Genomic DNA, 72,089 nt, shown 5'->3' with positions numbered 1-72,089 from the left:
CAAAGCAAAAGTCTGGGCACCCTGCATGGTTAGTACTGTACCTAGTAACACCCCCTTTGGCAAGTATCACAGCTTGTAAACACTTTTTGTAGCCAATTAATAATCTTTCAGTTCTTAGCTGGGGGATTTTCAGGCATTCATCCCCAGTTCTACAAGTTTCTTGGGCTGTCTTGCATGCACTGCTCTTTTAAGATCAATCCACAGATTTTCAATGATGTTTAGGTCAGGGGACTGTGAGGACCAGGGCAAAACCTTCAGCTTGTGCCTCTTGAGGTATTCCATTGTAGATTTTGAGGTGTGTTTTGGATCATCGTCTTATTGTAGGACCTATCCTCTTTTTAACTTCAACTTTTTTACAGATGTTTCGATTACGTTCATTATGTCTTATATTAAATATAGTTAGGTTTTTTTTTTCTTTTTTATCAGACATCTAGTTTTTAGGTTTGTTTACCTGACATGTTTCGACGTACGACTGTCGTCTTCCTCAGAGTGTCACCGGATGTTAATTGGTGACGCATCTTTTATCAGCTGATGTTTCTGAAGGCGTGGCCTTCCTGTCTGGATTGACAGGTCGGTCACGCCTTCTACTGTCTGTTTGTCCCCTGCAAGATGGCACTCCAGGTGTGGGAGAGCATGTATGCTCCCTCATCCCGGTTGATGGTCCTCGGACAAACCCGAACAATAAAAGAAAAGGCACAACAGGAAAATTATAAGTCAGCTATAACAGATCATTGTAAAAGGGAAAATCATATTATGGACTGGGGGAATGCCAGAGTCATCCGCACAGAAGATAACAAACATCAGCGCTGGATCAGGGAGGCCATGGAGATCCGTAAGCGAAGCCCGAGGACCATCAACCGGAATGAGGGAGCATACATGCTCTCCCACACCTGGAGTGCCATCTTGCAGGGGACAAACAGACAGTAGAAGGCGTGACCGACCTGTCAATCCAGACAGGAAGGCCACGCCTTCAGAAACATCAGCTGATAAAAGATGCGTCACCAATTAACATCCGGTGACACTCTGAGGAAGACGACAGTTGTACGTCGAAACATGTCAGGTAAACAAACCTAAAAACTAGATGTCTGATAAAAAAGAAAAAAAAACTAACTATTTTTTACAGATGGTGTGATGTTTGCTTCCAGAATTTGCTGGTATTTATTCAGATCCATGCTTCCCTCGACCAATGAAATGTGCCCTGTGCCACTGGCTGCAACACAACCCCAAAGCATGATCGATCCACACCCATGCTTCAGAGTTGGAGAGGTGTTCTTTTCATGGAATTTGACACCTTTTTTTCTCCAAACATACCTTTGCACATTGTGGCCAAAAAGTTCTATTTTGATTTCATCAGTCCACAGGACTTGTTTCCAAAATACATCAGGCTTATTTAGATGTTCATTTGCAAACTTCAGACGCTGAATTTTGTGGCTAGGACACAGGAACGGTTTTCTTCTGATGACACTTCCATGAAAGTCATATTTGTTCAGGTGTCGCTGCATAGTAGAACAGTGCACCACCACTCCAGGGTCTGCTAAATCTTTCTGAAGGTCTTTTGCAGTCAAACAGGGGTTTTTATTTGCCTTTCTAGCAATCCAACGAGCAGTTCTTTCAGAAAGTTTTCTTCATCTTCCAGACCTCACCTTGATCTCCACTGTTTCTGTTAACTGCCATTTCTTAATAACATTACGTTCTGAGGAAACAGCTACCTGAAAACACTTTGCTACATTCTTGTAGCCTTCTCCTGCTTTGTGAGCATCAGTTATTTTATTATTCAGAATGCGAGGGAGTTGTTTAGAGGAGCCCACGGCTGTTGATTTGAGGGACAAGTTTGAGGAGTCAGAGAATTTATACAGCTTTGAAATCTGCATCATCTGACCTTTCCTAATAAAGAATTTGAACAAGCCACAGCTCAATAAGCTAATTAAGGTCTGGAACCTTGGTAAAAGTTATCTGAGAACTCAAATGTATTGGGGTGCCCGAACGTTCGCATGGTGTTCCTTTTCTTTTTTCACTCTCCAACTGTACAAAACAAAAATAATACACAAATCTTGCAGAAAGCGCTGAAAAGAAATGTGTCGTCTTTACCTTTATGCCTTTTGGTGATCAGTTCATCTTCTGCTTACTTAACTATTCACAGTAACAGACATTTTCAGTAAGGGTGCCCAAACTTTTGCATGCACATACATACATATGGGGAGGCATGGTGGTGTGGTGGTTAACACTGTCACCTCACAGCAAGAAGGTCCGGGTTCGAGCCCTATGGCCGGTGAGGGCCTTTCTGTGTCGAGTTTGCATGTTCTCCCCGTGTCCGCGTGGGTTTCCTCCAGGTGCTCCGGTTTCCCCCAAAGACATGCAGGTTAGGTTAACTGGCGACTCTAAATTGACCATAGGTGTGAATGTGAGTGTGAATGGTTGTCTGTGTCTGTGTGTCAGCCCTGTGATGACCTGGCGACTTGTCCAGGGTGTACCCCGCCTTTCGCCCGTAGTCAGCTGGGATAGGCTCCAGCTTGCCTGCAACCCTGTAGAACAGGATAAAGTGGCTAGAGATAATGAGATGAGATGAGATATAAAACCTAAAGTGGAGGAGTTTAAGTATCTCAGGGTCTTGCTCACGGGTGAGGGTAAGGGTTCACGAGTGAGGGTTAGACAGACAGATCGGGGCAGCATCAGCAGTGATGTGGACACTAAACCGGTCTGTTGTGGTAAAGAGAGAACTGAGCCAAAAAGCAAAGCTCTCAATTTATTGGTCCATCTATGTGCCCACTCTCACCTATGGTCACGAGCTGTGGGTAGTGACCAAAAGAATGAGATTGCGGATGCAAGCGGTAGAAATGAGTTTTCTCTGCAGGGTGGCTGGGCTCTCCCTTAGAGACAGGGTGAGAAGCTTGGTCATTCGGGAGAGACTCAGAGTAGAACCGCTGCTCCTCCACATCGAAAGGAATCAGTTGAGGTGGTTCGGGCACCTTGTTAGGATGCCCCCTGGACGCCTCCCAAGGGAGGTTCTCTGGGCATGCCCCACCAGGAGGAGACCCCAGGGCAGACCCAGGACACACTGGAGAGATTACATCTCTCGGCTGGCCTGGGAATGCCTCTGTATTCCTCCGGAAGAGCTGGTGGAGGTGGCCAGGGAGAGGGAAGTCTGGGCTGCTCTGCTTAGGCTGCTACCCCCACGACCCAGATCCGGATAAGCAATAGAAAATGGATGGATGTAACTACTAAAGTGATGAAAATAGACAGGACTATTTTTTGTCAGGAAAGCCACCAAACACCATTGTGCGTGATGTCATTTTCCACGAACACAGCGAAGGTGTACAAGTGCACATTATAGACCCCTTGCACTGACGTCACATTTACATTAGCAAACTTTGCTACCCTAGCCCTGGGGGACAAGCGAACTTTGTTTACATACTGTTCACATACTGAAACCAACCAAAAATGTCCAACATCTGTTGCTGTTGTCCAAAGAAAACCACAGCTAAAAAAGCTCTACTACCGGATTACTTGGATAATCTTAGTCAGAAGGAACCGAAGGATAGATATACACGGAAATTAGAGTTTATTAGCGGTTATGAGCCGTACAAAATTCCTCGAAACAATGGAAATGATGGTGCAGATTTGTGGCCGAGTGTTAGCGTTAGCTACATGTTGGAATTGTGGGTGGTAAAAAAGAGCAACTGGACTTGCTTGAAGATTCTTGAAGACGTTTCACCTCTCATCCGAAAGGCTTCTTCAGTTTTGTCTGACTAACAGGGTGTATTAGGTATTTATCCTCTCATGGATGAAAAGCAATCCTAAGGTGTCGTTGAGTCATCCTGTTGGAGTGGGTCACTGGGGGCTGGGTGTGAATGGCCTAGAGAGTTGTTGGGGTGATCAATGGGTTGTTGGTTCTCTCTGTCCTCCTGTGAGTCACTGAAAACAGCTGGGTTTTGGTGTGCATTCAGTTGTCTGGGAAGTGTGCCAAGGATTGCATTGTAGGTGTTTAATATGTGTGTCAGGTTCTCGACGACCTGATCCCCGGACACAGCGGCTGGCTGTTGGGACATGGAATGTCACGTTCATTATGTCTTCTTATTAAATCAAGTCATTGGTTTTCTTTTGTTACAGACATGTAAAAGTTTTTCCTTTACCAGCGGGAGGTGTGACCGACCTGTCAATGTTGACAGGGAGGGCACATCTCCGTAACATCAGCTGATTGCAAAAGCACGTCACACACCAACATCCGGGTGACCCTCTGATGAAGACAGAAGTTACACCGTCGAAACATGTCAGGTAAAGGAAAAAACCTTTTACATGTCTGTAACAAAAGAAAACTAATGACTTGATTTAATAAGAAGACATAATGAACGTGACACATATATTAAATGAAAGTTATGAAAAAGAATGCATCAAAGAGTTTCGCCGCCTAGAACTGACGAAGAAACGGGCACGCCAAAGAAACCATCTAAAGTTCAACCTGCGATGCCGAGATGAAGGAATCACACCGGCAAGTTTAAACATCAAGACTTCTATTCCAACCAAAAACGCAAAGGCGGCCGTGGACAGAGCGCAAAAGACACTAATCAAAGAAAGGATACGATATACAGCGAACAAAATAAAAAACATCAGCGCGGAGCTAGAGCGACAATTGGAACAGTGGAAACAACTTTTCCCCCTTACCAAAGAAATGGACACGCTGGTGCAAGAACACCTCCACGAAATACATGAAAAGGAATTTACAAAAACGAAGACTCGTCACATCGAAAAACTGGAAAGATTAGTCGCCAAGAGAAGACAACAGGAGCAGAACAACACCACGACAAGTGAGAAATGGATACACAACATATCGACACATGAACTGATTGAAACAGAGCGCAGCATCCTGACGCGAGGACTTAATTATGCCATTAGACCGCACAAGATCCCACACGAGGATTTCATCCTAGCAACGGAGCTGGCATGCGAAAAAATACAGGACCAAGGACAAAAAGCAGAATTACGCAATGAAATAGCAGGAATACCGAAGTCCGCAAAACTACCACCAAGCAACATATCAAAACAAGAAGAAAAAGCTATAAGAAGTTTAGCCAAGAACAAAAACATCATGATATTACCCGCAGACAAAGGCAGAACAACAGTCATAATGGATACGGCACAATACGAAAACCAAATGAACAATATGTTGGCAGACACCACCACATATGAGGTCCTCAAGAAAGACCCTACAGAGGACAAGAAGAAAAAACAAAGCTTTACTGAAGCCTTTATTGGACGCCAACAAAATTGAAAAACAGGCATACAACAACTTAGTACCCACAGCCAGCATAACCCCCCGGATCTATGGCACACCAAAAATACATAAACCAGGAGCACCGTTACATCCGATTGTGGACAGCATCGGATCAGTTACCTATAACCTGTCTAAAGCGCTTGCGGAGATGATCAAACCACTGCTGGGCCAAACAGAACAACATTGCAAAAACTCAAAACAACTAGCAGAACAACTCAGGAAGATAAAAGTGGAGAAGGATGAAATTTTAATATCACACGACGTTGTCTCCTTATTCACAAAAACTAAAGCTACATTGCAAATCGTACAACAGTGCCTCAAAACAGATAAGACTCTCAAAAAACGCACACAGTTATCAGTAGAAGACATCAGTCAACTGCTCAATTTCATTGCCACATCCACATACTTCCAGTTCCGTGGAACAATATACAGGCAGAAGGAGGGGTTTGCGATGGGGGACCCACTCTCCGCCATGATGTGCGGCTTCTTCATGGAACACCTTGAAAGAGAGGCTATTACATCTGCCCCAGAAGAATGCAGGCCCACATTATGGAGGAGGTATGTAGATGACATCCTGGAGAAAGTAAAAGTAGGACGCACTCAACAATTGACTGATCACCTCAACTCCATAGACCACACCGGCAACATAAAATTTACGCATGAAGAGGAAACAGAAAAATCAATAGCGTTTTTGGACATAAAAATTCACCATACAGACGACGGAGACATCAAAATAACAATCTACAGAAAACCGACACACACTGATCAATATCTGCTCTGGACGTCTGAACACCCCATCGCACACAAACTGTCAGTTGTCAGAACACTCTACGAACGTGCAGCAATCATAACCGATCCCACAGAACGCGCAACAGAACAACAAGCTTTGATCACATGTCAATATCCACCATGGGCCATACACAAAGGCGCACAACAAGTGAAAAAAAAAGAAAAGACACCAAAAAAGGAAGAAAACAGACAACCCAAAAACAGGAAAGCAAAGCAGTAGTGAATCTACCGTATGTCAGAGGAGTTACAGAACAAATCCAAAGAGCCATGAAAAAACACAACATACAAACACCCGTGAAACCACACACCAAACTATGACAGCTACTAGTTCACCCTAAGGACAAAATCGACCAACACAATAAATGCAACGTCATATATGAAATACCATGCCGGTCATGCAATAAAACCTACATTGGGGAGACAGGAAGGAGCTTTAGTACACGAAAAAAGGAACATAAAAAGGAATGTGAAAAAGAAACAGAACAGAGACAAACAAGAGCAAAAAAAGATAAAGCCACGCAAGAGAACCTCAAATCAGCAATAACAGACCACTGCAGAAGGGAAAATCATATAATGGACTGGGACAATGCTCAAATCATACAACAAGAGAACAACAGATATCATCGTTGGATTAAGGAGTCAATAGAAATCAGAAAGTGTAGCCCAAGAACAATAAACAGGGATGAGGGAGGCATACATGCTCTCCCACACCTGGAGCGCCGTCCTGAAGGGGCAACACTGACAGCGGGAGGTGTGACCGACCTGTCAATGTTGACAGGGAGGGCACACCTCCGTAACATCAGCTGATTGCAAAAGCACGTCACACACCAACATCCGGGTGACCTTCTGATGAAGACGGAAGTTACACCGTCGAAACATGTCAGGTAAAGGAAAAAACTTTTACATGCCTGTAACAAAAGAAAACTAATGACTTGCATTGTAGGTGGCTGATAAATGGTGTCTTAGACCACCACCTCTGTTCAGTGATGGTCGTTCCAGGTTGAAAAAATGGCTTCTTTAACTCCTCGCTCATACCAATGATCCTCTCTGGCTAAAATGCATACGTTGCAATCCTGAAATGAGTGTCCTGTGTAGTTAAGATGAAGATAGACAGCAGATTATACGGACTCATATATTGGGGAAACAAAACAACCGCTTCACAGGTACATGGCTCAACACAGGAGAGCCAGTTCCTCAGGCCAGGACTCTGCTGTCTATCTTCATCTTAAAGAAAAGCTTCTTTGTGTAAGGACTTTTTCCCGACATCAGCTTTTGGGAACAGAATGTTGCAAAAACCAAAGCATTTACTCTCAAAGGACTCCAACCTGAACTGTGGGCTCGATGGTATTCCCAGCCCTCCGTATCTCAACGACCCCAAGGACATCTAGTTACACAGCTATTTGCACTCAAGCATTTATACATTGATACTTATTATTGTTAAAACAATATCTGAAGTGTTATTATTTGTAAAATAAAATATCTTGCTCTAGAATTTCAAAGAATGTTGTAAGATTTTATTTAAATTCTATCTAATGGTACAATAATTACAAACGTTAACAGAATCAGCACATTCCAGTTGTAACTACAGTCATATAGTAACTATAATCACCCTTGCAATAATAATTTAAATAAATGGTGAGTGTTCAGTTCCCTCTTCATTTATTCTTGATTCAAAAGGCACAACTGAGTCACAGAGGTTGAGAAGTGTGTAATGGACAGTAACAATTTTATCCAAAATAGTTTGTCCTGTCTTCGTCGATTTATTTCCATTTCACATGCATGCAGCTGTTGTAAAGTTCAGTGTGTGTGTTTTCAAGCTTAGTTCTTCTCATCGTATTCTTTTCAACCACTCATTTCCCCATTGTTCTTGAAGCATTTGCTTCCCTTTGTTAACATTTTTCTTGATAGCGGGGAGACGGTAATACCTTTTATCTATTTCTCAATTTGAACGCCCAAAAACAGGGCAAAAATGAACCATATTGAAGAAAGATTAAGCCTTGCTTACACGTGCTGTCGGTGTTTTGTGGCGAAACAAAGTCAGGACTGTGTCTGGCTTCAGTTGTCGTTTCTGCCTCATGTCTCGCTTCTTCCCAGTGATTTTTTCATACGAGTCCTCTACAAAACAAGCTTCTGTAAAATGCTCACTGCATAATTTGCTGCTTTTTCCAGGAGTAAAGTTTCCTCACTTTACTTGATGAAGCCACTCAGCCAAACGTCTTGGATCCAGGACGGAACGAGGAAGACGTGCGGAATCCTACGTCATGTAGCGCTACCTTCATTTCCATCTCCTAATACATCTATGTATCTAGCTAATCCAGTATGGCCACACCCGGGGAAATGGCCCAACGGACTGATGTTACAACTTTAACAATTTTTTTTAAGTTGAAGTCCACGTAATTTCTTGTATCTAGAACATCTTGTATTAATGTATAATGATGACCAGGGCAGGAATTTCACGAGGGCCATGAGGGCCTCTCAATTTGGCCTTGTGCCCTTGGAAAAAAATATCTGCCGTAAGGCCACAGTGGCCTTGATGCCCTGCGGTTTTGTAGTCTGCCTCGTGACCGCCAATAGGCTTTAACATCACCTGCGTCTATTGAGAAAAAAAATACGTCTTTTGATGACATTCTGGATTCTTATTGGGCAACTCGTCAGTGGTGGATTGGACTCGAGCCTGGCATGAACCGCTCCAACGTGCTATAATGACACCAATCTATCACCAGCCAAACAGGAGACTTAATCAATCGCATCCCCCGCCCACTTGCGTCCGCGTCTGAGATGTTGAATTTTCACAGAAGGAGGGAAGAAGTTGACTGAGGTAAGACTGTGTGATAAATTAATGAACGAATAAGAGAGGAATTTCAACATATAGGGCTTAAGTTTGTTACCGTTAAATAAGCATTGCTTGTACAGTAACGTTATGTCGTTACAACGTTGACCCACTTTTAATGTGCCGAGTACCGACTGTAGCCACTAACAAATGCTAATTAGCTTGCTGTCAAGTTTTTCCTTTGTTGAGCTTTAAGCGTAAGGTCATGGATGTTACTCCTGCTTGTTCCTGCCGTAATATGATACGTGATATGTGCTGTTGTCTGTTCATAGCCACTTTTTTAATCTATGCAGTTAGCATTGTTTTGTTACTAGTATTGTATGTTTCTTTTTGCTGTTTAATCGAAGTGTAACTGCTGCCATCTTGACGAGATCACCATCGCAAGAGATTTTCATCTCATTGTTTTTGGCGTCATTACAACATTTACATTTACTTTTATTCATTTACCCCCCAGTAATAATTATGCCAAGCAAGCACAGACTTGTCTTGAGTTTTGAGCCGATCACAACAGGGCAGCACTGTGGCCTGAGGTAAAACATGATAGTTTAAGTTTGTTTAAATTACAAAAATGAGTACACCCAATGACTGTCTCATATACTCTTCATATGCTCATACTGTTTAAGTAATGCAATAAAACTAATCTTTAAAAGTGGTATTTACTCAAACTGTTTGCATAGAATGAACTTTCGGGTTAACAGTGTAATAGTGTTGCAGTGTTCTGCAAATTTGCAATTTAATATTTCAGATCTTGAGACAGGGGCGGCACGGTGGTGTAGTGGTTAGCGCTGTCGCCTCACAGCAAGAAGGTCCTGGGTTCGAGCCCCGGGGCCGGCGAGGGCCTTTCTGTGTGGAGTTTGCATGTTCTCCCCATGTCCACGTGGGTTTCCTCTGGGTGCTCTGGTTTCCCCCACAGTCCAAAGACATGCAGGTTAGGTTAACTGGTGACTCTAAATTGACCGTAGGTGTGAATGGTTGTCTATGTGTCAGCCCTGTGATGACCTGGTGACTTGTCCAGGGTGTACCCCGCCTTTCGGCCGTAGTCAGCTGGGATAGGCTCCAGCTTGCCTGCGACCCTGTAGAAGGATAAAGCGGCTAGAGATAATGAGATGAGATGAGATCTTGAGACATGAAAGTGCTATTTTAAAAAAATAAAAGGTCAGAAATGTTTTCTTTGTCATCTATTTAGTTCATTTTATTTCCTCAATAATTTTCCTTGATTGAGAAATCAGTCTGGGCTCTTATGGGTTAACCAGTCGCCTGCATGCTAGTATATGTTCCATTTACAGTCAAACATTTTGATGAACTCCAGGCTCAATTTTGATTAATCAAAAATCTGCGTAGTAGTACAGTCTGAAGATGCTCTTGCACATTCGGTGTCAATTGAACAAAAATTATGGGAGGATATAGGTTTAATAAGTTTTACAATTTTTGAAGTGAGTGATGGATTAAGTTTAGATGTGTTCAATATTTTCTTATCTTCAGACATAATAGTGTAGGAGATGTTTCTTTACCTGCTTGATAGTTTCGACAGAGACTCCAATCTTCCACAGAAGAGTCATTAGTCCTTAAATTAAATTCATTATAGACGTGAACTTAAAATCATTGTTTTATTTTATGGCCTTCGTGCCCTCAAAAAACTGACAGCACAAAAGGCCAAGTGGCCTTGCCCCTAAAATGACGAAATTCCAGGCCTGATGATGACATTTCATAACCCTGTAATTTTAAAATTTCCTGGTTAATCGCTTTAAAATGTAGCAGGAGTGAGGTAGTTGGGTGGTTATACATGGTTTTAAGAAAAATGAATGCCTGCCTCAAATATATCCAAATATCATGGATAAAACTGATGTGTATACTTTTGAGCTTTCGGTAAACAGCTCATAAACGGACGCTGTGAAGTGAGAATTCATCACACACAGGCCAGGTGGAGCTGAATAATCAACAACTTCAAGTGTCACATACAATCTGGCACAATACAAGGCGAGGGAACTCCAGGTGTGGTTTCCGCTCAAAATTCTAAAACAAAAACTGAGAACAATCACATTAAAGACTGTAAACGTAACTTTATCATCATTACAATGTGGCGTGAATGCTCCATCAAATCCAGCATGGAAGACGTGATTGGATTAACTTTGTTTCTTTATCTGATTGGTGATTTGGGTCACCAAGTTGTATTGGCTGAGATGAAATCAATGCCCTGCTCAATGCCTCTATGTATTTTCCAACAAGAAAAAAAATCATTAGGGTTTTAATTTAATTTTTTTTTAAATGCTGGCTCTGTTTTGCTCTGTGTTTATGGTATCACACACCGACTGAGTTTATCTACTAAATCAGCAACAAGTAGTACTGGGCATTTGGTAGGGACTAAAACCATTGGTTGGTACTGGAATGGCGGCAGCAGGCACGTGCACACATAGGGCTTTAGGGGTGCTTGAGCCCCTGCCCTTTTTGCCTCGAATTAAATGTTGCCCTTTTAAAATAATAATAATCCTAATAATAAATAATACAGTCCTGTTAGAAGTTTAAAACAACGGCGGTACAAAAACTCCATGGCAATCTACCAATTTTCTTGTAATACGGGGTCGTCGTGTGTGTTGAGTTGCCGCTTCTCTGCCCATTGCTGCTCCGCCAGAGAGAGGGGGCGCGCGGACGGGAGTGAGAGGGAAGAAGCCGCTGCGCTGCCACAATGATAACAGAGGAGACGCGACAGTGAGGCAGCTTGAACATGTGAGTTATGGTCTAACAGTTAGCCCTTTCAAACTGTATGTACATGACATTCGTGCGAGTAATTTAAGTCTCTGTAGTTTAATAATCTGCTTGTTAACTGACGTGACCTGACCTGTTACTGTTCACAATCGATTGCCTCGGCCGTGCTTCGGTGTACATGCAAGTATCATATATTGTCGGGAAGCTTACATTCTCCTCTTGTATATATAACTAGTCGTCGACCTCTTCCACAACGTGCTCAAATCAAATGTGGGTTATGTTTCAGAAAAAAAACAATGTCATGTGTCAGTTTCTATTTTTGCTGGACGTTGGAGTACGGCGCATCGAGCAGCACAGAGAAGTTTGCAACAGTGGAGAGGTCTTTCTCCAAGCTAAAGCTTGTGAAAAATGTACTCAGAAGCCTATGCCAAGAAGAGAGGCTCTCTGATCTCCTTCTCCTCTCAATTGAAAAAGTCATACCCATAAATCACAACGAGGTCATTAATATCTACAGGGACATGGCCCCCAGAAGGTTACTGCTTTAAGGCCCCTGGAATGTTAGGCTTCTACCTTATGAGAGGAAGGACTGATTTTTATCATTTTGTCCATTAGGCTATTTACTTATTTGTTCAAAGTCCAGGTTTCACTGTTCAATGTTAAATCTTTAACAATAAAATGCCTAATAATGCACCAGTGTTTTATTGCTTTGCATGTCTTCCAAGCCTATGATAATGTGAGTGACAATTTTGCTGACACAAAAGAAATGGCAATTGCATATCACTTTCACCAACACAGGACACATAGCTAAGTACTTACCTTCCTATTAGTACGTTAATTTTAATTCTACATTTCCATATTTTGGAAAGGACCGGAAAAAAAAATCATGCACTTGCTGCCCTTTTTCTGACTTTGAGCCCCTGCCCCTCTGTAATCCTGTGCACGTCCCTGGGCGGCAGATTAAAAAAAGTATATCCTTGATATACAAAAGGCAAGGTATTTTTAATGCAATGAAAGAATGAACTGATAAAAATGTGTGAAACCAAGATATTAAAAAGACAAACAACAGAATTAATATTTTATTCTTAGAACCAGAGGGGAACCAGGGCCTTCTAGTTCTTTAGAGAAGGCCCAAACATAGCATTTCAAACGTTATATTTAATTTCTTTCATAATTTCATTAGAATTATTCTCTTCTAATTCTCATTTGGCCTCATTTTCTATCAAATTTGCTTCAGAAATGAAAGGGTTACTGTCCTGAAAACATTAAAATTGAGTTATCCAATGAGATTTGTTTGTTGTCTCTTGGCTGAGAAGAGTTTAGAGCTGGCTCACTTATTGGTTAGGACTTCATTGCCAGGACAGAAGGCCATGGCAGTGTATGTTTATGTAGGAAGTGATAGATTAATTAACTAATCAGATTTTTATTTATAGTGGGAGGGACCAAAAATTTAATCGCCCTAGGCCTTCTCGAAGCCCAATGCAAGCTTAACCATGAGTCAACACCGTCAGTGCAGCAGTGACGTCACCTTCCAGCCGGTGTAGCATTCATCAGTAGTGTTAGCGAATGCTAATAAAGCAGTCAAGCCAGTGCTATTGAGAGCAAGTAGCACAGGCTAACGACCAAGAAACTAGGATTTATGTTTCCAGACTCTTCTTCCACATGTTGTTCAATACAGCATTTTTCACTCAGACTTAAGTATTCATTTCCCTGTGTAATTTTCTTAGTTACTTTTAAAATAAACATCAACAGTGAAACACAACGGAGTGACCCGGCAGCCTGCCACTAATCCCTTACAAAATCCTTCACCCTGTTGCTTTTTTGTTGTCTGGCTAAGTTTTGGCTGAGCTCAAGTCCCAGCTCTAATAGTAACGGTTTGCCACTGCTTAGAACTAACCATGAACTAATTTTATCTAATTTGAGCTTATGTTCAACAAAATTTTATAACTCAAATAAATATAATTAAGTCAATGCCTATCAGCATGGTGATGTAGTGGTTAGCAGTGTCGCCTCACAGCAAGAAGGTTCTGCGTTCAAACCTCATGGCTGACGGGGGCCTTTTTGTGTGGAGTTTGCATGTTCTCCCCGTGTGTGTGGGTTTCCTCCACAGTCCAAAGACATGCAAATTAGGTAAAATACCCAGCCACTGGAATAGCACAAGCTAGTGCATACTTAGTGCCAATTCCAAGCTTGGACAGATTGGGGAGGGTTGCGTCAGGAAGGGCATCCAGTGTAAAAACTTAATGTCAGACCAAAATATGAGGAACAGATCCATTGTGGTGACCCCTAAAGGGAGCAGCCAAAAGAAGATAAGTTGATGCCTATGCATGATTACAGTAAATATAATTACATATGTACAATAAACCAAAACATGCCTTATTGTACATATAGTAACACCAATCCCAAAAGCCTAAAAGCAAGAAAATCTCATCTCATCTCATTATCTCTAGCTGCTTTATCCTTCTACAGGGTCGCAGGCAAGCTGGAGCCTATCCCAGCTGACTACGGGTGAAAGGCGGGGTACACCCTGGACAAGTCGCCAGGTCATCACAGGGCTGACACATAGACACAGACAACCATTCACACTCACATTCACACCTACGGTCAATTTAGAGTCACCAGTCAACCTAACCTGCATGTCTTTGGACTGTGGGGGAAACCGGAGCACCCGGAGGAAACCCACGCGGACACGGGGAGAACATGCAAACTCCACACAGAAAGGCCCTCGCCGGCCCCGGGGCTCGAACCCAGGACCTTCTAAGCAAGAAAATAAATAAATAAATAAATAAATAAATAAAAATAGAAACTACTAAAATATATAGATGGATTGTTCAACATGACAGGCTTTTGAACCTGTAGGTAAGCTCTGTGTTCTCATGTGAAGCTGACTGTGAGGAAAAGCGTGCATGGATTAGTATAAGAGTCCAAATACCAAAAGAGTCCAAAAGAGTGGATACCAATAAGGATTGTCACGTGAGTGGCGGAATGGCGCTGGTAACGCGGCAGCCTGTTATGTGCAGCTTTGTAGTATGAATGAAGGGAGCGTGTTTTTATTTGTTATGTGCATTGATTGTAGAGTTTGTTTTTATTTGTTATGTTCTTGCATGCATTGATTGTAGAGTTTTAAGAGTGTTTTTACAATTTGGGCACTGTTTAAAACAAACTCACCTCAAGAATGAAATGGATTATCATAGCTCTCCTTGAGCTCCTGTTTCTGGGGAGTTTTCTCCAGGTCGAGCAGCGGATTCTGGGACCCCCAGAAATTGCCTACTCCAGACAAAAGTTACTGGACCTTGAACAGTTTTCAAGGATCATCGGAATAAGACATAATATTCCTGACAAATTGCTAAAAGGGAGACGCCGGGGAAAGCGTGCCGGAGTAAAGAGGAGGATGAGAGAGGGGTCAAGGAGAAGATCTTGCAAACCTGCCCTTCCTTCTGTCATGGGAAATGTCCGCTCATTAAACAACAAAATGGAAGAATTGGAGACCCTTGTTAAGACCCAGAGGCTATACCAGGAGATCAGCCTTATGTGCTTCACAGAGACCTGGCTTAAGGACTGTATCCCGGACCCAAACACCAATATTGCTGGTTTCCTCACCATACGAGCGGACAGGGACGCTAAGCTGTGCAGTAAGAAGAAAGGTGGGGGTCTTGCACTGCTCGTTAACAACAGATGGTGTAAACCTGAACGTGTTACTGTAAAGGAGAGACTGTGTAACAAGAATGTTGAACTTTTAGTAGTTAGTTTGAGGCCCTATTACCTGCCGAGAGAATTCACTGTGGTGGTCACCATGGTTGTTTACATTCCTCTGACTGCACACGTGGAAACAGCCTATGATGTCATTCACACAGTCACCGCAAGACAACAGGCAAAATACCCAGATTCGTTTATTTTTCTCTCTGGTGATTTTAATCATGTTTCTCTCTGTAGTATGTTGCCCACTTTCAAGCAATTTGTTAATTGTGCAACAAGAGGAAATAAGACTCTTGACCTCTTGTATGCCAATGTCCAGGATGCTTACAAGTCTACTGCACTGCACCCCTTGGTGGATCCGACCACAACCTTATCCACCTTTCTCCCATCTATGGTATATACCAGTTGTTAAGAGACTGCCAGTTACCACTAAAACTATTAAATGTTGGTCAAATGAGGTAAAAGAATCTCTGCAGTGCTGCCTGGAACTTACTGACTGGGATGTTTTCCGTGAGTCATATGGGGATGACATTGAAGGACTGGCAAGCTGCATCACTGATTACATAAAGTTCTGTGCGGACAGTAAGGAAATTCAGTGTTTCCCTAACAATAAGCCATGGGTAAGCCGTGACTCAAAAACATTGCTTAACAATAAAAAAAGGGCTTTTAGAGAAGGTGATAAGGACAAAATAAAGGCAATACAGAAAGAACTGAAGGTGAAGATTCAGGAGGCATACAAGAACAGACTGGAGCAGCAACTTCAGCATGATGGAGTGAGGCAGGTTTGGTCAGGTATGCGAAAAATCACGAGCCTCGAGAGGAAGGGTGGTGTGCTGCCTGGCGGCAACCAGGACCTGGTGGATGACCTGAACAGGTTTTTCAACAGGTTTGATAATGCCACTCCTCCAAGCTTGTTGCCTGTGATACATTCTCCTACCGATACCATTACCCTTCCCTCCTCATCACCATTGTCATGCATTACCCTCCAGTCATTGCAGGTCAAGAGGGAACTTGACCATCTGAAGCAGGGGAAAGCAGCGGGACTGGATGGAATATGCCCCAGACTGTTGAAGACCTGCTCCAGTCAGTTGTGTGAAATCTTCACATATCTATTCAACCTCAGTCTCCAACAACAAAAAGTCCCGACATTGTGGAAAACATCTTGCTTAGTCCCTGTCCCTAAAAAGAAACATCCCGCCAGCCTAAATGCCTACAGGCCTATAGCCCTCACCTCACACATCATGAAGACATTTGAGAGACTGGTCCTTGCTCATATCAGGCCCAGGGTCAGTGAATTCATGGATCCCCTTCAGTTTGCATACCGCCCGAACATCGGCGTGGATGATGCACTCATCTACATGCTACATAGAATCCATGCTCACCTTGACTCTGTGGATGCCTCAGTCAGGATCATGTTCTTCGACTTCTCAAGTGCCTTCAACACAATTCAACCTAGGTTGCTTGGTGAGAAGATGAAGACGATGAAGGTTGAGCAAGGGCTAGTCTCCTGGGTCACTGACTATCTAACCTGCAGACCACAGTATGTGCGGCTCCCAAACTGTGTCTCTGAAAAGCCTGTGAGCAGCACAGGTGCCTCACAAGGAACAGTCCTGTCCCCTTTCCTGTTCACATTATATACATCAGACTTCCAGTATAACTCCAGCAGCTGTTTTCTCTAGAAGTTCTCTGATGATACAGCAGTGGTTGGGTGTTGTCAGGGAAGTAGTGAGAAGGAGTACAGGGGCCTCATCAAGGACTTTGTGGACTGGTGCAGCTTCAACTGTCTACAGCTCAATGTCCAGAAAACAAAGGAAATGACTGTAGATTTCAGGAGAAAGAGACCTTCTCGAGACCCAGTCACCATTCAAGAAGCAGCGGTGGAACAGGTCTCCAGCTACAGATATCTGGGAGTTGTGTTAGACAACAAGCTGGACTGGTCCACCCACATGGATGCCTTATACAGTATAAGAAAGGACAAAGCAGGCTGTACTTTCTAAGAAGACTACGATCTTTTAATATTTGTAAGCCTCTCCTGTGCACTTTTTATCAAACAGTTGTAGCTAGTGTCTTTTTTTTTTTGGAGTTGTATGTTGGGGTGGCACGGTGGTGTAGTGATTAGCGCTGTCGCCTCACAGCAAGAAGGTCCGGGTTCAAGCCCCGGGGCCGGCGAGGGCCTTTCCGTGCGGAGTTTGCATGTTCTCCCTGTGTCCATGTGGGTTTCCTCCGGGTGCTCCGGTTTCCCCCACAGTCCAAAGACATGCAGGTTAGGTTAACTGGTGACTCTAAATTGACCGTAGGTGTGAATGTGAGTGTGAATGGGTGTCTGTGTCTATGTGTCAGCCCTGTGATGACCTGGTGACTTGTCCAGGGTGTACCCTGCCTTTCGCCCGTAGTCAGCTGGGATAGGCTCCAGCTTGCCTGCGACCCTGTAGAACAGGATAAAGCGGGTAGAGATAATGAGATGAGATGAATCAAGAAGGCTGGCTCCATCATAGGTCTCAAACTTGACCAACTCCAGCAGGTGGCAGAGCTGAGAGTTTTATCAAAACTGAATTCAATTCTTGATCATTACACTCAGCCTCTCCATGCCATTGGGGCCTTCCAACACAGCTCTTTCAGTCACAGGTTCATCCTTCCAAACTGTAGGACTAAGAGGTTCAGGAAGTCTTTCCTGCCTACTGCTATGAGACTGTTTAAATGTGCAATAACTGCTTCTGTCCTTTTATCCACATGCTCTCAGTTTTTAAACCATTTATTTATTTATTTATTTAATAAATTTTGCCATTGTTTTAGACTTAGATATACTGCCAGCACTTTTATACTCATTGTCGATACACTTTTTTAGCAATATGTCTGTATTTATGTAATATGGACTCTGTGTGTGCATGTGGGACTGATTGTTAAAAAGTGTTTGTGTCTTTGCTGCTGTAACAATCTAATTTCCTGCAAAGGATCATTAAAGTATATCTTATCTTATCAAAGAATGATTACTGCATCTCTTTCCTCTCTCTTGTTACTTCTCTTCACTTTTCCTTCTCTCTGGGGGATGAATCTCACTATCAAGTTCTGCCCTCAGCCTGGCTCGGTATTTAGTGATGGTGAGGAGTGGCAGTGTGGCATCAGAAATTAGATTCTGCTGTACTGTATCAACTGGGAAAAGGGGAGAGAGAGAGAGAGATCCCAGCAGTTCCCCCTGACCTGGCTTCACCTCTCACTTGCTCCAGCAGAGTCGCAGTAGGGAGTTAATTAGCATTGGCTAATGAGATACTGTGCCAGGGTGACACACGCCATGCTGTGCAGCAAAAAAGCAGCGCTACAATCCCCTGCTCCACTCATGTCAACAGAACAATACAAAAGATGAACATGAGCTTGATAAGAAAAGTGCAAATCTCAATACACACGATCCCTAACAGTTCCCTAACACTGGTGCAGTATTTTCATTATTCCTGTGGTTGTGTGTCATACTGATGTATTGTTGGTGCAATTACAGTGACATTTAACAGGAGAAAAAAAGGTCAACAATTTCAAACACTGAATGCACTGAATGCAATATAAATGAGAAAGACGGTGTAGAAGTAGTGAAGACAGTGGCGCAAATGTTGCAGTCAATGCAGTTGTTCTGTTGTCTTAAAACAAAGGCTTGGCTCACCTCATTGACTCACCTATGAGATGATGACAGTGGTATTAGTATGAGTATTGGAGCTTTGGAACCTCATCTGTTCGAGCAGAGTGTACAGATGACGAGGTGAGGGAGCCAGACAGATGGTGTGTTCTATTTGTACTGGGAAGTTGGGATTAAGAAGAAGAAGCCTTTAGTTGCCACATGTACACTCAAGCACAGTGAAATTCTTCCTCTGCATTTAACCCATCTGAAGCAGTGAACACACATACATACCCAGAGCAGTGGGCAACTATGCTACAGCACCCGAGGAGCAGCTGGGGTTTACCGGTAGGTGCCTTGCTCAAGGGCGCATTTTTCCTGCCAGATTCCTGGGAATTGAACCATGGCCTAGGGAAGCTGTAGCCTAATGGTTAGAGAAGCAGTTTTGGGACTAAAAGGTTGCTGGTTTGATTCCCTGGCTCAGCAGGAATGGCTGAAGTGCCCTTGAGTAAGGCACCTAACCCCCAACTGCTCCCCAGGCTACTCTGGATGAGTGTCTGCTAAATGCCATTAGTGTAATGAACTAGCAACCCTTTTGGCCCAAGGCTGCTTCTCTAACCTTCAGGCCCTGATTTCCAAATCCCCAGTCAGAAATATCAATTAGTGAGGTCAGATTCCCAATTCAGAAAGTCAGAGGAACCTAACCTAACCAACCCTGACTTCAATATCCAAGATGGCTGCTCTGCACATCAACAAAGGGAAAACTGAAGTAAAATACTGTTTATTAGCATTTCTGTCTTATTTGCTTCTCATTAAATCATATGTATACACAAAGTGCTCTCCAGCTTCTATCTGTGGACATGTTGCTATGGTGTCTGTGCGCAAAAAATAATACGTTATCAACTGGTGTTGCTAACAATGCCTAACTTGACTAGAAATTGCTGATATTTTTCTGACTTCTACACTGGAACGCAGTCAACTTGGGTGTGATGTTACTTTACATTAATGGCATTTCGCAGACGCTCTTTTCCTTATCCAGAGCGATGTACAACATACAGTACCCGGAGCAGTTGGGGGTTAGGTGCCTTGCTTCAAAGGTACTTCAACCATTCCTGCTGGTCTATGGAATCAAACTGGCAACCTTTTGGTTCCAAAGCTGCTTCTCTAACTATTAGGCCATGGCTCCAATTTCTGATTTCCAAAGCAAATGGAACGCAGCAAGACAAAAGGACTAAAGCATGGCTGTATCACTCTATCCAGCTTGAGATGAAGCAAGGGATAACTCCCACTGTCACTAATTTAAAAAAAAAATCATTACTAAATACATGTTAGCAAACACTAAGGATCACGTTAATTATAAGGCCTGGGAATAAAGTTCAGGGTGGAGTTTTCCTTTAATCCTCATACACACTACAAACTCGTTTGCAAACATGCTGAGTTAAAGTGTATAAACACTGCCCCCTAGTGGATAGATGGAGAATGGAAAGTCATTTATTTCTCAACAATTTAAAAAAAATCAAAAATCAAAACGAGGAGTCAAAAACATCAGACTGAAAACTGCATTTTTTTAGTATTGTCTTTCGTCTTTATTTTTTTCTTTCAGAGCAGAGAATCCATACAGTGCAGGGTCTAGGGTAGTAGCTTTTTATCTGAATTTGTGTTCAAGTGGTTATTAGTGGATGCCTTTTCTGTCATACACTGTATAAACTATCAGAAGAGGATATACACATAGATACACATAGTGCATTTCTTGCATTGTAAAGCAGATTTTGTTTTAAAAAAAAGAAAGAAAGAAAGAAAACAGTGCAATTGTACAGTTTTCCATCTTGTTACTATATTAGTCTAAGTATTCATCTATCTCTGCTTGTCTTTGTATTGCATACAGAATTTATCTGTGCAGAAAAAAAAACATAGATACCCTAAACAAAAATTCCAAATGCATTTTTTTTTTGTCATAAAAGACATCACTTTGGGGTATTTAGTAGATGCAATCTAGTAGGAAGAACAGATTTTGCTGTGCTTCAAGTGTCACTTGCATGTTACTTTTCAAACCACATACATCATTTTATAAGAAGAACTAGCAGTAGATTTGCATGGTCCCAAACAACTTTAGTGCCAGAGATAAATAATGATATAATACATGTTTAGGAAGAAGATTAGTAGTATTTGCGAAAAACCCCCCAAAAAAATTGGATGTGCGTATATGCATAAATACATGTGCTAAAAATATTAAAGGAATATTTTTACTCATGAATGCTAAAAACTACTTGCTTAACATGACAGTGAATTAAAAGATAATGGAGGCTGTGAAATCATGTTAAGCAATATAGCATCTCTGGGTGCAATATTCCTTTAACATTAACAGTTGAATGTATATACACAAGCAGTTTGTACTGAATCAGCTCTGATGATCCGGGCAGGCTTGTTCTATACATACAGTATGGGGCATAAAGCAAACCTGCAAACCCCCTGGAGTAAGTGAAGTAGGAATGCATGCTCTTAATGAACTATACTATACAGAATGATCAGATCTACGTACATGTATACGGTAGGTTACATTAGTGGTAGATTAGTTGAAAGATTGTCTTGCAAGTAATATATTTATCCTGTGAATTTTAAGATACATTCCCTCCTATGTGCAATGTGTGGAAACAGCAGGCAAGATCGAATGAACAGAATGAAGCAAGGAAGAATGAATAAATAAGAGTATCAGATATGTGATTACGACTTTTTCCTTCAGTATTAAGACTTACAGCAGTCCAGCAGACTTTTCCAAAAAGCTCATCATATGCTCGTCTTTAGTAAACAAAATACTAAAGACCAGCATATGGAGGTGTGAGCAGAAAATTTGAGCATTTTAAATCTGTTTAAACAAAGAAATATACACTGCCAGTCATACATTCCCCCCTATGCCATCCATCGTCTGTAGCTGCTTATCCTGTACAGGGTTGTGGACAAGCTGGAGCCTATCCCAGCTGACTATGGGCAAGAGGTGGGGTACACCCTGGACAAGTCGCCAGATCGTCACAGGGCTGGCACACAGAGACAAACACCTTCACGTTCACACCGAGGGTCAATTTAGAGCCACCAGTTAGCCTAACCTGCATGTCTTTGGATTGTGGGAGAAACTGGAGCACCCAGAAGAAACCCACGCAGACACGGGGAGAACATGCAAACTCCGCACAGAAAGGCCCCCGTCAGCCACTGGGCTCGAACCCAGAACCTTCTTGCTGTGAGGCGACAGCGCTAACCACTACACCACCGTGCCGCCCCATGTACGTTTTCCTGTATTATGAATACTCTAAAGTCTGAACATCAAACCAAAAAATGGGTTTAGGAACTTAATGAATTGAGAAATACATAGTACTGTGCAAAAGTCTTGGGCGCATGTAAAGAAATGCTGTCGACCAAAAATGGCTTAAAAAATAATGAAATGAAATGTTTCAACATTAAAAAAAATATATACCATAAACAGTAATCAGTAAGCCATAATAAATGATACAAAGTCCATGCTTGGTGTGAGACAAGATGACCCTTTACTTTAAAAAAAAAATAGCAGTCTCAGGTCCAATGAGTGCAGTTTTATGCGGAAATGAGCTGTAGGTTTTACTGAGCGTCTTACAGAACCAGCCACAGTTCTTCTGGACACTCTGACCTTCACACTCGCTTCTTCATTTTGCACCAAAACCCAGTAGCCTTCATTATGGTTTCTTTTTTAATCTAAAAGTGCTCTCTTGCATAATATGCTGCTCAACAAACATTTTTTCCCCCGTAACATTTAATTTTGTGCTGGAAAACAAACGTCTGGAACTGTAAAATGTTTTTGTGTTGTTGACTCAATAATGTAGAAATCATAAAATAGAAATCTATAACAAAGTTTGTATAAAAACAAACATAGGGTGCCTAAGACTTTTGTGCAGTACTGTCTGTATACTGTATATTTTTTTAAATGGTTTGATTCTGTTGAAATAATCTAGATCTAATAAAATCAGAATAGTCCAACCACAACTTTATCGCTCATTTCATATATCATTGCATATAATATATCATACAGTTAATACTAACACTGTGTATCAGGGGTTTTTTTTTCTGAATAGGTTTAACAGATTTACACTCTAAGTGTGCCGGTTTTTAATAAAACACTCATTTAGAGTCCCATTAGGATCTGAACAAATAGTTTATAAGTTCCAGAGAAATTCAGCTTTCTTCATTCAACCACTCTTGAAATCAATTGCTTTAAAAAAAAATCTTTGACTGGCAGTGTATTTATACACATGATATAATTCAGAATATGAATTTTTGAATTTTAGGACAGGCTCCAGCTCCACAGCAACCCTGACCAGGATAAAGTGCTTACTGAAGATGAATGATTATGATATTTATAAGCACACTCTAAAAAATAAAGGTGCTTCAGTGGTTCTTCAAATCTCTGGATGGTTCCACGGAGAGCCAAAACTCTGTGATGAACCATTACATTATGCGAAAGGTTCTTCACATTGGAAATGGTTCTTCAGATCCTGGCATTCTCTTCCCATTTGCTGGTCAATGCACATAGGCTATGTTTACACAAATCTGTCTTCACTGCTCAAACAAATGGTTTAAATGGTTCTTTAAAGAACTGTTGCATGAACGGTTCTTTGAAGCCCTGAAAAAAGGTTCTTCTATGGCATCACCCTGAAGAACCGGTACTGGCCCCATTATTTTTTAGAGTGCAGTGGCATTAAAAACAATTTTGTTAAATAAATAAATAAATAAATAAATAAATAATCTAATTTAGAAAATTTTACAATTACTCTAATGGAGTCCATCAACTAAGGTATGTTGTCCGAGACAGGATCTCTGAGGCAAATGTAGAGGACACATTATGCAAGTAAGCCTCATCTGAAATCTTTTCCATGGCTTACTGTAATCTAGAAAGATAAATAACAGCATTCCATTTTTACCTTAATGCAGTTTGGCATCATCTTTTCACATTCAGTCTAGCAAAGTCTTAAGGAAAAGTTGCTTGATGTTGTGTGGATGATAAGTAAGGAATAACGCACTTTGTGCCATGCTGTTATAGGAAAATAATCCACAATGGAGTGGTGTGATTCTGTTACCAACCCAAAGTGGGATCTTGTCCTGTAACAGTACAGCCTGAAGGGTATTATTCTTCTTATATCACACTTTGCAATTTGCCTATGATTAAACATTTTAATTTGAACAGCACAACATGCGTTTTAACAGTTTATAATTATAGTTTATAGTTAATGTTATGGAACATCCATGAGACGAATAAGATCCTGTTTTCACTTACGTTATAGCAGCTATAAACAAGCGTTTCCCCACCAACCTCTTCTTTCTCTCTCTCTCTCCCTCTCTCTCTCTTGAAGTTAATAAAATCAAGCAAACAAGCAAGCAAACAAACAAAAAAAATGCAATTTGATATGTTAAACAAGGAACTTTTAAGCACAAATTCGTTTATCTTGAAGACTCTCCTGTGGAGAACTTGTGTAACTGACTATAGTATTACAAACCCTGATACTGTGCACCTTCTTTAAATGGTACATAACTTAAAACCCTACCATATCAAAAATGATTCATTTTCTTTTTAAAATAGCAACACATTTTTAAAATCTGTGTATTATTAGCCTTAAATTATGCGAAGCCAAGTTCGTGTGCGAGCTGTCACTAAAGGAACAATAATGTATTGTTTGAAATGAAAGAGCACATTTATTAATATAAATCTATCATTCTTGTTACAGCAGGAAATTCTGCCAGAGCTGAGGTTATATAAAATTAAATAACACTTTTCTGATCCAAGAATTCGAATTTAGCCATGCTGTGGTACAAAGCAGCTCAATTCAACTTACATTAGTTTAAGCATGTGTTTATGGAAAAGATTTTGTTTGAGATCTATAGGAGACTTCTCTTACTTGTTAGCTTCTTGTAGAACCAAGGTAAAACTAAAGAAGCAGATGAAGTCCTGGCGTTTATATTACAGATGGGGTTGGGGGAAATTGTGTAAATGTTTGCTAAACTATTTTGGGAACACTTTACAATACTGAACCAATTTGCACACTGGCTTACAAATGAGACCCGAGCTAAAGCTCTAGTAGAATGGAGTTTGTACCTCTCATCATTCTTTTCTGCAGAAGTATGTCATTGTTCCTTTTGAATAATCACCAATTGCAAACATAACTAGAAGGACATTAGAGTGTATACCTCTGCCTAGGCACATATTATCAAGATCAAACTCAAATAACTTGAACCTAGGATAATACTAAAGCTGTACACCAAATTTTATCCAAATCCATTCACTACTTTTTGAGTTACGTTGGAAAAAAAGACCAAAAAAAATCCTGGATCTGTATACATAACTGGAGCCTGGATCAACATACATATCCAGATTTGCATTAAAATCTGAACAATTGTTTCTTGGCCCATGGGCCACCTTTCCTCCAAATTTTATCCAAATCTGTTGACTATTTTTTGAGTTACATTGGGAAAAGGCAAACAGAAATCCACAGCAACCAATAAAAGTGTCATTGTATATAACAATGTCACATTAGATGTATATTTTTGCCTTTTTTTTTTTTCCAGCAATAAAGGTTATATTTACTGTTCTGATAATCAATGAAAACTACTAAGTCCAGAGAGGCCATGCATTATTATATAAAAATTCTGTCTCATTAGTTCATTATCATAATTTAGTTTTCTTGTGATGTCTACCACACAGCTGTGTCGCTGTGAGAAGAGTTTCTACCTTTGGGCTTTTGCTTAAACCTGCATACAGGTTTGTGAAAATGATTGTATTCTGTTCTTCTTCTTCTTCTTCCCAGTACTGTTTTGTCCTTTGGGCAGTGGATATTGTGTATAACAAGGTAAGTGTATGAGAGACTTTGTGTCACATGTTTGTTGTTTTGGTACATTAAGCCATATTAAGCCTTTTTTAAATAAAAAAAAAATTTTTTTTACACACATCCCTATGGAAAGGCAGTATATTTTAGAAAATAACTATAGATAGCATGAGAACAACTTTAAAGAAGTTGGACTGGTGTTTGTTAAAGCGAGTCATGGATCTCTTTAAATGTCAAATAAATTTCACCGACCTCCACTGATCAAAACAGAATTATTCAAATACTAGGCTCATTATGTAAATGTGTACAAGAATGTTTTGGTTATTTATTTTGTACTAGACTATCTGGTTTTCTTTCTTTCTTTCTTTCTTTCTTTCTTTCTTTTTTTACGTAATTGCCTGGAATATCAGAGTAATAGCCTGTCTGTGCAGTTCTTTTCTCATTTAACAAGCACTCTTATAGTCAAAATAATGTTTCTTTTTGGAAGAGAACCTTCTCATATTGAGGAGTTAAGACTCTAGTTTAGCTTCTTATAAAGCACTACAGGTTTTCAATAACATGTGTTGTAATCTGATTGCACCATTCAGAGCCCTGATTTCTGGCTTGGCTGCAGAATTTGACCTCACAGGGGTGGAAGACGTGCTCCATAAACCCATTCATGGAGGCTTATCAGCAACTATTTATATGCAGACCTGTATATGTCCTTTACATAGTTTTATAAATGGGCTACAAGAATTATTGAAATGGCATGTTGACTTACTATTGGCTTATATTAAATAGTTTAAAAGCCTCTAACGTAAAACTGGCCTGTATATCTTCTACCCAGGCAGCTGAGATGGCTGAGACCTAGAAGAATCGTTTTGATAATCGTTTCAATCTGCCCCATATAAAGTATCTAGATGTGTTCATGGACCCCATGGAGTTGCCATCTGCTTCTGCCAGTGCTGTATTAAAGATGTCGAAGCCAAATATGTAGTGGTTCAGAATATTCTCAGGCCTCCAAACAGGCCCAGTCTTGAGAACATCATCAAACTAAAACTAACCAATATCTTGAAGAAGTTCAGTGACTGGCATTATCAGTGCAGAATGTTTGTCTGTGCTGCAATGCACCCTGTTGCCAAGCACATATTAAAACACACTTTCAGTTCATAAATTCCAAGCACTTGCTGATAGATGTCAAGGACAGATGGACATGTGGCGTTACTGCTGCTTTTCCAGTTGTGCAGTCAGCCAGAGCTATGGTGTCTGTGATATAGAATTGCATCAGAATGATATAAGGCACATGCTGATGAAGTATCAATGATGAAGTGCAAGACATCAAAGCAGAGAGTCAGACAAACGACAGCTGGAGAAGAACGTGGATCAGCTGAAAGTGGAGGACATGCAACAGCTCCTGGAAGAGTACTTTGGAAGACTCTAAAAGTGCTGGACATGACATGCTCAAAGTTCTGCCAGCATAACCCAAGACAGCTCAACAAGTGGCACCAGGAGATCCATCCAGATAATATCCATCCATCCATCCATCCATCCATCCATCCATTATCTGTAGCCGCTTATTCTATACAGGGTCACAGGCAAGCTGGAGCCTATCCCAGCTGACTATGGGCGAGAGGCGGGGTACATCCTGGACAAGTTGCCAGATCATCACAGGGATGACACATAGAGACAAACAACCATTCACACTCACATTCACACCTACAGTCAATTTAGAACCACCAATTAGCCTAACCTGCATGTCTTTGGACTGTGAGGGAAACTGGAGCACCCAGAGGAAACCCATGCAGACACAGGGAGAACATGCAAACTCCACACAGAAAGGCCCCTGTTGGCCACTGGACTCGAGCCCAGGACCTTCTTGCTGTGAGGCGACAGTGCTAACCCAGATAATATCAACTTCATGAATTACACAAAACCTGCTCAACAGGAGCCTCAGCTGCAGCAGTGCCAAAGTGAGAGATGTTCGACCTGGCCATCATTCCATCTCAGTCTTCAGTCCCACTCAGTGCCCTATGTAATGGCTACAACATTCTCGTGTGTACAGCGGACAACAAACTAATGCTACAGCATGCCCTCTGTGTCCAGATTCTTTGGCCACCAATCCTCACCCTCTTTCCTCTGGTCACAGGAGTTTTCACTTTCAGTACCCCCAGCTCCCTCCATGTCCCAGGCACCTTGATTTCTACAGTCAATGGTGATCCCGCTACTAAAAACTAGTCTGGTAGTCCACCATCCACTGGTATCTCTGGCGTGTTATTTCTTTCTATTTGTTAATCATCAAGTAAAACAACCACTGCAATTCAAATGGCAACTTTTCTCCTTTATACTAGTCGAGGTAAGCCATGTGACCATCCCAACCACATATCGTCCTCCTCAGGTCTCTAAAACCCCTTGCCTGCCACTGTTTTTAAAATGGGAATCTTTCTAAAGAACTGTTGCCATGCTTTTCAAATTGAAACAGTTCTGGGATCATTTCAGATGCTGCTCATCCAGAACAGATTGTTTTAATGGCTTTTATTAGGGCCATTTTGGAGTCTTTCCACCACCTCATCTTCTAGTCTTTAGGGTTTCTGGGTAGGAGAAGGCTCATTTGTATCATACATTTGGTTCGTAATTCACTGGGGGAAACAACTCATTACCAGATATACATGGTGCCTAAACTTCCTTTGCTTGGTCAGTAAAGAGTTGCTGGTTATGAAAAGTAAAAAGATTTGGACTGCAGTTGGTTTCATTACTCACTCCAGCCTTGTAGCTCATTGCCGTAGAGCCAAACCATGAATAACGTGTTATTCCATATAAGTTAGGCCTAATTTGGAATTGTGTTAAATGTCTTACTTAAATGTCTACACAGAGAAGAATTACATAATACAGCGGCGGCTACAATTACCGAAAAACAATTTTACAAAGGTGAATTTCAGTTACAACAGTTATTACTGGTTAATTAATCAACCGGAAGACACCCCCACCCCCCGCCCTTTGATCTTGTCATCTGATGACACAGCTCATTACTGGAGATGGAATTTTTTTTAGCACGATCAGAAATTTGAGGAAAACCCGGATGTTATCATCGCAGGTAAGCATGGTGGAAAGATCATGGACATGTTTTTACTGATCAAATTCACCGATATTTCATGATCTTGTCGAAACTTACTTTGTTTTTTACTCTTTCATTTGACAGTCGCCATTTTCTATCTAAACATGCGTTTGAGAAGTCACATGAGGTGTCGATAATAGTGATCACTTTCACCGGTGTCCACCATTATCGACATCTTGTGGAATTAAGTGACATTTACAACTGTTATGCATCGATCTGTGTGTAACATTGTTGAAGTAGATGAAGTACTTTAAAAAATAAAAGTGCTGTGATTTATACTAATATTTTTTTCTGATTCATAACAGAATGGAATGTTTATAGAGTATTTGGAATCCTACTGCAGTAAATAGAATTAGACCAGAATTAAATTCCTAGCATATAAAAAATTACATGCTTGAAATATTCAGATTTTTTTTATTCCATTCAGAAATTTTATTTCTGCAGTTTGCTGTAAATATCTACCACATATTGTAATATCAGTAGACATTTTATATTTTGGTTCGAGGAAGGACATGCGACCTTTGACCTGGAGTTTCATGTGGTTACAATGTCAATTGCCTGTTGACATTTATTGGTAAACGACAAAACTAGAAATTAATCCAAACAACAACAAATGATTAACAAAATGTGATCTACGAAAATACTTCAAAAGCGGGTAGAAAGTGGAACAAAAAGATTTTCTGACGCAGGTTAAACATTATCAGTTCATTTGTGTACAAACATGAGAATAACTTCCTCATTTACGTAAACACCAACATTGATATATTTATATAAAATATATTTTGTACTAAATATAAGTCTGTGTAAAACAAATTTTAAATAAAAACGATGCTTTGTTAACTTAATACCACATACCGATTATTATTTTTATAAATAATCATCTGGATGTCGATAATTGTGGAACGGTGTCAATAACTGTGGACAAAGGTGTCAATAATTGTGGAACGGTGTCACGTGATCTGATACGCTAAGTAATCAGGAATCAACTCTTCTTTTTTTTTCCAGTGGAAGTTTGGGTAATTATTAATGCACAATTTACATGTTGAAAGTCTTTTCTACTTTTGCAACAGCCAAAAGATTGTTAAGGTCTCGATAATTGTAGCCACAGCTCTATTTAAAAAAAAAACACCCTAAAGTACTGATACATATACAGTGGGGCAAAAAAGTATTTAGTCAGCCACCAATTGTGCAAGTTCTCCCACTTAAAAAGATGAGAGAGGCCTGTAATTTTCATCATAGGTACACTTCAACTATGAGAGACAGAATGGGGGGAAAGAATCCAGGAAATCACATTGTAGGATTTTTAATGAATTAATTGGTAAATTCCTCGGTAAAATAAGTATTTGGTCACCTACAAACAAGCAAGATTTCTGGCTCTCACAGACCTGTAACTTCTTCTTTAAGAGGCTCCTCTGTCCTCCACTCGTTACCTGTATTAATGGCACCTGTTTGAACTCATTATCAGTATAAAAGACACCTGTCCACAACCTCAAACAGTCACACTCCAAACTCCACTATGGCCAAGACCAAAGAGCTGTCAAAGGACACCAGAAACAAAATTGTAGACCTGCACCAGGCTGGGAAGACTGAATCTGCAATAGGTAAGCAGCTTGGTGTGAAGAAATCAACTGTGGGAGCAATTATTAGAAAATGGAAGACATACAAGACCACTGATAATCTCCCTCGATCTGGGGCTCCATGCAAGATCTCACCCTGTGGGGTCAAAATGATCACAAGAACGGTGAGCAAAAATCCCAGAACCACACAGGGGGACCTAGTGAATGACCTGCAGAGAGCTGGGACCAAAGTAACAAAGGGTACCATCAGTAACACACTACGCCTCCAGGGACTCAAATCCTGCAGTGCCAGACGTGTCCCCCTGCTTAAGCCAGTACATGTCCAGGCCCATCTGAAGTTTGCTAGAGAGCATTTGGATGATCCAGAAGAGGACTGGGAGAATGTCATATGGTCAGATGAAACCAAAATAGAACTTTTTGGTAAAAACTCAACTTGTCGTGTTTGGAAGAGAAAGAATACTGAGTTGCATCCAAAGAACACCATATCTACTGTGAAGCATGGGGGTGGAAACATCATGCTTTGGGGCTGTTTTTCTGCAAAGGGACCAGGACGACTGATCCATGTAAAGGAAAGAATGAATGGGGCCATGTATCGTGAGATTTTGAGTGAAAACCTTCCATCAGCAAGGGCATTGTAGATGAAACGTGGCTGGGTCTTTCAGCATGACAATGATCCCAAACACACCGCCCGGGCAACGAAGGAGTGGCTTCGTAAGAAGCATTTCAAGGTCCTGGAGTGGCCTAGCCAGTCTCTAGATCTCAACCCCATAGAAAATCTTTTGAGGGAGTTGAAAGTCCGTGTTGCCCAGCGACAGCCCCAAAACATCACTGCTCTAGAGGAGATCTGCATGGAGGAATGGGCCAAAATACCAGCAACAGTGTGTGAAAACCTTGTGAAGACTTACAGAAAACGTTTGACCTCTGTCATTGCCAACAAAGGGTATATAACAAAGTATTGAGATGAACTTTTGTTATTGACCAAATACTTATTTTCCACCATAATTTGCAAATAAATTCTTTAAAAATCAGACAATGCGATTTTCTGGATTTTTTTTCTCATTCTGTCTCTCATAGTTGAAGTGTACCTATGATGAAAATTACAGGCCTCTCTCATCTTTTTAAGTGGGAGAACTTGCACAATTGGTGACTGACTAAATACTTTTTTGCCCCACTGTAGATATACGGCAACATTTGCACTGCTGCTATAGAACTAATGATCATGCTTAGCTTCTTGTACGTAATGTTTATATTTATTATTTTCGCCTTTGAATGTGCTAGTGTGTTAATACATCTAGCCATCATTTTATTAAAATGCAAACCTGAGCATAAGTATGACATCGAAATTGACTTGAATTGAATTAGATTGGATTTCAACACCAAAGATATACAGTACTGGTCAAAAGTTTGGACACACCTATTCATTCACTTTAACTACTGATGTATGATGTATTTTGACTATTTTCTACATTGTAGAACAATACTGAAGACATCAAATATATGCACTAACATTTGGAATATGTATGGAATTATGTGGGGAAAAAAAAGTGTTAAAAACAAACAAAACAAAATATATTCCATATTTTAAATTCTTCAAAGCAGCCAGCATTTACCTTGATGACGCTTTGCACACTATTGGCATTATCTTAACCAGCTTCATGAGGTCGTCACCTGGAATGCTTTTCAATTAACAGGTGCCTCGTCTAAAACTAATTAGTGCAATTTCTTGCCTTCTTAGTGCATTTGAAACCATCAAACAGTAAATAGTAAGTAATAAAAATGCAGTAAATAGCCCTATTCTGCAACTCTAGTAATCTGTGTTATGTCAAGAACCGCTCAACTAAGTAAAGAGAAACGACATCCATCATTACTTTCAGACATGAAGTGCCTTTTAATTAATAAAAATAAAGAAAAACATTGAATCAGAAGGTGTGTCCAAAGTTTTACTGGTACTGTACTGGTAGTTCCCATTAGCTGACTAGTGTAGGTTCAGTGTGGTTCATATAAACCTTGTCATATCTTTACATCTTTTCTTTTGACCAACTTGCATTACAAGCTTCTAACTATGGTGCTTCATGTACTTCTAGCTTATGTTAAAATGATGTAAAACAGTAATGCAACAATAATAATGGATGGCCTCTTTGCATGGAAGAGAGAGAAAAAGAGAAGGGATGGAGAAAAGAGAATTTCTTAGTTAAATGGGTAAATCATGCTTAAATATATTTATCTGTATATAATTAGATCATTCATTGGTGAACTGGAGACTTCTGCTAACTTAAATTGTTACATCTGAGACAAAGACAATGACAGGGTGAGGTTTATCACTGCTGTATCCTCTCTCTGGATGTGCTGAATAAATTTAGGTTTATGTATTATTATTATTGAAGAGCCAGTTGTGTTGGGCAATTTCAGCCCATAAATAAATTATAGTGAGCAGGAAGATGGCCTGGGTGAGCAGCAGGGCAGTTGCTGGGCAGGAGGTGTGTGTGCGCATGTGTGTATGTGTGTGTGAGACCAGATCGGCAGTGCGGTAAGAGGATGTGATAGGTGCTCCTCTCTGTAGGAAAATGTGGTGACCCTCTGATGCCAGTGCCAACTTCACCACAGAGAGTAGTGGCAGGTTGGCAAAGATCAACTGACAGAAGGTTTCACCCAGGAGCTGGGAAAAGCCCTGTGGCTCTCAATCCAGCTCTCAGTGTGACCATTCAGACCAGGGGTGGAGTGTGTGTGTGTGTGTGTGTGTGTGTGTGTGTGTGTGTGTGTGTGTGTGTGTGTGTGTGTGTGTGTGTGCTCACTGGTACTGTGTTGATGTGGGTTTGTTTGTTTGTTTGTTTGTATATGAAGGCATGCTCTTTGAATAGCCCTATTCGGATGGCATGGGTTTCTCAGGTTGACATCTGTAATATTTCTACGCCTATTTCACCTCCCTCTTGAAAACATTTGCATCCGGATAACTGTGAATTAATGTTGGATGACCGAGTTTGCAGCATATTTCATTTCCCATGGATGGATACTTGGTAATATGATCACATTAATAATAATAATAATAATAATAATAATAATAATAATAATGCACCTTTCTAACATTCAAGGTCGCTGTACAGACATCTATATATTAACCAAAAAAAAAAAGGAAAATCTTTTTGCAATCCAAGGAATGCAAAAGTGCTGGGGAACAAAGAAATGATTTAAGCAAATGTTTAAAATTAAAAAAAAAAAAAAGGAAATGCGGTCATGAAGGTCCTGAGGGATGGCATTCCTTAATTTAGGGGCTACAGCACTAAACAATCTGCCTTCCATCCTTCCATTGAGATCAGTCTGGTGTTGGGTACTACAAGCGATCCAGTATTGGTGGACCTGGGAGTTCAGGCAGAGGTGTAGGGCTGTAGCAGCTCAGACAGGTAAGGCAGGGCGAGGCCATGTAGTGCTTTGTACGTGAGAAGTAGGACTTTTGTGACCAGCCAAATACGAGGCTCAAATGAAAGAATGTCATCAAATATTATATCTACGGTACGTAGATTTCTAAAAGGCTTAGAAGTGACTCCATCAATGTCAAATACAAATTCTGTAGTTTTAGAGATAAACATTTTCCATGCGACATGTAAGATTTCAGTCTTGCCCGGGTTTAATTGAAAGAAGTTGGTGTCCAGCTATGATTTGACATTGTGTAATCATGAATACATTCAATTAAAGAGGTAGGAGGAAGAGCTGTGGTGGACCTTGTGCTGCGATAAATCTCTGATAGTGTTGTCTGGGTAACTATGAAAGTGAAGTGTCTGCAGATAATCAGGCCAAGGGGAATATGATGAAAAGAAGAGGACCAAGGACTGATCCTTGAGGGATGCCATATATAACAGAGGCAATAGAGCAGAGCAGAGCAGTGTTTCACAATCTTCTTCCTGGAGCCACCCTGTCCTGCATATTTTCTACATATCTATGTTTGCTCCAAACCAAACACACCTGGTTGAAGTTGGTGATTAACGTGCTCTTGATGAAATCAGGTGTGTTCAGCTAATCAAAAGTGCCACTGATAAGTTCAGTCAGGTAGGTAGAGCAGGGAAAGATGGAAAACATGCAGAGCGGGGGGGGCCCAGGAGCAGGATTTTTACCAATAGTTATAAAGTGGAGTTATTTATATAAACTGCAATTATGATATTGTGGAATGAAAATAAAAAGAGACGCTGTATAGCTTTCACTAGGATATGCATTCGAATCAGTGTGTGTCATTACACCCTGACTGACTTTCTCTTTCCTTCTAATGGGCTACCAATGAAGGTTGAAAGATTTTTTTTTTTTGTGAACCTCTCCCAAGGTATCCATTAATTGGGATTGTGCATAGAAGACTAAAACACGCAAAATATTTTACGGCACAAAAGACCAAACTGCAATGCTAAAAATGTCTATTTGGGAAGCACTAAAATGATCAAGCCTGAGTTTCCCAAAAGCATCATAGCAAAAAGATCATCGTTAAATGGTAGAGCGAGCAGTACAATGAACACTTTCTTTCCTAGTTAAGATGCTCTTAGCGTTAAGAGGCTTTTGGGAAACCCACCACAGACTAGTAGGTATTTTGGGTTGGAATCTTCTCATAGGAGGACAGAGGAATACACCAACCCTGCCGATCCGGGTAAAAATAAGATCATGGAGTAGCACCTGTAAAGAATCAACGGCCCATGTAGAATTAATCCTATCCGAATAGGGCTCTCAAGCGTTTACTGCCAGGAATTGTGTTGCATCTGTGTGTGTGTGTGTGTATGTGTGTGTGCAAGTTGTGCTGCAGAGGAGCGGTCCTGAGATGTGGAGACGGGGCACACATAGACGGCTGTGCTAGTTGCGGATCGAAGTGGTGCCTCCTGTGTGCCCGGTATGGTGGAGTTCATCCTCTTCCTAATATATCCTCATCTCTCCATCCTCCTCCCCCTCAGGGGGCAGCTGCTCCATTCAGAGGCCGAGAGGGGCTGACCTCTGAGAGACGGACTGAGGGAGGCTCTGGAACTTTCCACCACCTGTACTGTAAGCTGAGGATAGACTGCAGTCAGTCAGTACACGAGCACAGCACGGCTTGATGCTGCTGCAGTGCTTTACTCAATATTCTATCCACACCCAGGGAAGCTCCAGAAACTAAATGCATTATTGAAACTCAAGAACTGAAATGAAATCAGGTACCTACCCAGAGCTTTGACAGCACTCATTCAATCAATTCCTGGGTCTCAGAGAACTGGGAAAGAAAGTATCAGAACGAGAGGTTATGAGATACGGAATGAGATAGAATCCAAAAAACCTTCATCAAAAACTAATAGAAAATCTAAAATTCTTAGCTGCATATTATTCAAGAATGCATGAGTTCAAAAATTGCGTGCCGAATTTCTTGCTCATGTTTTTTTTTTTAAACTGCTTTGACAGCATATTATTTGTTATACTGCATGTTCCTGATACACAGTGTTAAATGATGTAATGCCTTAAAAGTAGAGTTATGCGTGGGACTGGTTCTTTGTTTCTGTGCCTGCCTGCCTCCACAGTTATAGCGCAGTGCCACTATTTGTATCTCTATATGTTTACTGCTTCAAATATTCGGATTAGTATTCAGATTTAAACAGTAGGCGTGGCCTAAATGTTTTTTTTTTTTTTTCTGGAAAAAAACAGACACACACACAGGGAAAACCTAGATGTAGAAATGCCAGCAGTGTCAGCAGGGTCTGTGAATTCTGTTTCTGTCAGTTCCTCAACCTCAGCTACATCACTCAAGTTCAGTATTGGTCTCATCCTGCTTGCACAGAGATATTTTGTATTGAATTTAGTCTATTTCACAAACAAGCAGCCTCATTCATTTTGTACTGCCCAGTCCTACACATGTGAAATGAAAAATGTTCCATGCTCAAACCTAACTGATCAAGGGTGGGTTTCCCAAAAGCATTGCAACACAAAGATCATAGTTAAATGGTAAAGCGAGCAGCACAATGAACACTCTCTTTCCTAATTAAGACGCTCTCAGCATTAAGAGGCTTTTGGGAAACCCACCCCAGAGTTTATTGTTCTAAGAGTAAAAAAAAAAAAAGTTATAATTTTGTATAAAACTCTTTGATGAGGCATATCAGACGCTCACTGGCCATGCTGTGAAAATTGTCCATGCAGACTCTCATGTAAGTTTCCAAATCTGTCATTGCTTAACTCTTGAATATTTTCTATCGTGAATACTATCATTAAAAAGCTTATAATCTCTGCTTTCCAAAGAAATGTATCTCATTAAGATCTGTTCAGTACTTTGGGAGTAACGGCAAATTGAAGTCGGTACAACAGAGTAAAAACACTCTGCTCGTGTGATGTCAGGAAACTGCCGGTGCTTTTCTTTTAGTGTCACGAGAAAGCAGTCAGGTTCTCTCTCTCTCTGTTCTGATCGGTTTCTGACTGGATTACTCATGAATATCAATCAGATAACTTTTATAGGGATGTTCTCTAAAACAGCTCTCACTGTTTCTGATGAAGTTTTTGCAGAATTTTCCGTCTGCTAGTTTTGACGTTATGATTCATGGGAGACTCTGAAGTGAGTTTTCGTAGCTTTACCTACTTATTTCTTCAAATCCAACTGATTCAGGGAAATAAATAACTGTTTTAGAATATAACTGCAGTCGTATATTTTTGATGAAAAATATTGAGATCTTCGTGGTCGGAATGAGATTTAAAAAAAACGGAAGTCAGAAACACGAGTGTTAATTTCAATTCAGTTAATTATGAATTGTTTATTGGACGTGAATCATGCAGTTTTGAAAGCTGTGAATATTAATCGAAATAATCATTTATATTCTTTCATATAAACACTAGTAGGTCCTACTTAGAAAAACAAAGGCCTACAGAGCACAAAGAGGGGATTAGAAATAATCTTTTATTCCTTTTTTATTTTGATAGAGAATAGTAGATGTGAATGACATTCAATGCTTATTTATGCATATTTTATACTTAACATTGATTTGTCCTTCTTTGTGATGTATAAATGAGTTAAGATCAGCTTTATATTGCACAAATAAAGCCATTTGGTGAAACTTTGAAGAAGAAAGTGTCCCAATGTAATGGTAATTACATTGGTACCTAATTAGCATAATTACTGCTAATCAAAAACAAATTTGCATAATTGGTTTTTACTAATTTTACAAACTTTGTATTCAGTATACAACCATCTGTGCGCCTGACAATTTCCATGTAAACATCTTGAAAAATAAAAAGTTATTAAGAAAAAACATTTGATCTCATTGGTTAATGAGGCCCGTTTTGGACCATGTGATCCTCATAGAGAATATTACGGCAGTTTTCTAAAAATTAAGCCTTTTTTTCAATCTTTGATTTGTAATACAGTATCTCAAGAACAGATAAACACATTTTAATTCTGTAAAAAGTATATTGTTTCGCATTCAATTCTGAATTCAATGAGACCAGTTTCAAACAATTTGGATTGAATTTGAATTTACACCTGAGATTGCCTACGTTGATAAAGCTGTGTTTTTTTAGACAGTATTTCGGATCCTATTTTAGATGTATTACTGACAAAAAACAGTAATGATTAATATTCTTTTTGCACACACTCACCTGTTGGCTGGAGTTGCCTGAGGGTGGGGTTACCACCTTTTGCTCCAATAGGGGGTTTGCAGGGGCGGAGCCAGGCAGGTGAGTTGCACGCCAGTAGATGTCCAGGTACTCGGCCAAGTGTTCACATGCATCCTCCAGCTGATTCTCATCCAGGATGACATCAAACATTTCCTGAAATGGCACAAAACAAGGGGAATGAAGCCAAAACTGAACAGGACTAAAACTCTCTATATTTAGCGAGATAATATTTATGGAACTGAGACTCACCGCTGGACACTGGGCGAGTTTGTCTCCTGCCATCATCTGTACATTTAGGTGCTTGCTTTGAGACTTTCCCCTGGACTTGATGAGTCTTTGGAGAACCTACAAATGAGCATGTTGAGTAACTGAAAAGAAGCGAGTAAGCCTAATACATGAGAGGACAAGTGGAGCATGAATGACAATTGTATACTGTATATTCAGGTGTCCTTCACTGGCCTTCACTGAGAGATTGATTGAGCTGTCTTTTACCTTTGGGGACGACACTTTAACATACACGATGATGGGAGCGAGGGAAGTCTTGGTCAGTTGTGCTGGGTGGTTAATGGTGTCTGCATCCAGTACCACCAACTGCAAGGACTTTGCTAGCTCAAATATCCTCTCTATCTCACTCTGGACCTCAGCTATGAAATAAAAAGCCAAGTCGGGCATTTAATCATGTAAAAAAAAAAAAAAACACACACACACACCACAAAGTGAACATCTAAGAAAAAACTTTAAAGGTCCCATGGCATGAAATTTTCACTTTCTGAGGTTTTTTAACGTTAAAATGAGTTCCTCTGACCTTCTTAAGTCACCCCAGTGGCTAGAAATTTCATAATGTGTAAACCAAACTATGCCCAACATTTGAGAATGGCGTGTCAAAACAGCGCGTTGATAAGCTCTTCCCTTTACTACGTCAGCAAGGGAGATGATCCCCACGCCCCCCCTCTGGATTCCCACCCACTGTATGGATTGCCCCGCCCAGTTGTAGTGAGGAGACCATAGAAGACACAACAACATGGCACCACCTAAGCGAGCGAAACATGGAAATTGCGCTGTACATGGATGTGACAACACAGAAAAGAGTCTGTTTTTACTGCCGACGGGAGGGCCCCTGAAGACGCAGTGGCTTAATTTTATTTACTCCAATAATACGCCGTCGAGTCTACCTAAGACGGTGTATGTTTGTCGGAAGCATTTTCCTGAGGAATGTTTCCACAACTTGGGACAGTACAGGGCAGGTTTTGCACATCAACTGTCACTGAAGCCTGGGTCCGTACCAAGCATCCCTGCCGCATCAGCAACAAACACCAAACAAGTAAGTGTATAACTGGTCGTTTTGCCGTGTTTTAAAATCAGTGCGTTAGCCTAACAATGGCTACATTAGCTGTGCAGCTAACCGCTTCCTGCAGTTAGCCAGGTACTCTGCGCTACAAAACTAAAGAGCATGCAGCATGCTCTGTTAAACTGAGTTTAGTCTGGAAATTGACTGTAACTTATGAGCTTATGCTTGACTATTGCTCCGCAATGCATGTCTTCTGTTGGATAAGCGATATGTTGCTGTAGTTGCTGCTTCTATCCTCTTTGGTTATGGAGTGCGTGTTCAAGCCTAGGGTATTATACGTTCGTAAACTACCACTCCGAACACTCTCACTCTCTGTTCTCTGTGTCACGTTGAGTTTACGAAAGGAGTCCGAGGGAGAACGGGGTTTTGTCTTAGCAGCGTGGCTACAGGCGCTGATAGCAGCGAGTATGTGTGTGCGCAGCTTGGTCAAGCCCCTCCCCCTCCCCCCATGGCCCGCCCCCACCCTCTACCCTTCCCCGCCTCCTGCGTCTCATTAGCAAAACGACGCACTGGGAAAAGCGCTGAAATGGGGCTTTCTCCCAGGAGGCTATATTTACGTGCCGAGGGTTCATTTCGAGAAAGGCTGCGGATATAACATCCGGAAGCCTCCACGAGCCTGTTTAAAGCATCAACAAACCACCATGCCATGGGACCTTTAAATGTAGCCATTTAGATCCCAGTTCAAGTTGTTAGTCCAAAATCCCTTACCTAAGCTGGAGCGTGTATTGGATCTCTCCACGATGGCTTTCTTATTGAGTACAGACCTTTTAGCCAGAGACAGATCGGCAGTCACTCGTGTAATAGAGATTCTGCCAAGAAAATGCACAACAGTTTTTCTATTGGACATCAGTCCAGTATCAAAGATTCCAGTTGTGTGGTTGTTAGAACCTGCTTAACCCTGAACACCAAGGGAAATTAATGGCACTGTGGAGTGGGCCTAGCAGCTCTTTTCGCTGTTGAAGGGGAACCATTAGGCCACAGAGACAGCCATGGAGGAAGCCATGACCTAATGGTTAGAGAAGCAGCGTTGGAACCAAAAGGTTGCCAGTTTGATTCCCTGGGCCAGCAGGAATGCTGATCTGGGTACATTATATGTTGCTCTGGATAAGAGCGTCTGCTAAATGCCTATAATGTAATGTAATGTTAGCGAAGGCTCTCAAAAAGTATCCAAATCAATCCAATAAGAGCCATGACAACAAACCCTTAACATTTTAATCTCACCTTCCATCAAATCTGTGCTTTAGGAAGTCAAACAGTGCTTTCTGCATCATATCCGTCACCTACACAGGAGAAGAAAAGACAGAAAACAGTTTTTGATATGTTACACCTTTAATTTTCAACTTAAAGGGGAACTGAAGTCATTTTTAAACTTGCTTTATTTCTTAATTAACGTGTTATTCAATGACGTTTTCGGTTTTAGTAACCTTATATCGTGACTCGTATTGGCAACTAATTGCAATTAAATATTATACTTATCGGCCTATTCGGTTTTTAGCCGTGTTGAATTTAGTTCGTTTGGTCCACGGCAGGCGTCGCTTATCCGTGTGATCTTCACGAGACTTGTGCGAGACTTCGAAACATGAAGTGTCAGCCAGGTGTCAGTGCCGTCATTTTGAAAACTGTTTTCCAAACGAAATATTGCACAAAAACGAGTTTAAATGACGATTACTGCCTACTTTTTTCAAACTTTCCTGATTGCTATCAAAACAAACAAAACTTCCGGCTTGATTATGTCAGCATTCAAAAGAGGGCGCGCGCGTCTTTTGACAACCCCGTGTCCGAAATTGCTCCCTACTCACTATATAGTTGGGACGCCATTTTGTAGTGCTGTCCGAAACCTTAGTGAGGATTATTTACACCGTATATAGTGCACTCAAAGTATCGCACAACGCATCACGAAAAGTAGTGTACAACGATGGTCACTAACCAAAGCAATATATCCCATCATGCATTGCGGCTGCACTGAAAGAAATCAAATTAAAAGCCTCAAATTTGATTTAATAAAAGGCAGCGGCAAAGAAGAAAGTATTCAGCCTTGATTAAAAAAGAACTGAAAGATGCAGGGACTTTGTACTGATTAATGTGGGAAATGCGCTCAGTATAATATGGATTTATCACAGAAACACATGCATGTATTTATTATTTTGAAACCCACCAGCCGACTGATCTGGCACGTTTTAATTGTGCGACCGTAATGATGTAAATACCAGCGCGATGGACGAAAAGTGTTTTTTCATTTTACCAATGAGCTCACTATATAGTCCTCTATATAGTAATTCCCTATGTAGGTAGTAGGGAGTAGTGAACGAGTGAGTGATTTCGGACACAGTGAACGTTGGCAGACGCCGGTCACTTTAATTTCCGCTGTACGTTTTACTTCCGTCCTACAACGTCTCGCACAGGTCTCAAGGCATCTCGTTTACGGCCATCGCTTTGACGTATGGACTGATATATTACGTAGCATATTTCAAACACTCATAACTTGCTATAGCAGTGACGAAATAGCCATCAAAAATGCATTCCTATATTTAATAAAATAAGATAGATATAATTTTGATCATAAAAAATTTGCCTTCAGTTCTCCTTTAATATTTAGTATCTTATAACTTCTTTGTGGCCTTTAAAAAGAGAACTGGCACAGTTGATATCCTTCAACTACTTTCTTGGCCTAGGGTACATAAACAACAAGATGGATCTCAGTTCAGTGGCACTGTGATGGATTGTCAGTGGTCAGAAAATGGATGAATAAGGATTGGGTATGATATATACACTCACCATTCACTTTATTAGGAACACCTGTACACGTGCACATTCATGTAGTTATCTAATCAGACTCTAGAGATCAAATTCATAGGGATTTTTTTATTATTATTATTTTTAAACTTTTTCTTCATTCTGATGTTTGATGTGAACATTAACCAAAGCTCACAACCTCCTGTATCCTGCATGATTTAATTTTTTTTTTTTTTGCATTGCCACATGGTTGGCTGATTAGATAGCGGCATGTATGTGCAGGTGTACAGGTCTTCTTAATAAAGTAGACAGTGAGTGCACTTTACTATTTTTTGATCTCTGTAAAACTATAGTTTACTACCAGGTTGAGAGAACAGTGAAAGGATCACGATAAACAGTGAGAGCTCTAACTTAAATACAGGAGTTAACTTCAGCTTGAAACTGATTTATATTTTGTCCATTAAAGCTAGACTGCCTTTCAGATTTTTCAAGTGTAGGTCATAAAAAGAATTTTCCCCAACACCCAATTATTTTTGCTCAGTGGACCGAAAGCTACTGAATTCGAATCACAGACTTCCAATTTTCTTAGGTTTTTTTAAATAGAACAATTACGCTACGTTCACACTGCAAGGCTTAATGCTCAATTCCGATTTTTTTGTGAAATCTGATTTTTTTGTGAGGTCGTTCACATTAACAAATATATGCGACTTGTATGTGATCCTCAGTATGAACGAAAAGCGACCTAAAAGTGTTCCGCATGCGCATTGCAGGATACGACGACGTCACACGCAGTGAGCATGGCCAGTGTTTACGGAAGTAAAACCGCCCAGTTGCGGTATGACCCATCCAATCTAGCTTGAATAGCTGCATCCCCCCAAATGGAAATCAGCTCCCTAACCTCTGCGTCCTTCCATTGAGAAGATTCAGAACCTTCACAGCCCGAAGCGTCCCTCGCATTGATGTCATGCGCAGGGGCACAGATACGTTTTTTGAACTGGGGGGGACAAAAAACTGGGGGGGGGACAAAGCTGCCAGCAAACCAACCCCAACCCCGATATGCCTGTCAAACTTGTTGTTAGTAACCATAGCAACCAAGCTCGAGCTCGCAACCTGTGCAGTCTGCGCAGCTCAACCAACCGAATATCAGTCTTTGTTTTGTTTTATGTGAGTTGTTGCAACTATATGTATACACTGCTGTGCACCTCAATAAACCGAATGGTAATTAGTCTTTTGATTTTTCCGTGAGGTTTGCCTTATGCAAAGAAAGACAGCATAGACGTTTTTTCCTCCCTATAAGTAGGGGGGACCGAACGAGGTGAATTTAAATATGACGAGTCCCACCCTCTATCTGCGCCCGTGATTATGCGCCATGTTGTTGTAACTTTTTTGAGAGACCCGCCGCCTACTTCAGCGCAGAATAGTGACGTTTGTGGCTTGTTGATGACGTGTAAGTCGGATGAATGCGACCTGGCGGTTCAGACTGAAGTCGCATATGAAAAGAGCGGATAGGAATCGGAATTAGGACCACATATCCAAACGGCCTGGGTCGGATTTGAAAAAATCGGATCTGTGTCGTTCATATTGTCAATAAAAGATCGGATACAGGTCACATATGGGCGAAAAGATCGGATTTGAGTCACTTCAGCCTGCAGTGTGAACGTAGCCTTAATGAATTTAGAGCCATGTGGCCTGAAATTCTCCGCTATTTTTTCCTGCTTCACCATGACCCAATTCAAGATACTACATCATGCATCACTTGGTGGGCTTTCCCTGTTCGCACAAGGCATTGTGGGATACAAATTTGAAACCGGAGAGAAAAATGGAGGACGTGAGTGTGCGAATGAAATGTGAAAGACCGACTACAGTAACGGAAAGAAAGCGAGAAGAAAAGACGTTATGTTATATACGAAGGAAAGGAAACGCAGGACCAAACTAATAAATATCGGCGGTCAGCGAGCACCTCGGTGTGATCAGCTGTTCGTTTAGCGACAGAATGATGTAACTGTCAGTGCATGGTCAAAGGTAAACCTGTAGATGGGAGTAAGGCAACACTGTGGATGCTAGCTGCCGTAAAACCCAAAAGAAGAAGAAGAAGAAGGTAAACTTGTGTGTGCGCACACGGACTTCCTCTGTCTGCTTGACTGTGCGAAGCGAGCGATTTCATGCACATTATTTGCTCGGGAATCCTTTCAAATTAAATAACTTCCCAGCCACAGAATGGCCTGCTTTTTTTAAGATATTACAGAAATAAACATATATCACACTGACCAAATTTCAGAGGGAACTAAGTTTCACCGATTTTATGAAATTGAAAGGCCGTCTAGCTTTAACATATCCACGTCTTGTGATGAGTAACTGAGAAAGTTCCAGTGCCCAGTGAGACTAACGCTACGTTCACACTGCAAGGCTTAATGCTCAATTCCGATTTTTTTGTGAAATCCGATTTTTTTGTGAGGTCGTTCACATTAACAAATATATGCGACTTGTATGTGATCCTCAGTATGAACGAAAAGCGACCTAAAAGTGTTCCGCATGCGCATTGCAGGATACGACGACGTCACACGCAGTGAGCATGGCCAGTGTTTACGGAAGTAAAATTGCCCGGTTGCGGTATGACCCATCCAATCTAGCTTGAATAGCTGTATCCCCCCAAATGGAAATCAGCTCCCTAACCTCTGCGTCCTTCCATTGAGAAGATTCAGAACGTTCACAGCCCGAAGCGTCCCTCGCATTGATGTCATGCGCAGGGGCGCAGATACGTTTTTTGAACTGGGGGGGACAAAAAACTGGGGGGGACAAAGCTGCCAGCAAACCAACCCCAACCCCGATATGCCTGTCAAACTTGTTGTTAGTAACCATAGCAACCAAGCTCGAGCTCACAACCTGTGCAGTCTGCGCAGCTCAACCAACCGAATATCAGTCTTTGTTTTGTTTTATGTGAATTGTTGCAACTATGTATACACTGCCGTGCACCTCAATAAACCGAATGGTAATTAGTCTTTTGATTTTTCCGTGAGGTTTGCCTTATGCAAAGAAAGACAGCATAGACGTTTTTTCCTCCCTATAAGTGGGGGGGACCGAGCGAGGTGAATTTAAATCTGGGTGGGACGACTCCCACCCTCTGTCTGCGCCCGTGATTATGCGCCATGTTGTTGTAACTTTTTTGAGAGACCCGCCGCCTACTTCAGCGCAGAATAGTGACGTTTGTGGCTTGTTGATGACGTGTAAGTCGGATGAATGCGACCTGGCGGTTCAGACTGAAGTCGCATATGAAAAGAGCGGATAGGAATCGGAATTAGGACCACATATCCAAACGGCCTGGGTCGGATTTGAAAAAATCGGATCTGTGTCGTTCATATTGTCAATAAAAGATCGGATACAGGTCACATATGGGCGAAAAGATCGGATTTGAGTCACTTCAGCCTGCAGTGTGAACGTAGCCTAATATCTCAAAACAGTGACTTTTTCATATGCAGATGGCATCAGCGCTGAAATACCACATGGCTGAGTAATTTTTTACTTCTTATTTACGGTAATTGCATGTCCTGTACCTCATAGCCTTTCAGTGAAGGTCCAACCAGCACAACCGGCCTCATGGAGGGTACGACATCATATGGTGGAACATGCTCTGTCTGAAACAGTCAAACACACACATACACACACACCCATGAAAAGTCTGTTTGATGCCTTATAGAGTAGTGACTGGCTGTGTTCCATTCCCCTTGCTGACTTCCACTTGCCATTAAAGCCACAGGGAGTCTGAATCCATGACTGTTTTTAATTAGGTAAATGTTAGCACTCAGTATACCTGTACAAAGTATGAATAGCTGGCAACTATCCACCACCTAGTTGTACTTTGCCAGAATTAACCTTTTCCTAGAAACTGGGTGGTCCTAATCCTTGGTAAAGCTTATATTAGATTAGATTATTAAAGCATTACTTCCAAAATTATGTGGTTCCACTTCAGTGGTTTCTTTGAGTCAGATCAAATTACTGATTGAAACGTAACCTAGTTAGGTTTCAGTAGATTTGTTGCACAATGTATAAAAAGTTGTTCAGTACTTCTTCAATGCTACAAATGTGCAAAAGATTCGGTACACTAACATCCTAAACTTTAAAGGGGACATAATATGAAGCACTTTTTCAGTGCTTGTGCAAATACATTTGGACATCTGGAGTACCTACCAACCCACATACTCTGAAATAAGACATCCAGTCAGTTTCTTTGTTGCCTGTTTCAGAAACTTTGCTTTCATGGTTTTGCTCATATTTGCAAGATCGAAGACAACGTGTCACCATTCTTGGGGCCACTTCCCCTGAAAAGCCTGTGACATCAGGCATCCCACAGGGGTCTATACTTGGCCTGGTACTGTTCCTGCTGTATGTTAACGATTTGCCGGATGTCGTGGAACACTCTAAGGTTGCCTGTTTTGCAGATGATACAAAATTGTTTAGGTGTGTTGATTCCATCTCTGAAAGCACCTTACTACAGACCGACCTTACTAACTTGGAGAATTGGTCTCCTTCGTCTGGTTTAATGTTCAACCAAGAAAAGTGCAAATGTCAGCAGATTACAAGGAAAGTCATGCCTGTTCAATACCCTTACAAGATCAACAGAATGACCCTGACAATCACCTCTGTGGAGCAAGATCTCGGTGTCTGGGTGTCAAGTAACCTGACGTGGTCGAAACATGTAATGGAAAAGTGCGCAAAGGCTAACAAGCTAACAACGTGCGGTTTTCTGCGCAGATGTGCTACAGAGATTAGCAATCAAAGAATGCGCCGCACGTTGTACCTAGCGTTTGTTCGCCCAGTCTTAGGATACACTACTCAAGTCTGGTGTCCGCAGTCAGTTGAGCTTATCAAACGTGTTGAGCGCATTCAGCATCAGGCGTCCAAGTTTATTTAAGACCTCCCCTTTCTTTGCTCGGAGGGCTATACGGACGGACTTGTTGGTATTAAACTTTTGCCAATTTGCTATTGGCATGTTTTTTTTGGATATGGTACTCTTTTTTAAGGGCATAAATGGCATTGTAACAATCTCGTCTGATGTTTTACCCAGTCGTTTGATACCAACTAAATTAACTAGATCTACTGCAAATCCTAATCTAATTTCTTTCCGTCCTCGTAAGTGTAGAACTGTGACGCACCAATACTCATTTTTCGTGAGAACCACTAGAATTTCGAACTCTCTTCCTGAACGTTTTAGGCTAACCCAGGTTTCTCTCATACAGTTTAAATTCTTGTTACAAGCTTACTATGGTGATGCACGTATCTTTATGTGTAACGTAGAAAACCCGCGTTCATGGAAAACACGTCTGTGTGAAATGTAACAAGTCACGCATCCTTACCAGCCCCATGACCTGTTGTTTTTAGATTAATGTTCAGATTTTTTCTATTATTGCATTGCATTTTAATGTATTAGCGTATCTATCCATCTTCTTTTGTTTTTATTAACTGGGCCCACAGTAATTGGTGTAAACTATTGTGGTGACCCTGCCTATGTGTAATCATACTTATTATTTTGTTTTCTTGCACATGCTATTTTCAATTATGTTAAGGCGAAGCTCAATAAAGAAAGCATGGACTTCAACAAGTCGTTCAGATTTGGCTCCTCTTTCTATGTCACAAGTGGAGCTCATTAGAATGATCCCTCCCCCTCATCTGAGTATCTCCACTCATCACTTCAGAACTACCTTTGTGAATGAAAATTCATGAGGAAAGTGCTACCAGATTGGCCAGCCATAGAGGAGAGTAGGGTGAGCAGTGCCTCATTATCATTTAAAGGAACAGGCCGTTTTTCAAATCAGCCGTTTTGAACAGGGCTGTTTAGGTAGGGTGAGAAGGGAGCTGTGGCAGAGCATTTTTTTTTTTAAAGATTTTTTTGGGGGCTTTTTTCCACCTTTATTATTGGATAGGACAGTGTAGAGACAGGAAATGAGCGGGAGAGACGGGGAGGGATCAGGAAATGACATCGGGCTGGAATCGAACCCGGGTCGCCCGGATTTATGGTATGGCGCCTTATCCACCTGAGCCACAACGCCCCCGGCAGAGCATTTTTTAACATAGTTACTGGGAGACCAGATGGTCTCCCAGTGGCCAGATTTGGTCTCCTAGTCAATGCCAAACCAGCTTCACTGGGAGACCAAATTTTAAACCAAGTTATGTCTTATCATTTGGTTCAATCAGTTGCAATTAATTAACCAAGTACCATGTAAGTATACATTTAACAAGGAAAACTTGGCACTGCATTAACTACAGTGGTGCTTGAAAGTTTGTGAACCCTTTAGAATTTTCTATATTTCTGCATAAATATGACCTAAAACATCATCAGATTTTCACACAAGTCTTAAAAGTAGATAAAGAGAACCCAGTTAAACAAATGAGACAAAAATATTATACTTGGCCATTTATTTATTGAGGAAAATGATCCAATATTACATACCTGTGAGTGGCAAAAGTATGTGAACCTCTAGGATTAGCAGTTAATTTGAAGGTGAAATTAGAGTCAGGTGTTTTCAAATCAACGGGATGACGATCAGGGGTGAGTAGGCACCCGGTTTTATTTAAAGAACAGGGATCTATCAAATTCTGATCTTCACAACACATGTTTGTGGAAGTGTATCATGGCACGAACAAAGGAGATTTCTGAGGACCTCAGAAAAAGCGTTGTTGACGCTCATCAGGCTGGAAAAGGTTACAAAACCATCTCTAAAGAGTTTGGACTCCACCAATCCACAGTCAGACAGATTGTGTACAAATGGAGGAAATTCAAAACCATTGTTACCCTCCTCAGGAGTGGTCTACCAACAAAGATCACTCCAAGCACAAGGCATGTAATAGTCAGCGAGGTCACAAAGGTCCCCAGGGTAACTTCTAAGCAACTGAAGGCCTCTCTCACATTGGCTAATGTTAATGTTCATGAGTCCACCATCAGCAGAACACTGAACAACAATGGTGTGCATGGCAGGGTTGCAAGGAGAAAGCCACTGCTCTCCAAAAAGAACATTGCTGCTCGTCTGCAGTTTGCTAAAGATCATGTGGACAAGACAAAAGGCTATTGGAAAAATGTTTTGTGGATGGATGAGACCAAAATAGAACTTTTCTGTTTAAATGAGAAGCGTTATGTTTGGAGAAAGGAAAACACTGCATTCCAGCATAAGAACCTTATCCCATCTGTGAAACATGGTGGTGGTAGTATCATGGTTTGGGCCTGTTTTGCTGCATCTGGGCCAGGACGGCTTGCCATCATTGATGGAACAATGAATTCTGAATTATACCAGCGAATTCTAAAGGAAAATGTCAGGACATCTATCCATGAACTGAATCTCAAGAGAAGGTGGGTCATGCAGCAAGACAACGACCCTAAGCACACAAGTCGTTCTACCAAAGAATGGTTAAAGAAGAATAAAGTTAATGTTTTGGAATGGCCAAATTAAAGTTCTGACCTTAATCCGATCGAAATGTTGTGGAAGGACCTGAAGCGAGCAGTTCATGTGAGGAAACCCACCAACATCCCAGAGTTGAAGCTGTTCTGTACGGAGGAATGGGCTAAAATTCCTCCAAGCCGGTGTGCAGGACTGATCAACAGTTACTGCAAATGTTTAATTGTAGTTATTGCTGCACAAGGGGGTCACACCAGATACTGAAAGCAAAGGTTCACATACTTTTGCCCCTCACAAATATGTAATATTGGATCATTTTCCTCAATAAATAAATTGCCAAGTATAATATTTTTGTCTCATTTGTTTAACCGGGTTCTCTTTATCTACTTTTAAGACTTGTGTGAAAATCTGATGACGTTTTAGGTCATATTTATGCAGAAATATAGAAAATTCTAAAGGGCTCACAAACTTTCAAGCACCACTGTATGCTGATATTATGCTGGCTGAAACGAGGATTCGTAATGCGGCAATTTGTATCACAGAATATGCCGCAGCGGTGCAGCCGCATGGACTCTGGGGCCTGTGATTGCATTGCTCAGACCAGTTGGACTCCTAGTGGAAAATCCTTAAAAAATGCTCTGAGCTGTGGTGCTTTATCCTTGTAGTATTTTGACCAAAGCATGTCATGGACATTTCATAAAACCCTCAAGGAGCTGTGTCAACTTGTGAAAAAGGGGTATAATATGTCACCTTTAAAGTCTTTATTTACACAAGCTAGCATTTTGTTGACATGACATTGTACAAGAAATACACAAGTAAAACTAAACTGCATGACTAATGCTAGTTTAATTTAGATGGGACGGACCACATAAGGTGTTCCTTAAACGGCAAGGGTCATCACAAAACCAAGTAGGAATATTTTAACTGCCGACAACTTTTTCAGGGCTCTTAGAGAGTCCAAAACACATAGGAGATGCGCTTTGTACATTAACAGCTAAGCTGATGCTCCTAGAAACAATCAACATATGGTATATAAAAATCAAGCATACAGCATGGTATATCTATTTTTAAACTTCAGAGATGAATGCATTTTATTTAATAAAACTATATTATTGCTATAATATAGTATAACATTATAACTATAATTGTATACAACTATAACTATAATATTGTTTTGGTATCAAACATTCTTGTATTAATTACTGAATCCTGTGTTACCTTCCGGCTGTAGCTTTTAGTTATGCTAACTTTTAGTAAAGCTAAATCTCTGCTTGCATTCTGATCACAGTGTAAAAGCTTTTAAAATACTGTAGAATAAGCTCATACCTGATCATTTGGGTTTTCCCTCTCTCTCTCTCTCTCTCTCTCTCTGTCAGGCTTCTACACTGCTGCTCCTCTCACCACCTGAACCTGCCTGATTCATCCTGATACTTCTTCTGCTTGAAGATTTCTGCACTTGTGAGTCACCCTCTGTTGTGGATAGTCTCACAAGAGCAGCCTAAGTATTTGCGCATCCAAAAACAATTTGTGCCAAAGTCTCAGTCTTGCTTCATGGCTAATCTCAGCGAAATAGTGTAGACGTGTATCGAGAAACTGCTGCTGTAATCATAAAGACTGTCCTGTGCTCATCCCAGGGGGCTTATTAACAATGCTATACTTACGAGGGTACTTCAAAAAGTTCTCGGCCTCACCTGGAAACGAGGGACGTAACTTCCATTTTGGGGCATAACTGTATACTATAAAGCCTTATATCACTGTCTACAAAAACTCAAATGAAGGAAGCCATCAAAGAAAAAAGGAGAGGAAAGAAAGCTTTGAGGTGATGTGCTGTTGCTCCAGGACAATGCGCCTGTCCACACAGCACAGGTGGCAGGGGCAGAAGCAGCCAAATGTGGCTCTGAACTGTTGCCCTGTGCACCTTACTCACTCGACCATACCCATCATACCCAACCTAGTCCTGGGTATGACTTTAAACTGCAACTGGTGGTGAGTCTCAGGTCCAGGAGGACTTGAGTATTGGGGAAAGTGGAGTTACCCCTTAATCACCATTGCTCCCAGGTCCTCTCTGACCCAGAGTGGTAGCACCTGCCTGGGTTCCAGCTATGGATTAAATAGTACATCAGCAATAAGACAGTAGCAGCAAGGTGCTTTTCGGTGCAATATGGCAGATGAATCCAACAGGGTCAATGGCACACCACCTGATGGCATGTGTAAGAGCCACTCAAATGGCCAATGGATGGTATCACTCTGCAAGTCAGTTGTCACTACAGGGCAACTTCCATACCCGTCAGGTCTGTGGCACTTTTGTGCACCACTTGGCATCAGGTCTGGAGGTCCAGAGAGACAACAAGATGGGGGCACAACATCGTTTGTCTTACCTGACTGTGCAAGGCGCTTCATTAGGAGAGGGGAATAGTATGCGAGAGCTTGCAAGTCCAGACAGTCCGTGGTGGCTCGGCCAGGCCATTCATGCTGCCACTGAGGGCGTTTCTGCACATCTTAATGAAGCAGTCATCATCATCGCTAGCGATGGACAGCCGACGACTCACCTGACCTGGCACCATCTGGCTTCTATCTGTTTCCCAAACTGAAATCCCACTTGTGTGGTCTCCATTTTCAGACTGATGAAGTCATCCATGCTGTTGAGGAGGATCTGGAGGCTCAAGATGTGACCTTCTTCCACGAATGGATAGTGAAGCTTGAACATCGGTGGACCAAGTGCATTGAAGTTAAAGGAGACTATGTTGAAAAATAGTGCAGGGACAATCTTTCTCCTGTGACCTTTTCTGGGTGAGGCCAAGAACCTTTGAAGTACCTTCGTACACTGAACATCCTTTCAACACGTTCAGTACTATATTTATTATTTGATTTGACTGTCCTACACCTGTATACTATAATGATTTATATTTGGTGTCACCCAGAGGAGGATGGGTTCCCTTTTGAGTCTGGTTCCTCTCAAAGTTTTCATGTCATATCATCAGTTTTCCTCTGCCACTGCTGCTTCTGACTGGATCATTATGGATTGACATTCCCAGTTTTCTGAAGAAAACTGGTATTGTTTAAAAAAAGCTATGTAAATAAAATGGAGTTGAATTTTCAAAATGAAAAAAAAAGAAACTATTTGTTTGTGAACAATTAAGATGTATTTAGTTCTGCTTGAGTGGCCGAACAGGGAGTCTCTGACAAAGAGGTGTCAATCAAGTGTGCTTATTAGTACTCATCCAGCTAATTAGCTAATTAATAGACTGTTCCAAAGATGATAATGATGTGTGTGTGTGTGTGTGTTAGTGCAGGGAAAACACTACAGTGTGCATTGCAGGAGTGGAATAATCTCAGTTTGGGAATCACTGGTAGAACTGATACGCAGAAAGGGAAGCCAACATGCCCAACTGGATTAATGTACTGTAGAGGAAGGAAATGTGAAGGTGCAGTAGACAGTAGACGAATTAACAGCTTTAAGATATTCTTAAAGTATCCTGAAAGTTTACGAAATGCTAAATTTCAGTATATTGAACAATTATTCCACGAAATCGAGTCCTACATGAGCTGATAGCTGACAATAATCCATGTACGATGAGACTGAGTGGAATAACTGTTTTATTCTATTTACATTCACTGGATTTTGAGAAACAGAGCATTTTTATTTTTATGTTTTGCAAATTCGATAAATAAAAACTTTATACAAAACGTCCAACAAAATTATTTCTGCTTAGGCGGATTTCTTAAAAACCTATCGATGGCTGCACGAATTGACTTTAGTCTTGGGGGGTGTTTTTGTACAAATTGCCGTCTTGTTGTCGTGCTGAGGTATAGAATAGCTTTAGAGATTTATTTAATTCTTCCTTGGACATTTCAGTTCTGTAATTTTCAAACTTCTTTGAGCTTTTGAACCAGTCTAAAAAAATTCAACACATTTTAATGCTTAAAGATGAAGAATGTAAACAAACCAGCGAAATGACAGGAACAATTTGTGAAAAATGCAATGATAATAATAATTCTTGAAAAATACCAAAAGATACGTTCTTACCATGAAACACTTTTATTCCATATTTTGTTGCTTTTTTAAAATTATTTTTTGCAGTTTTGTTTTTGAGTAGAGTTTTTATTTCGTCCTCGGTTGGTTCAGCAACACGCTCTGCCATTATTGTTTTTCTCTACTCACGGTATATGAGCTGATATCCTAGTAGTAGAGTAGCCAATCAGAGCGTGCGATTGCTCATATCCAGTGAATATGGAAATAATAATTACTTATATACTTTAAGAATTCTTATAGTGACTTTCCATAACTTCTTAAAGATAATGAAATGCTGTTAAAAAGAATGTTTGTCACTTAAAGTTATTAAATTTAACAGTTAAATGTACTTAGTCACTACTTCTTTTAAGAATACCAATGAAGGGCCTTAAAGTGACTAGTATATTTAATAAATTTAAAAAGTTCAGTAAAGGTACTTAAAATAACTATTAAAGTTAAGGGCTGGTTTAAAAGGCAACTTAAATACACTACTAAATTTAAGGTTCCTTTAAGATTTAGATTAAACGCAATTAAATTCACATTTTCACCAAGTGAGAGCAGCATGAGCAACTTACCTGCTTTTGCTTCTGTTTGGCTTTTGGAAGGCGAGAAAAGAAGATTTAAGAACATACACATGGTCAAAGTTAGGCTGTTCCTCTATTAGGATGTTGATATGAATCAAGGCACCACAGTGTGATTATGAGACAGATAGGCTACCGGGGATAATTAGAGAGTAAATTAAACCTTCTTACCAGATGAAGGAGGAGTGGACCTCCAGCCTCCTGACTGTGCATTCCCTCCTGCTTTCCTGCAGAGAGAACAAGAACAAGGATACACAAGAGTGCTCTGAGAGCACAATATCCCCCGCTGGCAACTATGTCATAACTCTGGTAAAATGTGACTGAAATGAACGAAATTGGAATATGCGTATTACCAACGTATAACAAAGAATCCTGCCACGTTTTGTGAAATTCCTCCAAAAATTGTGAGAGGAGTTGATTTCAGAAGGTGAGTACTCTTCCCGAGACGGACACTGCCACGACATAATCCCCCTTCGGGCCTTTCGGCCAGCGGGGGATAAAAACTTTTTGCCAAATTACATGAAATTCCTCCAGAAATGGTGAGGGAAGTTAATTTCAGAAAGCAAGCACACCTTGATGAAATTACCAAAGTACAAGTTTGTTAATAATCAAGGGCATAACTCTGGTAAAATTTGCCCAAATTAAATGAAATTTCAATATGCGTATAACTGTCATATAACTGTTTGCCAAGTTTGGTGAAATTCCTCCACAAATTGCGAGAGGAGTTGATGTCAGAAGGCAACCACACCTTCATGAAATTGTGAAAGCACAAGGTTGTTAATCAAGGGCTGTAATTCTGGTAAAATGCGACTGAATTGAATAAAATAAGAATATGCATACTACCAACATATAACAATACCTTTTGCCAAGTTTGGTGAAATTCCTCCAAAAGTTGTGAGAGGAGTCGATTTCAGAAGGAAAATACACTCTCATGAAATTGTCAAAGTATAATTTTGTTAATCAAGGGCTGTAACACTAGTGAAATGCGACTGAATTGAACAAAATTGCAATATGTGTATTACCGACATATAATAAAGAATCCTGCCAAGTTTCATGAAATTCGTCCAAAAATTGTAAGAGGAGTTGATTTCAGAAGGTGTGCACCCTTCCCAGGACGGACGGATGGAAATCGCCAAGACATAATCCCCCTTCGGCCTTTCAGCCAGCGGGGGACAAAAACACTGCCCATGATTAGATCGTTATACTGTATCGAAAAACAGTTCTACTAAAAATGTAAAAATTTGTCCCTAGTACATCAAGAGGAAAGCTGTGGTGTATTATTCTCTGTTCAGGACTGCACGCTGCTTTGGGGTGCTGATGTGCAAAATGTTCATCCAGACCTCTGTGCAGCTTTCAGCTCCTGCTTGAGACGCATGGCCTCCAGTTTGGCTGGACTCGGGATGAAGCTGATATCAGCCCCCTCCTTTACCAGTCGTCCGATCCACCAGTCATTATTGTACTTCTGCATGGAGTGAAAACACTGCAGTCAAATCACCAATCGATCAACCAAAAATCACATAAGTTAAAGGTTCACATAAAGGAAAAACTCCAGTCTTTATGACTTTTTTATGTACAGGCATAAACAAGCTGGCAGTGAGGTGTTTGTCTGCATCCCAAAAATAGGAATTTTGCAGGAAATAAAACAGTCTGGTGAAAGAAAAGTGAATGAGATAGTGTAAGTCAGTGTAAAAATAAAAGTCTAATTTAAAAAGGTTAACATTAATTAACCAACTAATACAGTTTTTCTGAATTGCTAAAACACTAATTCCTGTTGTGTGAATCAATTGCTCAGTTGTCTAAACTCATCTCATCTCATTATCTCTAGCCGCTTTATCCTTCTACAGGGTCGCAGGCAAGCTGGAGCCTATCCCAGCTGACTACGGGCGAAAGGTGGGGTACACCCTGGACAAGTCGCCAGGTCATCACAGGGCTGACACATAGACACAGACAACCATTCACACTCACATTCACACCTACAGTCAATTTAGAGTCACCAGTTAACCTAACCTGCATGTCTTTGGACTGTGGGGGAAACCGGAGCACCCGGAGGAAACCCACGCGGACACGGGGAGAACATGCAAACTCCGCACAGAAAGGCCCTCGCCGGCTACGGGGCTCGAACCTGGACCTTCTTGCTGTGAGGCGACAGCGCTAACCACTACACCACCGTGCCACCCTTGTCTAAACTCATTCACTGAATTGAGCATCATTTTGACAAAACCATAAACTATCTTCACCTAGTAAAACACGATTTGCAGATCTCAGTCCTTCCTTTTGCAAAACTCGAAACACATTCTCATGCAATAAAGCACAGTTGTCACTGTGATGCACTTGTGATGCAGAATGGTAACAACAAGTGGCAAAATATGAACACAAATGAAACATGTGTCATCCATTGAACACAACGATTCAAAATTGATCACGCTTGTTTCTCATCATGTCATGACAACATGACAACCAATATAAGCCAGTTCAGAGTGCAAGCAGGTTGGTCCTGCAAGCTCATGACAACAATGGATCAGAGACACAGAGGACGAACGTGTGTAAGAGGAGGTAGAGGCAGAGGACAAGAAGGAGGCAGAGGAAGAGGAGGGAGAGGAAGACAAAAAGTGGCAATTTCTGATGAAATTCTGTACTGGTGCATGGCATGACCATGAGGGAGTCAGGCCAAAGAGTCCAGCCAAACATCAGTCGATTCTCTGTGTCCACCATAATCCGGAGATTCAGACATGAGGACAGGTACAGTCTACTTTACTGTACTGTTTTATCATTGAAAGTTTGCAGTACTACTGTATATATATATTTCAGAACATTACATTACATATATTTTGCACATTCTCTTTTTGCAGAATTGCAAGACTGCCATACGGGGGTGGGAGGACACCCATGTTCACACCCCAGCAGGAGGCCATTGTAGTCGACATTGTCGGTCAAAACAATGCCATTACACTACGGGAAATACAGCAACAAATTATTGAAAACCACACAGACTTCGAGGGAATCAATAGTGTGAGCCTTTCCACCATAGACCGTATCCTCCATCGCAACAGGATACGAATGAAACAAGTGTACAGAGTGCCCTTTGAACGGAACTCTGAAAGGGTGAAGGAGCTGCGATTTCAGTGTGTACTGTACTATATACATATTGTTGTCAAGTTCAATAGCATCACATTATATATACAATGTATGTTAGTGAAGAATGCATACATTCTACTCCACAGCAATGGCCTGTCTCTTTGAAGCACTTACAAAACTATATCCGTCTAATTGCAGAGAGACCCCATGAATTCATTTTTGTTGATGAAGCTGACTTCAACCTCACCAAGAGAAGAAGGAAAGGCAGGAACATAATTGGCCAACGAGCCATTGTTGAAGTCCCTGGCCAGCGTGGTGGTAATATAACACTGTGTGCTGCTATAAGCAACCGGGGTGTTCTTCACCATCATGCCACTGGGGCCATATAACACCCAGCACCTTCTCACCTGTCTTGGTGGTCTTAGAGATGTGTTGTCTGCAAATGAACAGCAGGAACATGAAATGATCGAGTGGCCTATTTATGTTATAATTTGGGACAATGTTAGTTTTCACCGCGCTGTCCAAGTCAGAGAATGGTTCAATCTCATCTCATCTCATTATCTCTAGCCGCTTTATCCTGTTCTACAGGATTGCAGGCAAGCTGGAGCCTATCCCAGCTGACTACGGGCGAAAGGCGGGGTACACCCTGGACAAGTCGCCAGGTCATCACAGGGCTGACACATAGACACAGACAACCATTCACACTCACATTCACACCTACGGTCAATTTAGAGTCACCAGTTAACCTAACCTGCATGTCTTTGGACTGTGGGGGAAACCGGAGCACCCGGAGGAAACCCGCGCGGACACGGGGAGAACATGCAAACTCCACACAGAAAGGCCCTCGCCGGCCACGGGGCTCGAACCCGGACCTTCTTGCTGTGAGGCGACAGCGCTAACCACTACACCACCGTGCCGCCCGAATGGTTCAATATGAATCAGAATTTCTTTAACCTATACTTGCCACCGTACTCTCCCTTCCTCAATGCAATAGAGGAGTTTTTCTCCACTTGGAGATGGAAGGTGTACGAGCGACAGCCCTACACCAGGATTAATCTTCTTGAGGCCATGGAACTAGCCTGTGATGACATTGGCGAGGAGATGTGTCAGGGCTGGGTATGGCACACTAGGGTTTTTTCCCCCGTTGCCTGGCAAGGGCAAATATAGCGTGTGATGTAGATGAAGTGCTGTGGTCTGACCCAGCCCAAAGACAGGATGACGCTCAATGAAGTCGTTTGAGGTTTTTGTTTTTTTTGTTTTTACCTTTTGCAGTACATTGTAGGCTGTACATTTTCATTTGTATTTGTCAATTTCAGGATGGTTTTTTTTTTTCACAGTACCTATTACTATAGTTTGTTTGAATGCAGAGTAAATGCTAAATCCACTGAGCTGTGAAATCTTTTTTCTTTATTTTTGGAGATGCAAAATGCATATGCTATACTTTATTGTGACCAATAAACATTTCTCCATGAGCAACATGTCTTGACCACTGTGTTTTAAATTTTTTGGTGTAGTGTTTAATGACTGCTCAGCAGTTTTTCTATTTTGACCGATTCGTGCAAGATCTGACAACACTGTTTGGTCTTGAGCACATGTAAAACTATTTTGAGGCGATGGTATGGTTTTGCAAAAAGAATCAGAGGTTTTGTGAATGTAGTCTGAGAAAAGAGTTTTGTGTTTAGAATTCTGAGAAAAAGGACAGGAGGATTCAAAAAAATGTGTTTTAACAATTGTGAAAAACTGTTAATTAATATGTAACAATCATTTACAATAAAATATTATGGATATAACATTTGAATGCATAGTTTACATTTTGAAACCATACAATATGCAACCATTTAAAGAAAACACCTTTTATTTGTTAGTTTTTTTTTTATTTATACGATATTATTATTATTATTATTATTATTATTATTATGCATCCCATCATTATCTATTCTTTTGCTGGCTTAAAAAACAAACACACACTTCTTTGATATGGAGAAAGTCTTTGGCTTCAAAGTTGATAGCTGCACCCTGCACAGGACAGTCCTCATCGAGGGCCCCACAGTAGCTCACATTAGTCTTTACTGCAAAAGCCACAGGTTTGGACTGTAAAGAAGAGGAGAACAAGCTCTCTGAGTCACGTATAACTGAAAAACAGTGTGACACAGCAGGACGAAAGAAGAGGAGAGGATAAGGAGAGGATGACGAGATGATGATGATGATGATGATGATGATGATCATGGAGGGCTCACCTTGGCTCTTTCGAGCTGCAGTACGGCCTGGCGCTCGGCTTCCCGCCGAGACGCCTCCTTATCCTCCTCCAGGGACAGGTCGGAGTCCGAGGGTCTACTCGTGTAGGAATCAGCTGAACCCTGCCAGAAAGAGAAATGCAGAGTGTTGGCATAATGAAAACAAAGGAATGAGGGAAAGAGAAGGAGCTTATGGGAGAAAGAGAAAAGAAAGGGGCAGAGAAAGAGAGAGAGAGAGAGAGAGAGAAGTGAAAGACCGCAAGATAGAAAACAAGAAACAGGGAAGGAAAGACAGGAAGCCAGAGACAGAGGGTGGGACGGAGCAATGCTTTTAATTTTTTTAATTTGCTTTGTAAGATCCCTGTCTTTGTAACCATTTTAGTTGGAGAATTTCTAGCAAAAGAAAAAGAAAGAGATTAATCAATCACTTGTACTGCTCCTAACTTCTGGAATACTGTTCCAGAGAATGTTTGGGATGCTCAATATATTATGGCCGTCCGTTGATATTCGACAATGATGAGGTCCTCCTCTTTGTTGTCTTCTTTGCCTTTCCAGGTCTTGCTGCTGTTGCTGTTGGGGATGTCGCTGTCTGGCACTGTCTCTCATGCACCCACTCATGAGAGAGAAGCCTGATCCTGGACTGGCAGATCCTGGGACAACGACAACAGGCAAAGGGACCAGGTGTGGGAGCAGAGGGAAGGAATTGCCGAAGGTGTCGCTCGCTGGGCCCGTTTCTCCTCCCTCAGCCTGGTCTGTTCTTCCTCGAAGTGGCGGACTCCCTGGGACACAGTCCACTTCCAGTTCAGGCGGTCCTTGGCGAGGATCTCAAGGTTGGCAGGAGGGATGTTGCAGGACTGCAGGGACCACTACAAGAAGTCCTTCCAATGCTTCTTGGGTCTTCCACAGGAGCAGATTCCTTGTGAGTTTTCCATAGAGGACCATCCGGGGTATTCGGTTGGGGGCCATTCGAATGACATGTCCAGATGAAGGGGTGAGGACCTAGCCTGAGCAAAGTATTTGCTGTTGATGGTGGTGATGAGGGTGCTCAGTCCTTGTCTGCACCATTTCGCTCCCTGCCGGGGATCCAGGTTATATTTTGTATATTCAGACTAAAAATACTGTGTGGACATCTCATTTCTTGTGTCTTTTATCTTCTGAACCTGATATATACAGGAGATTATCATCCAATGGCTGCTATAGTGGTACACTTACAACTGATGATGATGGAGAAATACATTAGCACCTAGACCTTTGTCGGAGTCAGTTGTATCTGCTCCCACTGCCTCTGATAATGCACCAGTGTTAAGTAAGGAATGCAACAGGGAGTGGTGTTATACAGTAGGAAAATATACAACAAGAGAGTAGCTTAATGCAGGGGTTCCCAAAGTGGGTGCCGCGGCACCCTGGGGTGCTGTGACACACGTGCAAGGGTGCTGTGGAATTCTTGATTTTTAGTTTGTTTTGCCAGTGATTTGTATTCATAGGGAAAAAATATTTGCATTTATTTTAAATTGGTTCAAACAGAGAAAAATGGTACTTTATGCTCTCCAAAATGACAGACAAAATAACTACATGGTAAAAGTGATATAAACATTAATGCAGTTTTGTGTGTCTGTGTGTGACAAGGGGTGTCACCAGTAACGCATAGCCTGTTGGTGTCGGCAGATGGCGGAACCTAGTGCTAGTCCGATATACAGTAGGCCTAACTCTGAAATGGACAAATCTCCTAAGAGAACAGATAAAACTCCAGTCACACAGCAGGCATCAGAGGCCATGTCCGACCAGTCAGGCGCAGCTAAACGACACAAACTGAGACATTACAATGATTCCTACCTCAGGTACGGTTTCTACTGGAGTGGCGATGCTACATGCCCCACACCTGTGTGCTTGATCTGCAGGGAAAGGTTGGTTAATGCGGCTATGGTGCCAAGCAAGTTGGCAAGACACTTAGAGACAAAGCACCCGGCCTATAAAAATAAAGACACTGAATTTTTTAAGAGACTGAAATTACAAAACGAAACAGAAAGTCAACGCATGCTTTCTACTGTGCGTGTGTCAGACAAAGCTCAAAAGGCCAGCTTCTTAGTTGCCGAGCTGGTGGCCAGATCCAAGAAGCCTCACACCATCGCTGAAACGCTCATATTACCAGCATGCAAAAGAATGGTTGAAGTAATGATAGGACTGGATGCAGCCAAGGAACTCTTTCAGACAACACCATCAAACGTCGCATTGACGACATGTCAGAAGACATTGAGTCTGTTCTCACTGAAAAACTATGCCAGAATGGAAAATTCACGCTCCAAATAGATGACTCAACTGATGCAAGTGGCCTTTGCCAACTGATAGCAAATGTGAGATACTTTGATGATGGTGGTGCCACAGAAAACTTTTTATTTTGTAAAGTGCTGGAGAATCATGCCACAGGGGACGAGATATTCAGGGTCACAGACGAATACTTAAGGGAACACGATCTTTACTGGGATATGTGTGTGAGTCTTTGCACCGACGGCGCTGCTTCAATGACCAGTCGGGTCAAAGGCTTTGTAACAAAAGCTAAGCAGAGAAATCCTGCCATGCATAACGCATTGCATGCTGCATCGAGAGGCCCTTATCGCCAAAACTATGCCACCGGATCTTGCGAGTGTTTTGGATCAAGCTGTAAAAATAGTCAACTACGTCAAGTCTCGTCCACTCAAGTCACGGTTATTCGGAAAGATCTGCAATGAAATGGGAGCGGAGCACCAGGTTCTCCTTCTGCACACAGAGGTCAGATGGTTGTCAAGGGGGAGAGCGCTGGCACGTGTTTATGAATTAAGAGAGGAACTGCAGGCATTCGCTATTGAACACGACGTTCCTTTCAAAGAACAGATAAGTGACGATTTCTGGTGGCTTAAACTTGCCTATTTGGACGACATTTTTGGGCACATGAATGAACTTAATACGAAAATGCAGGGACGGAATGAAACTCTTCTGACAGCAACAGACAAGATTAATGGATTCAGATCAAAATTAGGGCAGTGGCAGCAAAGAGTAGCTACAAAAACTGTTGACATGTTTCCCTTGACTGCTAGTAATGCAACAGGCAAGACTGACATTTTCTTAGACTCTGTATCTGCGCACTTGGCCACTCTGGAGAAAAGGCTGGAGACCTATTTCCCACACACAAACGAGGAATTCGACTGGATTCGTGATCCATTCCACTCTCTCGCCAGAGCTTCAGCAGCAAGATGCTTGAGCACAAAGGGTCAGGATGAGCTTGCAGAACTACAAATGGTTCGTACACTTAAGTTGCAGCACACTGGTCTGCCCTTGGATACATTTTGGCTTCGTGTGGGGCAAGAGTATCCCTCAATTTCAGAGAGTGCTGTCGATGTGTTGATTCAGTTCCCCACCTCCTACCTCTGTAAGCTTGCTTTCTCATCTCTCACCTACATGAAGAATAAGCTGAGACAAAGGCTGGCTGTAGAGCAGGACCTTCGTGTGGCACTGTCCACAATCCCCCCTCGCATTGACAGACTTTGTAGCCAAAGACAGACACATGTGTCCCATTAGGCTTAAAGCTGGCTGATGCCAGATGCTTTTTGACATTTACTCCTCTGTTCTGTTAGCCAAGTTTTAAAGTTGTAAACTGGCTGTTTCAGGATATATGTCTGTTCATGGGGCGGCACGATGGTGTAGTGGTTGGCGCTGTCGCCTCACAGCAAGAAGGTCCGGGTTCGAGCCCCGTGGCCGGCGAGGGCCTTTCTGTGTGGAGTTTGCATGTTCTCCTCGTGTCTGCGTGGGTTTCCTCCGGGTTCTCTGGTTTCCCCCAAAGACATGCAGGTTAGGTTAACTGGTGACTCTAAATTGAGCGTAGGTGTGAATGTGAGTGTGAATGGTTGTCTGTGTCTATGTGTCAGCCCTGTGATGACCTGGTGACTTGTCCAGGGTGTACCCCGCCTTTTGCCCGTAGTCAGCTGGGATAGGCTCCAGCTTGCCTGCGACCCTGTAGGACAGGATAAAGCGGCTAGAGATGATGAGATGAGATGAGATGTCTGTTCATGAAAATGTTTGAGAAATGAATAAGTAGAGATAAAATGAATAATAGGTCTACTGATTTACTAAAAAAATAATTCTAAATACTGTGGCCACAATGCCTTCTTGTAGTTTTAAAGTTATAGGCTAAAAAGGCTGCTTAAGAATAAGATGTTTCTCTGTTTGGGACAATATGAAAATGTTTGAGAGGTGAATGCAAGTCAGTAGAGATAAACTGAATAATGGGCTACTGATTTACTGAATTAAAAAAAAATGTTTCTAAATACTATTGTGATCATAGTTTTTGTAATGATAATATGGCAACAAAATGATCATTATAGTAATACAAGTTGTGAATATGGCATAATATACTAAATGTCAAAACATAGCACAGAAGTATTCAGATTGAAAAGTAAGTATTACATTTTAGGGGTGCCGCGGATGGAAAGAGATACGCCTAGGGGTGCCCTGAGCCAGAAAAGTTTGAAAACCACTGGCTTAATGGACTTGTACAACATCAAAGTCAAAGTCCCCCCTGTGCCAGGACCTGGTTTTCCCAGGCAGTCTCCCATCCCAGTACTACTCAGGCATGTAAGGCACATTGGGCGGTGCTGATCTCCATTTCAGTAGCCCTCGGCCTCTCGTCTATTATATAGCTAGGATTACAGTGGGGGGGCTGAGCCTCTGGTAACTACAAGAGTTTGACTCCTTACTCATATCTGTACTGCAGCACCTCTCCAGATGGCAGTAGGTACCATTTTTATGATGGTCTTTGGTATGACCTGACCACGAGCAGAACTTGTGATCTCCTGGTCATACACAACATAGGAGTTGATAATTTAAGTTATTCCACAAAATTGAATCGTACATGAGCTGATAGCCGATGAGGCGCATAGCACCGAGTTGGCTATAAGCCATGTACGACGAGATTGAGTGGAATAATTGTTTTATTCTATCCACATTCACTGGATTTTGAGAAACAGCACATTTTTATTTTTATTTTTTGCAAATTCGATAACCTGGCTTGCCCTCTCCAGGTTGGTGGAGAAGTCCTGCCTCAAGTGGAGGAGTTTAAGTATCTTGGGATCTTGTTCATGAGTGAGGGAAGGATAGAGCATGAGGTCGACAGGCGGATCGGTGCAACCTCCGCAGTGATGCGGTCGCTTTACCGGTCCGTTGTGGTGAAGAAGGAGCTGAGCCAAAAGGCGAAGCTCTCGATTTACCGGTCGATCTACGTTCCGACTCTCACCTATGGTCATGAGCTTTGGGTAATGACCGAAAGAACAAGATCGCGGATACAAGCGGCCGAAATGAGTTTCCTTCGCAGGGTGGCTGGGCGCTCCCTTAGAGATAGGGTGAGAAGCACAGTCACTCAGGAGGAGCTTGGAGTAGAGCCGCTGCTCCTCCACATCGAGAGGAATCAGCTGAGGTGGCTCGGGCATCTCTTTCGGATGCCTCCTGGACGCCTCCCTGGGGAGGTGTTCCAGGCATGTCCCCCCAGGAGGAGGCCCTGGGGAAGACCCAGGACACGCTGGAGGGACTATGTCTCTCGGCTGGTCTGGGAACGCTTCGGTGTTCTTCCCGAGGAGCTGGCCGAGGTGTCTGGGGAAAGGGAAGTTTGGGCTTCCATCCTCAGACTGCTGCCTCCACGACTCGGCCCCGGATAAGCGGAAGAAGACGAGACGAGACGAGACGAGACGAGACGAGACGAGGCAAATTCGATAAATAAAAGCTTTATACAAAAGGTCCGACAAAATCATTTCCGCGTAGAATCTAAACAAACCAGCGAAATGACAGGAGCAATTTGTGAAAAACACTATCATAATAATTCTTGAAAAATAAAAAAAGATACATTCTTACCATCAAATACTTTCATTCCATATTTTGTTGGAGGTTTTTTGGGGGGGATTTTTGGGGTTTTGTTTTCGAGTAGTTTTTACTTCGTCCTCGGTTGGTTCAGCAACACGCTCCACCATTTTGTTTTTCTTGACTCACGGTATATGAGCTGATAGCCTAGTAGTAGAGTCGCCAATCAGAGCGCACAATTGCTCATATCCAGTGAATGTGGATAGAATAATTCCCAATATCCTCATGTCCCATCATGTTTTACTTCTCTTATATTACAGCAATTTGACATCACTAACATTTTTTCAGTTTATTAAGGAATAAGGCATCATACTTTTTAAACTATTTATATTTACACTTTAATGTTCTGGAACATCTGTAAAAGAAATTAGTACCTCTCGCTTCTACTATAGCAGCTATAAACAGTCGTTCCTTCACCAGCCTTTCTTTTTTCTCTCTTTTGAACTTAAGACAAAAAAAATGTAGCTTGCTATGTTACAAACCGCACAGCTCAAGACTTAGACTTAGACAACCTTTAATGTCATTCAGTATGCAACACGTGTACACCGAACGAGATTTCGTTGCAATTTGGCTCAGCACAGAATTAAATATGAAGTGTATTGAATTATGCAGCAGCAAAAATATTATAACATGCAATAGTATAAAGTGACCTGTGGAATTGGGAATGTTCAAGTATAAATAGAAGTTTAGAGTTTGGGTTTGGAGTTCAGCAGTCTGATGACCTGGGGGAAAAAGCTGTTACAGAACCTGGTGGTCCTGCACCTAATGCTGCAGAACCTCTTTCCAGAGGCCAGAGGTGAGAACAGTCCATAATGAGGGTGTGAGGGGTCACTGATGATGTTTCTGGCTCGAGACATGCAACGCCTTGGTGCAATGTCCTGAATGGAGGGAAGAGAAGTCCCAATGATTTTCTCTGCTGTCCTCACCACTCTCCTCACATTCTTCCAGTCAGAGGCACTGCAGCCTCCACACCACACAGAGATGCAGCTGGTTAGAATGCTCTCTATAGTGCTTCTGTAGAATGTAGTGAGGATGGGCAGGGACAGGTGGGCTCTCCTCATCCTATACAGGAAATGCAGACGTTGCTGTGCCTTCTTGATCAGTGACACAGTGTTCACAGACCAGGTGAAGTTGTCTGTGATGTGCACCCCCAGGAACTTGGTGCTACTGACCACCTCCACGGCCTTGTTGTTGATGAGAAGTGGAGCGTGGCTGGGTTGGTTTTTCCTGAAGTCAACAATGATCTCTTTGGTTTTGTCCACGTTCAGGATCAGGTTGTTTTCCCTGCACCAGCCCACCAGCTGCTCCACCTCCTCTCTATAGGCCAGGTCGTTATTGTCCCTAATGAGGCCCACCACTGTTGTGTTGTCTGCATACTTCACAGCGTGGTTGCTGGTAGCCCTGGGGACACAGTCGTGTGTCATCAGCATGAACAGCAGAGGGCTCAGGACACAGCCCTGAGGGGAGCCTGTGCTAAGAGTGATGACACTGGAGGTGTTCTGTCCAACCCGCACTGACTGTGGTCTTTCCGTGAGGAAGTCTAGCAGCGAGTTGCACAAGGGGGTGCTGAAGCCCAGGGAAGCCAGTTTGTTCACCAGATGTTGTGGAATGATAGTATTGAATGCTGAACTGAAGTCTAGGAACAGCATCCGCACATGAGTGTTCTTCTCCTCCAGGTGTGCAAGGCTCAGGTGAAGAGCGGAGGAGATGGCGTCTTCAGTGGAGCGGTTTGGCCGGTAGGTAAACTGGAAGGGGTCAAATGTGGGAGGGAGCCTGGAGGTGATGTACTCCTTTACCAGCCTCTCAAAGCACTTCAGGGAGTGAGTGCGACGGGCCGGTAGTCATTAAGTGATGTGATTTGAGGGTTTTTTGGCACTGGGAGGATGGTGACAGTCTTGCAACATGATGGGACTTTGGCTTGATCCAGTGAGGTGTTGAAGATGTCCGTTAGAACATGAGCCAGCTGGTCTGCACATTCCCTGAGCACCCGACCAGGAATATTATCGAGGCCTGGGGCCTTCCATGTGTTGACTCTCCTCAGAGTCCTCCGCTCCTCAGCTGTATCAAGACAGAGTGCCTTTTCATCCTGATGGGGAACAGCTTTCACTGCAGTAGTGTTATTTAGTGCCTCGAACCTCCCAAAGAAGTTCTTGAGTTCATTGAGGAAGTCCGCCTCATCATCACACTCAGGAGGGGCTATCCTGTAGTTTGTGATAGCCCGTATGCCTTTCCACATATCCCTGGTGTTGGTGGTGTCGTGGAAAAAGTCCTTTTCAAAGCCTTAAAGTCAAAGTCTTGCAGATTTGTTGTGTCAGAAGAATAAAAGGAACTGTTTTACCCTGATCATTAAATGGCTAATATGTATCCTCACAAAAATCTTCACCATATAAACTTTTATTTCATTATTATACTCCCGCTCTGAAAGGGGGGGATACTGGTTTACCTCTGTCCGTCTGTTCATATCTCCATCTGTCTGAAACACCCTTTTTCTCAGCAACCACAAATCATAGCCACTTGGTACTTGGTGCCAAACTTCAGCTTGGGGTTCTATACTGTGTATACCATTTTCAGGTCTGTTGCACATCAACTTCCTGTTTATCGACTGAATGTACTTATGAAACACATAGGGTGGATTTACAAAATTTTCATAACATTTTTCTCAGCAACTACAAATCACAACTGCTTGATATTTGGTACTGAGCTTCAGCTTGGGGTTCTATACCGTGTATCCCATTTTCAGGTCTGTCACACATCGACTTCCTGTTTACCGACTGAATGTATTTACGAAATATATGGGGTGGACTTTGACGCTATTTCAAGAAGCAAAATGCTATTTCAAAATGACAGTTTACCAGGATGTGATGTGAAATCCCTGGGGAGAACACTGCTCTTTACTTACTTGTTTCAGGGTTCATTATTTGTTGACGTCAACATTCATAATAAGTGTCCTATTCCTTCGATTGCTTGCATTCTGATATAAGCGAGAGCGGGGGGATACGTAAGTGAGCAGTAGCTCACAGCAAGGGCGCAGATGGCACTGCGGACGGGGGGGACATGTCCCCCCCAGATTTATAGTGACCCCTATCTGTCCCCCCCCCCACTGTCCCTACATAAGGCGCCAAACATAGGTAGAAAAAGTGAGGATTAATGTTCCGTTAGGTAGACTAACTTACATTGCAGCACAAAGTTGAAATGGCAGCAGCAGTAGCCTTGTCTGTGATCAATCCACATTACACCGATTCAAGAAGGGGAAAGGCTGGAGCAGATCCTTGCAGAGTTGGAAAAGCAAGGTGTTCAATTTTCCACGTAATTCTCGGTTAATAACAGTGCACAGCTCATCCATTTGGTGTTTCTGCTACGACTAATGGTGCGTTCAGTTGTACTCCTAAGTTGGAAGTTTGAAGTCGGAAAAGCATTGAAATCTAGCATCTACCAGCATAAACGCTGGGGTTTTCGTTTCATTTCATTAACTGTCCATTTTTTTTCAAATTCCATGTTCCATGATGTCCCAGATTTTAAACTGGGAAGCAGCGGAGAGATGTTTTTGGGACCTATTGAGTCTGCTTCGAGACGGTAAATTTGTTTGGCTGCAGAGGGAATTTTTTTTTTTCTATCCATTTTGTTTATTGGAAAAAAATACTTTTTATTTTTATTTGTGTGAATCTGTTGTTCAAGTGTTTATACTTCTGTTTTCATACACATTTTATGTTTCTAATCATTTACTGTACATAAAGGCACGAGTGTGAATCATTTCAATTTTATTTTGTTATTAATTTTTGGACATTTTCCTTTTTGTTAGAAGTTACAGTTAAAGTTTCTGTGATGAGATTCTTCATCCTGCTGAGATCAGCAAATGTTTAAATAAAACATGCAGAAGACATGAAGTTTTGGAGCGTGATTAACATACCAGACAAATAACAATTTGATCATGTATGGCTAGTGTTGACCAGGTAGGCCTTTGTCTACCAATGTTGATTCAGTTAGAAAACTCACAATTCTAATGTATATTGAAGCTTCAGTACATATATGCATTTACACAAAATGGAATCATTTGCTGACAGCTCAGTCCCCCCCAGTTCAAAAATCCTATCTGCGTCCCTGGCTCACAGTTGATCTTGTTTTAATCTGTTAAGTTGTTTATATTCAAATGATAACATTTGGGAATACCTGGATATCGCTTGCAGCCAGAACTATGAACAGAGATGCTGCAATAGAAAATTACTCAACACCTTTTGACCAGTCAGAATCAAGAATTTAACAGCAATGTGGTGTAAATCTCATTAATCCACCAGGAATGCTATCTTTCTGAAACAGCATAATAATGCTGTGAAATGTAGGCTTGATTCGATTCTGTAACCAAGTTTAGTCTTTATTACAAATACAAAGTATACGTACACTGTGGAATTTAAACATGGAATTAAAAGGAAAAAAGTCTCCGACCAGACAATCTATTTTCCACAATATCCAACTTACATTTGGACTTAATATTAAAATCCTTTTTAAAACGCCCTGGAAATGATGGTTCCGCTTTTGAGTTTGGCTTTTCTGAATATTTCTTCCTAATATTATGGAAAGAGAGGGATTTTTTTCCCCTCACTGCTGTCACTTTTGGTTTGTGGATTTATTGTGTAAGCCTTTGTTTCTGTAAAGCTGCTTTGTGACAAAGACTAACAGAGCTTGACTAATGAAATCAAACTGAGCAGGGAAACAGTGTTTCTCTACCTTCGTAGAGGAAGCGCGAGGAGTGTAGACATGACTAACCTTAACTGCTTTATATAACTGTTAGAATAGCATCGCTAATCAGACAGGGAGGGGACGCACTCTAGGGTAATATATTATTGATGACATGTCAGTGAGGATGACAAACTGGCTGGTCGAACACATTCTGTTTCTCTCCCTCTTCTTAATCTGCACTGACTTAACACATTGCTCTGCTTTCAACTTATATACTATAGATGTAGACTCTTCGTAGAGGTGCTCATTGTGTGGAATGTGACAGACAAAAAGTTTCCACACATGATGGTGATTAAATAACCTTAAAGAGCTATTTAAGAAGGGCGGCACGGTGGTGTAGTGGTTAGCGCTGTCGCCTCACAGCAAGAAGGTCCAGGTTCGAGCCCCGTGGCCGGCGAGGGCCTTTCTGTGCGGAGTTTGCATGTTGTCCGCGTGGGTTTCCTCTGGGTGCTCCGGTTTCTCCCACAGTCCAAAGACATGCAGGTTAGGTTAACTGGTGACTCTAAATTGACTGTAGGTGTGAGTGTGAATGGTTGTCTGTGTCTATGTGTCAGCCCTGTGATGACCTGGCGACTTGTCCAGGGTTTACCCTGCCTTTCACCCGTAGTCAGCTGGGATAGGCTCCAGCTTGCCTGCGACCCTGTAGAACAGGATAAAGCGGCTAGAGATAATGAGATGAGATGAGATATTTAAGAAGAAAAAGCCTTTATTTGTCACATATACTACATTATAGTACAGTGAAGTTCTTTTCTTCACATATCCCAGCTTGTTAAGAAGCTGGGGTCAGAGCACAGGGTCTGCCATGCAGGGTGGTGCAGTGGTTAATACTGTTACTTCACAGCAAGAAGGTTCTGGGTTTGAACCTGATGGGAACCTTTCTGTGTCGAGTTTGCATGTTTTCCCTGTGGGTAATCTGGTTTCCCACAGAGTTCAAAGACATGTAGATTAGGTGTTGCTGTAGTGATTTCCCAGCCATAATGTATGTAGAGTAAAACGTCACACTTTTTTTTTTTTCCCGGTTGAGAGTACGCCATGCGTGTTTTGGCTGTTGCTTCTCACCAGAGCTTTTCATTTTTCTTTTCACCAAATTTGACATGGAAGTCTGGGGGCAACTCAGAATTTTGCAAAACCCGGGCAACACCGGATAACCTGCTAGTATTACATAAGACAGCACTTTTCAGATTAAAAGAGAAAGCATAATGAAGGCTACTGGGTTTTGGTGCAAAATTAAGAAAAGTAAATTATCCATCGAGAAATGGTGATGTTAACCTAATATGGAATTTCTGAGTTCTGCCAAATTGTGACTATCTCCTGTACCTACGTGCCAAGTTTAGTGAAGATCTGTCAAGAGTTTGTGTTGATTAATATCACATGAAAGACATTGAGGGAGCGGGTGGGTGGATGTTGTGCCTCCCAGGGACCTCCCTGGGGCCCATACATGAATTTACATCTGCAAAATTCCGGGTCATCCCCTGACCTGCTTGCCAAATTTGGTGAAAATCCGTTGAGAAATGGCGACGTTAGCTCAAGACAAACAAACAAACTTTGCTGCTTATTATATAGATGCTGCTCAACAAACATTTTTTTTCCTGCAGCATTTAATTTTGTGCTGGAAAACAAACTTTTGGAACTCTGTTGACTCGATAATGTAGAGATCATAAAATCGAAATCTGTAACAAAGTTTGTATGAAAAAAAAGAAATAGGGTGCCTAAGTCTTTTGCACAGTACTGTATATGCAGGGCTGCCAACTTTTCAAAATTCCTTGGAGTGAGTTTTTTTTTTGGGGGGGGGGGGGTCGACGGCAAAATTTTTCCACACACCACGCAGTAAGTGGGAATTTTGTATTCAGTTTGATATTCACTTGTCCCCCTGCATTCTGGTGTTTTGTTTGTGGGTCGTCCAGCTGGAGATGGACAATGAAGGGGGGGGGGATTGAGATTTTGGATTTAGTAGATGTTCCTGCATTCTGGTGGATTTTTGGAGTGGCCTGCTGTGCCATACCTACATTCTTACACACCCTGACTTGCCAGGCCTTCAGCTTGTGGCCAACAAAAGCACCAAGTTTTGGCTTAAAAGCCCCCACACTAGAAAACTACAGATGACTGCTAATGTTCCTGTAGC

General features: G+C 41.7%; 1 protein-coding gene across 1 annotated transcript; it reads right to left on the bottom strand.

The window, feature by feature from the left end:
• Positions 1 to 34,900: 34,900 nt before the first annotated feature.
• Positions 34,901 to 67,469, bottom strand: cacnb3b (calcium channel, voltage-dependent, beta 3b). Its single transcript, XM_060936685.1, has 15 exons — positions 67,221 to 67,469; positions 60,061 to 60,207; positions 59,357 to 59,476; positions 59,088 to 59,210; positions 55,385 to 55,506; positions 54,216 to 54,271; positions 54,039 to 54,058; positions 45,618 to 45,698; positions 40,555 to 40,613; positions 40,042 to 40,142; positions 38,478 to 38,629; positions 38,235 to 38,330; positions 37,968 to 38,138; positions 35,560 to 35,607; positions 34,901 to 35,407 (listed from the first exon to the last, which is right to left on the bottom strand). The coding sequence occupies exons 1-14, from the start codon at positions 67,467 to 67,469 to the stop codon at positions 35,578 to 35,580; spliced, it is 1,527 nt and encodes a 508-aa protein (XP_060792668.1). The 3' UTR covers positions 34,901 to 35,407; positions 35,560 to 35,577.
• Between the last annotated feature and the right edge of the window lie 4,620 nt (positions 67,470 to 72,089).

This window comes from Neoarius graeffei, chromosome 13 (genome assembly GCF_027579695.1).
Source record: "Neoarius graeffei isolate fNeoGra1 chromosome 13, fNeoGra1.pri, whole genome shotgun sequence".
Classification (NCBI taxonomy): Eukaryota; Metazoa; Chordata; class Actinopteri; order Siluriformes; family Ariidae; genus Neoarius; species Neoarius graeffei.
Note: the sequence above shows the minus strand (reverse complement) of the source record. Positions and strands in the feature narration are given on the sequence as shown.

Excerpts from the sequence above, each read along its gene's own strand:
- cacnb3b (XM_060936685.1), bottom strand. The coding sequence starts at position 67,469 with ATGTGGAAAGGCATACGGGCTATCACAAACTACAGGATAGCCCCTCCT. Across the intron at positions 59,211-59,356 it reads TGCAGCTCGAAAGAGCCAAG|TCCAAACCTGTGGCTTTTGC; the intron begins GTGAGCCCTCCA and ends TCTTCTTTACAG. Across the intron at positions 38,139-38,234 it reads AACTCGCCCAGTGTCCAGCG|GAAATGTTTGATGTCATCCT; the intron begins GTGAGTCTCAGT and ends GTGCCATTTCAG.